The sequence below is a fragment of the Vicugna pacos genome, chromosome 4 (genome assembly GCF_048564905.1).
Source record: "Vicugna pacos chromosome 4, VicPac4, whole genome shotgun sequence".
Taxonomy (NCBI): Eukaryota; Metazoa; Chordata; class Mammalia; order Artiodactyla; family Camelidae; genus Vicugna; species Vicugna pacos.
Genome location: NC_132990.1, coordinates 1,235,620 through 1,296,567, shown reverse-complemented (window position 1 = coordinate 1,296,567; position 60,948 = coordinate 1,235,620). Strand labels below are relative to the sequence as shown.

At 45.6% G+C, this 60,948-nt stretch overlaps 1 protein-coding gene, 1 long non-coding RNA gene, 1 other non-coding gene and 1 pseudogene across 4 annotated transcripts; 1 reads left to right on the top strand and 3 right to left on the bottom strand.

The window, feature by feature from the left end:
• Nucleotides 1-1,969: 1,969 nt before the first annotated feature.
• LOC140695785 (uncharacterized) lies at nt 1,970-8,671 on the bottom strand. Its single transcript, XR_012071604.1, has 3 exons — nt 8,534-8,671; nt 5,316-5,405; nt 1,970-2,359 (listed from the first exon to the last, which is right to left on the bottom strand). It is a non-coding gene; the product is annotated as an uncharacterized lncRNA (long non-coding RNA).
• Nucleotides 8,672-9,546: 875 nt separating this feature from the next.
• Nucleotides 9,547-21,483, top strand: LOC102545363 (MKS transition zone complex subunit 1). 2 transcript variants are annotated; one of them, XM_072959055.1, is made up of 18 exons: nt 9,547-9,646; nt 10,045-10,154; nt 11,418-11,488; nt 11,950-12,105; nt 13,547-13,644; nt 13,829-13,957; nt 14,217-14,321; nt 14,755-14,863; nt 15,403-15,459; nt 16,535-16,577; nt 16,831-16,896; nt 18,387-18,457; nt 18,803-18,872; nt 18,971-19,078; nt 19,770-19,903; nt 20,424-20,506; nt 20,592-20,689; nt 20,785-21,483. In XM_072959055.1, exons 1-18 carry the CDS (start codon nt 9,567-9,569, stop codon nt 20,874-20,876), a joined length of 1,680 nt encoding a protein of 559 aa, XP_072815156.1. In that variant the 5' UTR covers nt 9,547-9,566; the 3' UTR covers nt 20,877-21,483. The 2 variants fall into 2 exon arrangements, 1 of the variants encoding a protein (XP_072815156.1); XR_012071791.1 differs by lacking the exon at nt 20,785-21,483 and having other exon boundaries at nt 20,323-20,506; nt 20,592-20,654.
• A 984-nt stretch (nt 21,484-22,467) lies between these two features.
• Nucleotides 22,468-32,577, bottom strand: LOC140695942 (eosinophil peroxidase-like; annotated as a pseudogene).
• A 3,399-nt stretch (nt 32,578-35,976) lies between these two features.
• Nucleotides 35,977-36,081, bottom strand: LOC140696241 (U6 spliceosomal RNA). The gene has a single exon (XR_012072397.1). It is a non-coding gene; the product is annotated as a U6 spliceosomal RNA (small nuclear RNA).
• Between the last annotated feature and the right edge of the window lie 24,867 nt (nt 36,082-60,948).

Here is a 60,948-nt window from a genome sequence, read left to right as displayed (position 1 = left end):
CCATGGTTCTATCTTGCCTACCCCTCTATCTCTCCCAGTCCATCACACATCACTCCTCTGCCCAAGCTCTTCGTTCCACCCAAACTAACCCATTAACATTTTTCCCCAACATGCCCCGCACATTCCTGCTCTGCCTCTTTTTCTCTGCCATCCTCCATTCCTGGCTTGCTCTCTCCCTTCTTGTCCGAGCCCAATATCTAGCTCAAGCCCTATCTTCTTCATGAAGCCTCCCCTATCTGCCGAGCCCCAGGGAGCATCGTATATTGCTTCTCTTTCTCTCTCCTTTGCTTTTCCTATTTATTATCTCTTTATGCCTCTTTCCTGTTGCCCAGATTAGCTCCTGAACTCCTCAAGAGCTCTAAATTATACTGGGCAATCAGTAATATTTATTTTGATGATAAAGATGATGACATTGGTGCAAACGTGACCTTGGCTTAACTTCATCATTCAAGCCTAAGTTCTTGACCGTCAGCTCTAAAACTTGTTTCTGGAAACCATTTCTGACTTGACTGAAATACTGTGGCTGTTCAAAGTGTAGCTAGAGGGTATAGTTTCTGAATTTTTCTCTTCTCTCTTTCATCTTCCCCAAGGTACAGCCCCACTGTCCATCCTGAGCTGTACAAAAACAGACAGGCCAGGACATGGTGAGGAGCATCTGGATCTTGGTCCTTTCACAGTTGGGTGAAAACAGCAGCTCAAGTCTGTTTTCCAGCCTGAAGGGGGAACTTCAACGCCTGTTTCCCAGATGGCGGAAGAAGCTTTCGGAAGCAACAGAACCCACGCACCCTAGTCTTGTGAGGTTCCATCCTTAGGTCTGTTTGCCAGAAGCAGGCTGGAGTTCTGCATGGACGTCGCTGAGAAGACACCCCGCTCCACTGCTGGCTAGCCCAGCACGAGTAGGTGGTGCCCACTGGGTGCCAGGGAGCACCCTCTGGGACTTACCCTAAATGGCAGATCTCACTGCTTCTTCCCGGGGCTCCACCCAGATGATCTGGGGCGGGGGTGCAGCTCTGGGAGACCGTGATGGAGGCTGGATGGGGTGAGGTGCTGTAACAGAAGCCCTTCTGCTCTCCTGGGAGCCCGGGGAGGGCAAAGCGGTTATTTGCCTCTCACTCTTCTCACAGCGCTAAGAAGGGGGCAGAGGCCAGGGGAGGGGAGAGAAAGAGGCTTTACTGTCCTGCTTTCTTGTTCTTCCCTTTGGAAATACAGGGCTTTCAAGACTCTATAGAATGTCCCTCTACTCTGCAAACAATAGGGCATGGGTAACGCTTTTTAACTATGGCTTCTGATAGGCCTTTAACAAAAGAGGAGTATGACCAGGTACTCCAGGAGGAAACAGACTCTGCAGCTTCTTCGATAGCTCATACCTTTTAAAATAAAATTTTTATTTAAGAACAGTTTTAGATTTACAGTATTATTGCAAAAGGAGTACAGAGAGTTCCCATATACCCAGTCTCAGTTTCCACTGTTGTTAACCTTCTACATCACCGTGGTACATTTGTCACAATTAATGAACCGATATTGTTACGTTATTATCAGCTCAGATTCAACATCTCACATTTTAACTTAGGAAAGTCACACTTCTGTGTGCTCCTCCAGAACTCATCTGTGTCTGTTTTACGATGTAAAATTTAAATTTACTTAACATCAAGCTAAAATGGACACCCCCAGGGACCATGAGCCGTGCTTAGCCTGTGCTCTGGGTTCTCTGAGCTACTCCGGCTATCCCGGGGAGGCGTCCAGCCAGCTTAGGTAGCATGTGCTGTGGAGAGTGAGCCTGGAGTGAGGTCAGAAGATCTATCTCCCTGGGTCCCGACAACTCTGCTCAGTAGATGTGTGACCCCAGGCAGTCACTCCGTCTCTGAACCTCGCCTTCCTCCTCTGGCCACTGGGAACAATAGTGCCAGCCTGTATCACGAGGCGCTGTGACAGCCAACTGCCACCATGGATGCAGACATGGAAAGCATGATTCATGGGTAAGCGATGAATATGGAGATGAGTTCTTAGTCATGAATTTCCCCCCTGAATCCCAGCCCAGTGCCTGGGGCACTGCTACTCCTGATAATTTAATTCAGTCCAGGACAATTTAAATAATAATAATAGTGAGCAGCTACTTCAGCATAAACTTGTTCTTGAGGCATGCTGTCTGTTCGCTGCCTCATCTGAATCCCCAGTTACTGAGGAGGCCAGAAGCTAAACCTAAGACCCACGTCCTCTCTGCTGGGTTGCATTTCACAGGCTCGGGGGTAGGGGGGAGGAATGGAAAGTTTCCTTTCTTTTCTTTTCTTTTTTGGCTTCTGCTGCTGGACTTCCGGTTGGTCCTGGTGACGATGCGGGTCCCTCCCACCATGGGCTGCTTCTGATGAGGAGAAAGAAAGAGTTCATAGGGACTGTAGGCTCTACCCTATCTCCCCAGCAAAGCTAGGCAGCTCTCGTTTTTCCATCTGGGGGTGGTGTGGATGTGCAAAACACTGTCTCCAGCCTAAGGACAGCAGCTGCCCACACAGGATTTCTTCTCTTGAACTCGGCCACTCAGGCTAGATGCTGCCACTTCTCAGAAGTCCCCGTGGGCCTGGCTACTGCCCAGGGGTGATGCCTGTCTCCCGGAACATAGCCTAGCAGGGTTTCCTAGCCTCACATCCTAAAACCAGCCTGCAGTGCTGACAGTTACTCACGTTTTCTCTTTTCCCTTCTGGTTGCAAACTCTAGGAGGCTCACCTTAATCCAAGTACCTGGGCCCCCTGAGTCAATGACCTCACTCTTAGCTTCCCCTGGCCAAAGCCTAGAATTTCCCCCCTGAATCCCAGCCCAGTGCCTGGGGCACTGCTACTCCTGATAATTTAATTCAGTCCAGGACAATTCAAATAATTCTGCATTGAGCAATCGTTTGGGTGCCCCGAAGACACAAAGATAAATCGAGCCTGGTTCTTCCTCTTAATAAGCTCACTGATCAGTGGGGCAGAAAAATATAGAAAAAGGTAATTGTTCACTTATTGAGCAAGTGTCTATCATGTACGTGCCAGGCACTGATGTTCTGAGATCTTGGGACTCAAGATAGATCTGACTTCTGCCTCTGTGGAGCTTAGAGTTGACAATAATTTTTTTAAATAACATTTTTAATTGTATGACTGCAAAGTGTGAGAGTGTAACCTGTCTTTGATTCAGCCTTCCTGGAACTTATAAAATCTACAAAAATAAAATAGAAGCCTACAGTCTCAGATTAGGGATCTGCAAATTTTTGGCTCATCGCTGCATCTGGAGCAAGAGATCATGGCTCCAACAAGTGTAGCTCTGATCATTCCCCTTTGTGGGATAGTTTCAGTGTTCACATAACCCTGGATTTCCTTTGCTATTTTTGTCTTTTAAAATTCTCCAAGAAATCTAATGTAGAAGTTCCTCTTCTTAATACAATTAAGCTGTATCACCATGGGCTGATGGACTAAAAGAAGTTGCTGACAATCCTACACCCTGAAATTTCCCCATCCTCCTAATGCAACAGCAAGCGTTGTACATGAACCCTCTTTCAGGACACATCAGTTTAACTCCTTGCTATACAGAGTGTGGTCCATGGATCAGCAGTGTTCGCATCACCTGGGAGCCTGTCAGAAGTACAGACTCAGTTCCCTCCCTAGACCTACTGATCGGAATCCTCATTTGAACAAGATCCCCAGGCGATTTTTTGCATATTAAACTTCAAGAGGCAGACAAGCCAATTATTTCACAACCACCTAAAGAGGACTGCTAACTTTCTAAGCCAGGATCAAGCCCTATCTCTCCAGGTCGGCCCATTCCATCAAGTTTCAGATCTGTTCATTACAGCATTCCTACTTACTGGCACCAAATTCTGCAACACTTAGCATGCATTTGCTGGGTCCAAGTTACCAAAAACTCAACTCAAATTGGCTTAGCTAATAGGGAAATGTTCAAGGTGGATGCGGGATACAATAATGGGTGGTCATTATCCTATGTTTCCATATTTTTGTTGTCATTTTTGTTATTTTTCTTTTTTAAAAAATTGTGGTAAAATACACAAAACATAAAATTTACCATCTTAACAATTTTAAGTTCAGTATTAAGTATATTCACATTGTTGTGCAGTCAATCTCTGTTCCACATTTTTGATCATCTGAAATATAAAAATGGTAGTATCTACAAATCCCAAATTCCCAATTTATCCCTCCCCACCTCCTTTCCCCCTCTGATAACCATAAGTTTGTCTTTGAATATAGACTTTTAAAAGATCATCGCTACTTTGGGAAAAGTCAATGGATTTTAATGAGATTAAACTTGAAATAATCTTAGAGTTGGCAGAAAGTTCTGCCATTTATTAGAATGTATTGAAGAGATTAATTTCTTTATATTTCCAGGAGAACACCAAGAGGAGAAACATGGAAGGTAAATTTTTAAGTCCCTGTGTTTCCAAAAATTGAAACCTCTTCTTAAAGGGGGAGAGGCCATAGGAACCAACGTTCTCAGAGTTCTGCCATTTAGAACACTCCTGTTGCTCCAAGTCTTGACATGCCACTGAAGACCTGCGCTAACTTGTTGGGACGCACTGTACAGAAAATGGGGCTGCCCACGATAAAGCAATTAATTGTCAAAAGCTGAGCATGTTTCTTAAGAAAAGGCATTTGAGATCTGGCTAGGACTTACAAATGAACTGTTTCAGAGGCTGAGTTTCTGGGTCCTGCTGACCTATTTTATTCTCCTCTGATTCGGGTGATGTCCATGTGGTAATAATACCTGCGCAGTCCCACCTGTTCTGCCTGTTGACACACTGCCTGGAAGGGGCTGGGGAAAGGTGCGGATGCGCACTCTCTTGGTGCCCTGAATAAGCTGGCCCGTAAGTAACACTCCCACACCAGAGTTTTCTGGGATTAACCTCTCCAAAGCATACTTGTAGCAGATATTGTTAGTGCCCTGCCCAGGTTCCCTTGACCAGATGCTGAGCATAACAGCTCATCCCGGACTGCCCTTGGCTGATGGAAGCTATCTAGCCCAACAGTATGAGTTCCCATGAGGTTCCATTCCATTTCTTCCAGGAAATCAATCATTTCTCCAAGGAGCCCTGATTCCTTCTGATGGAGAATGATATTTAGAAACCAAGTCTGGGTACTGGGAATGCTCATTTCTGCTGGAGAGTAACTGCTTCTGGACTCTGTCAGTGGGCAGAGCTAGGTACCGTGTGGATGGGTAGTACTCATACATACTTAAAATTCGTATTTCATGTCTGACTCTGTCTTTATACATATCTTTTAAAATACCCAGGGGTTTTATTGCTAACTCTGATTAGGCACCACAGGGTTCATTCTTACCTTTACCTCCTTTCCTTGCTTGTAATTTCTTTCTCAGACAGTCAGAAACATGGCTCTTGTTATGTCCAGTAGTTTATTATTTGTTCAACCCTAGTATACATAGAAAATGGTTTCAGAATTGAAACTCATACCCCTTTGAGAAAGAAATTTGCCAACTTGAGTAGGGCGTTTGTGGACAGTTTTTTGTCTTTAGCCTTCAGTTTCCATTAAAACACTGCTTTCCAGAGTTATTTCGGTTGGCTCCTTTCTTTCTCACTCCCTTCAGTGTGGTTATGTAAGTATTTTGTAACACAGTTACAGTTGGATTCCGTTTCATAGCCTGCATTCCAATTTGAGTCCTTCTCATAACTTGGTTAATAGTTTAAATGTTACATACAGTGACATCCACTCACTGTGACCCACAATTCTGTAGATTTTTAATAAATGCCTAGTTCCATACAGGATAGCTCCCTTACCTCCTAAATTCTCTTATTCTGCCTCTTTATAGTCAAACCCTATTCCCAGATCCAACCCCAGGTGACCACTGATCTGTGTTCCATCTTTATAGTTTTCCTTTTTTCTAGAACGTCATATAAAAGAAACCACATGGTATGTAGCCTTCTGCGTCCAGCTGCTTTCTTCCGCTTAGCATAATGATTTTTGAGATTCATCCTAGTGGTTTTCTGTAGCAGTATTTACCTCGTTTTTATTGTGGAGTAGTATCCCATTGTATAGATATTATACAATTGTCGATATCATACAATTTGTTTAAATATTTACATGTTGGTGGACGTTTGCACTCCTTCCCATCTTTACTAGTATGAATAAATTGCTATGCATATTTACGTCTGGGTCTTTGTATGGACATGTGTTGTTACTGCTCTTGAGTAAACAATTAAGAGTGGGAGTGCTAGATCTTAAGGTAGGTAAATGTTTCACTTTATAAGAAATGTCCATTTTTCCAAAGCAGCTGTACTATTTTGTACTCTGACCAGCAATTTCACGAGTCTGAGTTGCTTCACATCTTCACCAGCATCTGGTATTGTCTACCTATTAAATTTTAGCATTCTAAGAGGTAGAATAGGTGTGTAGTGGTATCTTATTATGGTTTTAATATGCATTTCATTGATAACTAATGATGTTGAACATCTTTTCACAGACTTATTGCCAATCATGTACCTTTGGTGAAGTGCCTGTTCAAATCTTTTGACCATTTAAAAGTAAGATTGTTTGTTTGATGATTACCAAGTTGTAAAGGTACTTTTTTTTTTTCATGGATATAAGTCCTTTATCAGATATACGTTTTGTAAAGTTTTTTTCCAGTGTGTTTCTTGTCTTTTTCTTAACAAGTGTTCTCTAAGAATAAAAGTTTTTCATTTTGATGAAGAGTAATTTATTAATTTTTTCTTTGATATTTTGTATATTTTGAGTCCTATCTAAAAAAATATTTACCTAACTCAGAGCAAATATTTTCTCTTGTATTTTTGTCTGGTAGTTTTGTAGCTGTATTTCTTACTTTTAGCTCTATGATCCATTTTGCTTTAACTTACTAAATTGTGTAAGGTAAAGAATTAAAATTTTTGTTTTTGTATTTTACAAATGGATATAAAGTTCTACCATATTTGTTGAGAATATTATTCTTTCTCCATTGAATTATTTTTAGAATTCTGTCAAAGATCGATTGTATATATTTTGGACTCTCTGTCTCATTGATCTATATGTCTATTTTTATGCCAATAGAACAATTTAGTGATTATTATATTTTTGTATTGTCTAGAAATTAAATATAAGTCCTCAACTTTGTTTTTCTTTGTCACTTTTTTTTTTGGCTATCTAAGTCTTTTCCATTTCCATGTAAACTTTAGAATCAGCTTGTCAATTCCACAAAAAAACCTGGTGGATCCCTCATACCATACACAAAAATAAACTCAAAATGGCTTAAAGACTTAAACATAAGACAAGACACTATAAACTTCCTAGAAGAAAACACAGGCAAAATATTTTCTGACATAAATCTCAGCAATGTTCTTCTAGGGCAGTCTACCCAGGCAATAGAAATAAAAGCAAAAATAAACAAATGGACTTAATTAAACATAAGCTTTTGCACAGCAAAGGAAATCATAAGCAAAACAAAAAGACAACCTACAGAATGGGAGAAAATATGTGCAAATGATATGACTGACAAGGGCCTAATTTCCAGAATATACAAACAACTCATATAACTCAATAACAGAAAAACAAACAACCCAGTTCAAAAATGGGCAGAAGACCTAAACAAGCAATTCTCAAGTGAAGACATACAAACGGACAACAGACACATGAAAAAATGCTCAATATCACTAATTATCAAAGAAATGCAAATCAAAACTACAATGAGATATCACCTCACACCAGTCAGAATGGCCATCATTCAAAAGTCCACAAACAATAAATGCTGGAGAGGCTGTGGAGAAAAGGGAACCCTTTACACTGTTGGTAGGAATGTAGTTTGGTGCAACTATTATGGAAAACAGTATGGAGATTCCTCCAAAAACTAAAAATAGATTTACCATATGGCCCAGCAATCCCACTCCTGGGCATATATCCAGAAAGAAGTCTAATTTGAAAAGATACGTGCACCCCAGTGTTCATAGTGGCACTGAATACAATAGCCAAGATATGGAAATAAACTAAATGTCCATTAACAGATGACTGGATAAAGAAGTCATGGTATATTTATACGATGGAATTCTACTCAGCCATAAAAAAGAATAAAATAATGTCACTTGCCGCAACATGGATGGACCTGGAGATTGTCATTCTAAGTGAAGTAAGCCAGAAAGAGAAAGAAAAATACCATATGATACCACTCTATGTGGAATCTAAAAAGAAAAGAAAAAAAGAAGACACAAATGAACTTATCTACAAAACAGAAACAGACTCACAGACATAATAAATAAACTTATGGTTAGCAAGGGGGAAAGGGGGTGAGAAGAGATAAATTGGGAGTTTGAGATTTACAAATACTAACTACTATATATAAAATAGATAAACAAGTTTCTTCTGTATAGCATAGGAAACTATATTCAGTATCTTGCAGTAACCTATAATGAAAATGAATACATGTATGTATATGTATGACTGAAATATTATGCTGTACATCAGAAATTGATACATTGTAAACTGACTATAAAAAAAGATAAAATCTTAAAAAAAAACCAAACCCAAACCAAACCAAACCAAAAGAACACAATACTTACTTAAAGGGTTTCTAGGAGGACTGGGGACAATGGAAACAGAGTGCCCAGGCTGTAGAAGATCTTAAATAAATAGGGTTATTGTTATGGTGAGTCCTTGGTGTTAAACAACAGTAGCATTGTTGCTTAGGGCTCCCAACGCCATATAATCAAACTGACATTATATTCTTGAGTTCAGGGGACAATTGTTTACTCTGTTGGAGGAGCAGTAAATGTCAAAGGCTGGTAACTGTTGACATCCCCAAGGTGCCAGAGAGCCAGACTCGAGGTTACAGTGTGTCCTGCCTTTGACAGGCCAATGAAGCACGTCTTCGGAATGGCATTTTGTTGGCTATTCCTGAGGTGGCTTAGGTGGCCATCTAAGGTGGCTTAAAAATCCGGAAATAACACACGCAGGGGAAAAACCAGTGCAATAATAACACATTTTCCTTCCTTACTGTTAGCTTCCTTGTTTTTTCTTTCTCTGATTCAGTGAATGCCAACACAAGGATTATTAAATCTCCTGACATTTTCGTTTTCTTCCAAGAATGTATCTTCATGTCTGAGTAATTGTCATCACCTCCCCTGGTGAGGGGGGAAGAATGGGTACATTCTGTGAGTCACGTCCACTGATTTACAGGCCAAAGTTTCCCAGCATTCAGTGGAAGGCCGAGTCGTGTGGCAGAAAAACTAGTAGCTGAGAACTCAGGACACTTGGGTTTGGCCTCCATCACCATTTCTGTCTGAATCTCTGTAAAAGGGGCCGATGGTTCTGCTTTAGTTTCCTCGTTTGTAAAGTGCATCAAGCCTGGCCTTGGGTATAAGCGCGCTTCGTTCGCACACGTTCTAAGCGGTGACCCCAAAAGGACCCCGGCTTGAGCGCATAACGGGGCTCCGCCCGGGTTGCGCCCGCGCTGGGCAGGCGGCTGCGGCGGCGCGTGGGGAACCGCGAGTTGCGCGCGCAGCGCCTCCGCCGCCTCCCAAACCCAGCGCCCCCGTTGCCAGGGGGACTGGGGCGACGCGCTTTCCGGCCCCGGCGCGGCGCGGCGCAGCTGTCATGGCGGAGGCCGCCTGGAGCACAGACACCGGAGAGGCCGTGTATCGCTCCCGGGACCCCGTGCGCAACCTCCGCCTCCGGTAGTCGCGTTGCCTCAGAGCTCCGTGCTTTTATGCTCTCAGATTGTTGGAACCTGAACTACAGTTCTCGGTTGTTCAGGGCCCCTACTTCCGTTTGCAATCCTGACCTCTGCCCGGTCTCCCCGCGTCTCCCTCACCACCCGGAACCCTCTTCAACTCACAGCTTCCAGACCCACCCTTTCAGGACCTTTCCTTTCCCACATTCCTCGGAGCCCTGTGTCCCCAGTGTACTTTCTCATCCTTACTCTTCTCCTTAGGACCCCGTGCCCCACTCACCTCCCTCTCTGTTGCCTTAGCCCTCCCCTCTACTGTGTTTTGTTTCCCCCGTTTTTGCTCTGTGTTTATCTCCTGGTTGTGTGTCTTGTAACGGGTATTTTGGGCTTCTCTTTCCCTGGCAGAGTCCACCTGCAAAGAATCACATCAAGCAACTACCTCCATTACCAGCCTGCTGCCCAGCCCGGAAAGGACCTCATAGACTTGGCCACTTTTAGGCCTCCCCCAACCGCCAGTGGGTGTATGGTGGTGATGTGGCCCCTTGGGGATCTGGGGAAGGGCCTAGGGTGAGGTTACCTCTTAAGACAAAGTAGACCCAGGTCTGTAGTCTGAGGAAAGGCATAAAGAGGTTGAGTTTCTTGTCCAAGGTCACATGGCTGGTAAGTGTTGAAGCCAGGATTTGATCCCAGGCAGTTTAAACTACATTATGTTGCATAAAAATTGAATAAGTGTAATTCCTGCCATCAAGATACTGATCTGAATTGTGGTCAAATGTAGTGAAATAGCAAATACCATACTTTAGATATGTTATAAATTTGCCTGTCAACCTAAATACCATTTGTGGCATTTTTTTTTCTAAGAAAGAATGCTCCAGGCTTGAAATATACTTACAAACCCTTTTCAAAACAATTTACAAATGGGGGTCTGCTTGGGAAATGTATATATGAACATCATTTTTACTCTTGCAGTTTTCCTTATCTGGGAAGCCAGAAAAGTGAGCAAGAGAGGACATTGTGTTTGTGTTAGGTCACTGCTCTCTCTGCTTTTGTTGTCTGTTCAAAAATATTTCTGAGCTAGAGTGTGAGCTGGTGGGTTGTGAAGCATGTATCTTTGAAAAAGGCATACCCAGCCAGGAGTATATGTATTAGATTTGGTTCTTTAAAAAAAATCTGTTCTTTGCAGGGAGGGTAGAGCCCATGCTTAGCATGTATGAGATCCTGGGTTTGACTCCCAGTACCTCCATTAAAAAAAAAAAAAGAAAGAAAATGGGCGAAGGATATGAATGTACAATCTGAAAAGAATAAATACTAACTGCAGACAAGATTTAAAATAAAAGTTATTCGACTTTCCTTTTCTTTACTAATGCTTAGTCTCTTAAGGTTACAGTGTTTGATTCTAGATATATGGTTTCAGGAATAGTAAAGATAAAAACACCACAGTTTTTTTTCTAGCAAATATTGACAGTTGGGATTGAGGAAGAGCCATTCAGCCTATTTCTAAATTTCAGTGCCTCACACTGAGTTAGAATAAATAATTCCTGGAAGGCATGACTTCCATTTATCCAGATTAGTGATTAAGACTTCTTAGGTCCTAATCTTGGCTTCTACACATATCCACAGCATCTCTAGAGTGAGTCTAGGGTGAGTGCTTAATAAACCAGTGAGTTCCAACAGGTTTTGTGGCAAATGTAAGAGCAGGGACTTTGGTTATAACCAACTACAGAGCAAGAAGTGGTGCTGGTTTGGCTCAAACAATTGACTCTCTGTTGTCTTTGGAGGTGGACACCGCCCAGATGAAGATGAAGAGGAGGAGGCTGTGATTGGGTGGCAAGAGAAGCTCTTTAGCCAGGTGAGCCAGTGCCACTTGTCTGCTCAGTCTACCTCCACCTGGTCCACCTCCCACCTGGCTGGTAGCTGGGAAAGATTCTTGATCCATATCGCCAAACTGATTTCCAGAAGGTTGTAGCAGTTTTATACTTCCCACTGCTGTATTCACGGGGTCAGTGTAACATCATGCCTGCCACTACCCAGTTTTGTGATCCTGGCTAAGGCACTTTCCACCTCTGGGCCACAGAAAGAATTACTGTTTTGCTATGTCAATTCTGTAACAGTAGAGTTGAATTAGACTATCACTCTGGTTCCTTTTAGCTCTAATCTCCTTTGGATCCCCTGTCCTCCATTAGTTTAGACAAATGAGAGTTGGTTGTGAAAACGTGTTGGATTGCATCATCTCTATAGAGCTGATTTGACCAGTTACAGGAAAAAAATTTGACCTATTCTTAGTAGATCTCTGTTTCCTTGTGACCTCAGTTTGAAGTAGATCTGTATCAAAATGAAGCAGCCTGCCAGAGTCCTTTGGATCATCAGTACCGTCAAGAGATTCTGAAGCTGGAGGATTCGGATGGCAGGAAGAACCGACGAATCTTTACTTACACTGACTCTGACAGATTCACCAACTTGGAGGAGGTATTGTTCTTTTCCCAAGTCCCATAGCTCCCTTCACCTTTGCCTTCCCTAGCTTTCTGGCCCCACTGTCTGTTAAGACAGAAGCCTGTTCAGGGGAGATGGAGAGCCTGTCTAGGAGCCACGGTGTGCCGCTGGCAGCCAGGCCAGAGTAGGTGGGCACAGTCCGCAGGTGCTGTGGCTGCAGCTCCCTGCTCCACCTGCTGGAGGGACTGGGGGAGCCAGCAGTGTCTCTATTTTTATTTTATTTTATTTTTAATTTTTCACCACAATTCAGCAGCTGCTTCTCAAAACCCACAAGACCGAAACAGACAAAGATTGTGTTTGTACAAAGCACAGTTGGGCCAAGAAACTCATCTCAGAAAGGGGCTTTTCCCCTCTGTTTAAGGCAAGTTTGAGACTCTGAGTCACGAGAGACCATTTGGCAGGGAGATGGTGGCAGGTCTCCTGCCAAACTCAGCCTTTTGTGTATGGCTGCCTGCCGGAGGTACATGGCATCGTGGTGAGATGCGCTTGCAGTGGGGACTTCCCTGTCAAGCCACTTGCCCAAAAGGGTCCTGGAGATCATTTAAAGTGTCCATAGAAATGTGGCAGTATCTCTAATGCTAGACTTGCAGACTGTAAATTGGGAGAAACAGCCACTGGGCTTTTCCTCCATGCATCGTGAGATCAGACAGGTGGGTGGAGTCTAGAACCATATAGATCAAATTCAACATGGATTCAGCCAAAACTGAGTATATATGAGTTTTAAGAGGAATTCAGTACAACACAGGGAATGGCTTATGTCCTCATTTTGCCTGTGACAACATGCCCTCGGGGACTTCAGTTTTACCTTTTCTTCAGTCACTGCATGATGTATTCTTTTTAGTGAGATTTCAAACTCCTTGAGGGAGAGTAGAGCGTGTATTTTCTGATTTTTGTCTGTGACCTTGTAGATTTCTGCAAGGAGCAGGTGTTAGGTGAACGTTTTTGAAAGGTTGATGCTTTTATTAGGAAAGCTGTGGGTTGGTAGATACAAAGTTTGGGTTGTCTGTTTTGGTAAAGAAAATTACAGTGAAGTGTTCATTACCCATGTGCGGATTCTCTACAGAACACTTGTATTACATGTGGCATCTTCCAGCTACCTAGTGAATGTCAACGTCTAGCAGGCAGACTCACCCAACTTTTTGGTGGTATGTGCTTAGAGACTGCAGGCTCATTTTAATATTAGCACAAATAAATTCATTTCTGAAGGGTAGGATGCTGCTGAAATCTTAGGGCAAACCAAGGCTTGGTTGGACTCTCCTTTGGGTTGTCCCCTCCATTAACATGTGTAACTGTGAGGTGGCTGTGCCTCTTAGGGTCAGGTCTCGGGTGAGGTTTCAGAAGGAGGACTTCCCTCCAGGTGCTTGGTCCCATGTGGCCCTGACCAGATGGCTTACACAGGGCTGCCCTGTTTTCCCAGCACTGTCAGAAAATGACCACCGCAGCCAGTGAGATGCCATCCTTCCTGGTCGAGCGAATGGCAAATGTCAGGCGGCGCCGGCAAGACAGGCGAGGGATGTGAGTACCAGTGTGGATGGCGGCTGGGGGGCCTTTGTGGTCCTTCCAGGCCAGTGTTCTGTCTGCCTGCTGACTCAAGTGTCCCATTCTGTGGAGGCCCCCACCCTGGTGTGCTCCCCTATGTTCCTCCTTCAGGCTCTTCTTGGGGGGCCAGGGGAGTGACCCTTCCTGTGGTGTCTCCCAGGGAGGGTGGCATCCTTAAGTCACGAATCGTCATCTGGGAGCCCTCAGAAGAGTTTGTGAGGAACAATCATGTCATCAACACCCCTCTTCAGACGATGTACATCATGGCAGACCTGGGGCCCTATGGAAAGTGAGTGCAGCCCCTCGTGGCCCGGCTCAGACCCTCATCCTTCCTCCTTTCCCTACCCGCCACCCCCTGTTGTAGTCATCCCAGGTATGTGGGAGGGAGGGACTGTTTTCTTCTTTTTTCTCTTTGGAAGAAAGTATTTTGCCATGACAGTTCTCACTACAGCCTCTGTCCTCTCTGACGTGGGCTGCATACCTCTTCCTCTTTCCCTGGAGGTGGGACCAGTGACCTTGAACCCTGGTGTGGATTCCCTGGTTTCTAGGCTTGGCTATAAGAAGTATGAACACGTCCTCTGTACTCTGAAGGTGGACAGCAATGGTGTGATCACAGTAAAACCTGACTTCACTGGCCTCAAAGGACCCTACAGGTGAGGAGAGGAGGAAGGGGACAGTGGACACCGGCACTCCTTTCCTTGTCTTCCCTTCTTGCCCCTGGTTGAGGAGAGTCTCAGAAAGCCCTTCGTCTGTTCTAACTCTTAAATTCCCGGCCGGGGGTTCATATTCTCTTCCAGGCCATAGACCCTTAGGACACTGGGCATCCTGTTCTCAGAAAATGTGCAGCTACACTGATTTGAAAGTGATGACTTCAGCAGTGTAGTTCAGTGAAAATAATTCTCTGCGCTGCTGCACGCAGGGACTGACCCAGACGGGGCGCAATGGGCTTGGCCAGGGCTTTTCCTCCGGGCTGACCTCTTCTGTCTTAGAGTAACAGAACCGCAACTCGGCTCATCCCCGGGCTGGGTCTGCAGGGCCCCATCTCCTGTCATCAGAGTTAGCCCTTTTGTGGCTTCGACTTTACAGAATTGAGACAGAGGGGGAGAAGCCGGAGCTGTGGAAGTATACGATTGACAACGTGTCGTCCCTCGCACAGCCTGAGGAGGAGGAGCGGGAGCAGCGTGTGTTCAAGGACGTAAGAGCTGGTTCGTCCCAAGTACCAGAGAGCGGGGAGTGAGGCCACGTCCAAGGCTGAGGTCTGCAGCTGCGAGGTCTCGCTCTTAACGGCCCCTCCTGACTTAGGAATCGCCGCTGACATCTCACATACACGCTTTTGATCCTGTTGTAAGATCATCATAATAATGACCATTTACTTGAGCATTTACCATGCTCCACGCAAGGCCCTTCACATGCTTTAGTTTATTTAGACTGTACCACAGCCCTCTGCGGTGAATACTTTTATTGTTACCATTTTATAAACGAGGAAATGGAGACTGAGAAGCAGCTAAGCGTTCTGCCCAAGGTCACGTAAGCGTGAGAGCCAGGCTGGTCCCAGACCCGCGGACTCCGCACCCTCCGGGCCTCACTGAGACGAAGCTGGCAGCGGCTGGGATGCTCAGCCTCCGGCTCTTGGTGGCAGTTCCCACTCCTGCTGCTTGTCTCCCTCCCATTTGGAACTGAACCCCGGTCTGGCTGGGGTCACCTCTCAAGTTCTGGTTTGGTTTGTCTCCTCAGCTGTATGGCCGCCACAAGGAGTACCTCAGCAGCCTCGTGGGCACCGACTTTGAGACGGTGAGGAGCCCGGCGTCCTGTAGCCCCAGCCCCGCCGGCGGGTGTGTTCAGCTGGAGTGTTCTGACCATCCCTGAGTGTCGTCTTCTCCTCAAGGCCCCCAAGACATACTCCTCAGTGTAAAAAGGAAGTGAAAATTAGCATGTGGAGTATAATCCTTGTTATGTTTTAAAAACATTGCATGTTGATCTAGAACTGTTAACCTGTAGAAGAAGGTCCCAAAGGGGACACACACTATGGGCGACTTTCTCTGGGGAGTGGGCGGGTTGGAAGATGGCAGATGGCTGTTGTGTGGTGAGAGGGTTAAATTAGGAATGTTTACTTTTTATTCTCTAAACTTAGATACTTTTGAGTTCTTATCAGTGGCAGTGTATTTATTTATTACTTTATAATTAATTTTATAAATATAGGAAGGAAAAATGTCTTCCTTACTCTTCATGTCGCCATTCTTCCTAAGTGCCCCGGAGAGATGGGCTGTCATTTTTGTTTGTCAAATAGTTTGGCTCTTAAAAAACAAAACAGAATAGTGTGAGTTAGTTATTCTGTGGTCCTACTCTGTGTCTTACTGCAAGAGTTCCATTTCTAGATCTGGAAACAAGGATGAAATTACCCAGTGGTCTCCCTCTCTCTCTCTAACAGATGAACTTTCATTATTTTTTACATTGCATTAACATCAGATGTGCGGTGTTAAAAAGCTGGATAAGGTAGATACACAAGTGATGAGAAAAGGAAACTGCCTAGTTCCTGGACCGCAGCCCTTTACAGGGAGCAGGGCTCTCTAGTTCTCACTATACGGCACAAGGCAGCTGTGGATGCTTCTCTTGGCTCTTCTCGAAAATATTCATACTTTGTTGCCCTCCCCACCATTTAAATTAGGTCCTTTCCCCACTGTGTTACATGTTTTAGAAATGGAGGGAACAGATCTGTGGAGAAGTGGCTGGTAGGGCGGAAGTGTGACAGTCAAACACGTGGGTCTGACGTCCAGCGTCAGGTCTCCCGGGGGTTTGCCCGCGGGCTGGAGGAGGGGTGCCGGTGCCCTCAGACCTCCTGACCTGTTCCCACTTCTCTCTGCCTCAGACTGTCCCCGGTGCTCTGCGGCTTTTTGTAAATGGAGAGGTAGGTAAGTGTCTTACCAGATGGAGATCCCTTGATGCTCGGCCGGGGCGGGATGGAGCTGTGGAGTGAGCCGCCCCACCCCAGTGGACGCCTTGGGTTGTCCGCAGCACTTGGGAGGCTCAGGTGTGAGTCCTTCCTGGAGACAGAGTTCCTGGCTCTCGAGGAACTTATTTTTCCAAGTGTGTGGGCCCTTCAGGACTGGGTCGGGTGCTAAGGGTGATAGGAAAATAAGCTGAAACCGTTTCCTGTTTTCTTAGTTTCAGCCCAAGGCTATGAGTATGACAATCTCTACGTGCACTTCTTTGTGGAACTGCCAACTACTAGTAAGTAATGTTCCTAAGTCTCTCTTTTTGTACGCATTCTGACAGTTTTCCAGAGGCATTCAGTCAGGCTCCCTTCCCCACTCCTCCACTAAAATTGTCGCTGTTCTTTTCAGGGTCATAGATCACTTCCAAGATATGAATCCTGTGGTGACGTCTGCTTTCACCCTGCTTGTCTCTCAGAAGCATTTGCCACAGCCCACTTTCCTCGCTGGAACCCTCCTCTTGGCTTCTGGCTCCATGCTCCTCCTTTCATTGGTGGCTCAGAGGCCTCCTTGGCTGTTTCCTCATCTTCTGTTGATCTAGAATTATTAGCGTATCCAAGGCCGGGCCTGGCCTTCTATTACTCTCTCTCTCTACAGTCTTTCTAGGTCTTTCTAGATGGCTTCATCCATCCCATGGCTTCAATACTGCTTGTATGTCTCAGACACCCGGATTCTCTGTAGCCTTAGCCTCTCCCCTGAACTCTAGACTCCTGTACAATTACTTCTTTGTCATTTCTGCTTAACATGACCAAGAGAACTCTTAATTCCTCCTCTTGCCTCAAACCCGCCCTCATTGTCTTCCCCCACTTAGCAGAATGGCGTTGTCATCTGCATAGTAGCTGATGCCAGAAACCTAGGAAGCATCCTTGATTCCTCACTTTCTCTGGCTGCCTGCATCCGGTCACTCTACCTCCAGTTCCTGTCAGTTCTGTCTCCAGAAGATGTCCTGAATCATCTGTCTTCTCGAGCATCCTGGACCAAGCCACCAAGCATCTCTTGCTTAGGCCAAAGCATTTAGTTTCTAACTTACCCTCTTGCTTCCTGTCTTGCTCCCGAGAGGAACAGTTCATTTGCCGCATATATCATTGCCACATTGAGCCTTTAAAAATGCAAACCAGTTGTCTCTCTTGAACTTAAAACCCCAACAGCTTCCCTTCTTACTTAAAGCAAAATCCAAACTCCATTCCCTGAAGGAGCTGGCCCCTGCCTCTCTCTCCCTTACAACATTCTGGTCATGCTTTCTTTCTATTCTTGAATGCCCATCTGTGGCCTTTTCAGAACCATTTCCTTTGTCTGAAACCTTTTGTGTCATATCTTTGCATGAGTGGTTCTGCTTGAGTTTAGGCCTCAGCCTAAGTGTCCTCTCTGAGTGGTGTTCCCTCCCTATGTGGTCTAAATGAGCATCCAAGTCACTCAGTCACTCCTTCACCCTGTTTTATTTTTAGTTTAGCATTTATTACCACCTAATAGTCTCTTATTGGTTGGTTTGTTGTCTGCACCACCTCTCCTCCACCCCCAACTAGAACGTTAGCATCATGAGAGATAGGAAGCTTTTCTTTCTGGTCACCAAGATGTCCCCGGTGACTGGTCATAGCACATAGCAGACACGCAGTACGTGCTAAATGGAGGATTTGTTGCGTGAATGAATGGATAACGGAACTTTGTCTTTTTCTCAACTCCTTGCTCTCCTCCCAGGTAAACTTACTACGTGTGGTCTTTTGCTTTCAGATTGGTCGAGCCCAGCGTTCCAGCAGCTCTCAGGAATCACACAGACCTGTGCCACCAAGTCCCTGGGAATGGTATGGCAACGGGAGGGGGTGCCTGGGAGGAGCAGGACTCCTGGGATGGCATCTGACGAGCATCAGGCTGACAGCCTGGGGAAGGTTCCACTGTTGGGTCTGGCCCTTCGCTGTGGGCTCTGCAGGGCTGCCTCGTCCAGGGTCCTCTCTACCTTTTTGAAAATGGTCACAGCTTGGATTTGGGTGTCCTTTCACTTCTCAGCCTCTTACTTCCTACCTGGGGTGATAGTTTATCTTTTCCCCTTGTGGGGGTGACCTTGTCATTGGCCACAGGGGAAACAAGTTCCCAGTGAGGGCCTGTCCACCCCATGACACTGAGAATAAAATAATACTCCTGTCTTTTAGGATAAGGTGGCTTACTTCTCCTACCCATTCACATTTGAGGCCTCCTTCCTCCACGAGGATGAATCTGCTGGTGAGTGGCCTGGCAGGTCCCTGGCCGTGGGTCTCCGCAGGCCAGGCCGTCTCCCAGGGAGGCCTCCTGTGACCTGGCTGCTGCTCCTACTCATGCAGGTGCCCTCCCGGAGTGGCCTGTGCTCTACTGTGAGGTCCGCTCACTCGACTTCTGGCAGAGGTATCGCGTGGAAGGCTACGGGGCTGTGGTGCTGCCTGCCACCCCAGGTGACCTCTTGTCCCTGCCCTCCATGTGGCCTATGTGCTCTCGCTCCCAGAAACAAGACTAGCACTTCAGAAGATTTGGCCGCTTCTCGTGAGAAGTAGGGATGATTGGGAATTGGAAGCACTTAACTTGCACAATTCCTTGCTCCTTTGGGGGAGATTCCCCTTCTCCATTAGAGACAGCCAGGTGAAGGGACAGCTGCCTGAGAAGTTGAGCAGCTCTGGTCTCCGCTCCCAGCAACTCTTGATTTGACTCCTGGCCTTGAGGGGGGCACTGCATGGGAAGTGGGCTACTGGTGGGTGTGTATTGAGTAGATCGGAAGCCTTTCTGAAGTAACAGCCCTGCCTTCTGTTGTGCGCCAGGCATTGTGCTAAGTGCTTCTCGTTTCATTCTCCCCACCACTTGGTGAGGCGTCGGTGTTGCTATTATTTCCATTTTGCTAGATGAGGAGACGGGTTCAGAGAGGTCGAGAAACTTGTCCTGGTGCACAGGTAATAGCTGGCAGAGCAGAAACTGGAATTCTGATTGATTTCTAAATGGAGACCCTAAACCACCATGATGACCTTCACCAGAGGCCAGGTCGTCACCAGGCCAGATGTTTTACTGGTGGCGAGGCCCGTGTCGTTGCTGGGGAGTCAGCAAGGGGCCACGTGCCCGTCCCCGCCGCGGCCCCATTCTCCTCTTCCTGCACAGGCGCACACACCCTGAGAGTCTCCACGTGGAGGCCCCTGGAGCTCGGCACCGTGGCTGAGCTGAGGAGGTTTTTCATTGGCGGCTCTCTGGAGCTGGAGGACCTTTCCTACGTGCGGATACCAGGAACCTTCAAGGTGACTTTTGTCTCTGGGGAGACTTCATGCTGGGAACTTATGTCCCTGTTTCTTCTGGAAAAGGTGGAACCGGGGTTAAGGCCTCTTGCCCATTGCTTCATTATTGCTTAGTCCCTTCCTTCCTGTGTCTCCAGCTGGAAGTCTTGACCGTATCTTAAACTAGGTACAGACATCCACACGCTGTCCTAGGAGAGCTGTGGAAAACAGTGCACTTAGAGATCTCCCCTGGTCCCTGTCAGAATAGCCAGCGCCTCCTTCCAGCCCATCCTTGAGGCTTCCAGAATCAGAGGGTTGGCAGGCAGCTTACAAGACTGCTGGTACTCAACGGAGGTTGGAATGTGCCCTGATTTACAGTTGGGAGCCCAATGTTAGCCTTGAGGTGATGGAGTCTGGGTGTTGGAATGAAGTTTCCCCAACAGAACTGTTCTCCCCAAGAATGGGAATAAGAATGGGAGTGAGGCCAGCATGGTGCCTGGGGTCTAGAAGCCAACAGAAACCTGACGCTAACTGGATGCCGCAGGGGGAGCGTCTGAGCCGCTTTGGACTCCGCACGGAGACCACGGGCAGTGTCACCTTCTGCCTACACTGTCTGCAGCAGTCCAGGTGAGTGGCCCTGGCCCTCTGCCTTGGGGCTCTTCATCCCAAGGGCTGGAGAGCAGCCGTGGCCATGTGGCGGGCTCCCCTGCAGGGCCTTCATGGAGTCAAGTTCCCTGCGGAAGAGGATGCGGAGTGTGTTGGACCGTCTGGAGGGTTTCAGCCAGCAGAGTTCCATTCACAATGTGCTGGGTAGGCTCCCCCTCCCCCAGCCAGCCACCCAGCATCCACATGGGCCCATTTCCCGCCACCATGGCAGCTGACTCCTGTGTCTGCTTCCCTCACAGAGGCCTTCCGTCGAGCCCGGCACCCCATGCAGGAGGCCCGAGAGAGCCTTCCCCAGGACCTAGTGAGCCCCTCGGGAGCCATGGTCCGCTAGCTCGCTGCAGCCCTGGCCTTCCACATAGAACAACAAGACGACTGGTAGCCAAGGCCATGCCCTCCTGCCTCTTCATCTTTCTGATTAGAGATCACAATGCCCTGCTGAAAGCTGGCATCACTGAGAGAATCCCAGGCCGGCCCCCCCTGCCTCGTCTCCAGCTGCCTCATCTTCAAAGCTGAAGACCCTGTGGCCCTCATGTGGTCCCCTTCTCCATATGTCAGACACTGCAAGTGGGCGTCACAAGGCAGGCTTTTTGGTTTGAGGGCAGTTTGGGGGTGGGCCCAGTGTTAATTCTGTCCTCGCCTCAGCCTCCTCCCGGCCTGTCTCACAGCCTCAGTGGCAGAGCTGCAGTGCCTTCCGCTCCACACCTGCTTTATGAACGGAGGCTCGAGAAGGAAGGCAGGTGAGAGAGATCTCACAGTCCCGGCCCGAGTCCAGCTCCTCTTCCCAGGGTAGCCTCCCCTACTACCGGGAGCTAGCTACATTTGCGATAGAACTTATTTCTGGAGTAAATGAAGGCTGAAGGCAGTGCCCAGTCCTTTCTGCTAGCTGGCTGGTATCTTTTATTGTGTTTTTTTACATAAAGACTTTTTATACTGACTGATATTCTGTCCCCTGATTTTCTGTTCAGGTCGCTGGCGTGGCTGAGGTATTCTCCTCCTTAATGCCGAGGCCCCCATGCCGCTGCCTTTCCCAGTCCCTGCCTTTTTGTATTCCAGAGTGTTTCTTTTGATTCTCTAAACTCAGCCCCCGGGAGAGGCTCAGAGGCTAGTGCCAACTGTGTCTTGGCAGCACTCCTTTTAAACATCTGGAGCAAAGCATGGGACTGAGGTCATGCCCTCCCCAGCCCAACGCAGAAACCAGCTTCTGCCCTCAGCGATGCTTTATTGGTAGAAGCAGAGTGTGCTGCCCACCTGCAGGCTCCAGGGAAAGACCGTGGGTGGAGTGGCTAGAGGCTGGGACTCTGTGGCCCCCGTCATAGGCAGGGGTCAGGGACAGGCTGGGAAATAGAAGAAAGTGGCTGGAAACCTTCCAGATGACTCTTCTTGCCAGGTCCTAAAGGCCCCTTGTTTGGTTCGCAAGGCCTTGCACCTGGAGCCGATGTGCAACCTAATAGGTAAGAGGCTCCATTAAGAGGAGGGTTCAGTGCTGCTGGGAGCCCGGCTGTCACTCCCAAAGAACCAGCTCTGAGCGATAGCCAGCAAAAGCATCAGCAGGAAACGGTGGCCCCGGGGGAGAAGGTAGCCTTGTGGTCTTCCCCAGGTTCCCCCGTCTCCAAGGCCAGAGGCTCCGATGGACTCCTGCGGAAGTGGCACAGGTGGGCAGGTAAGGAACTTGCTGGATATCCAGACATGGAGCTGCTTTTAGGGTGTTGGATCCTTCCTGATTGCTCCCCAAAGTCCCAGGGCCCTGGAATTAACTTGTCAGCCCAGAAGCTAGTGTCCACCGGGAAAAAATCTCTAGAGACAAGATCTGTTGTTCTGCTTAGAGGCCTGAGAGGACTCAGCCATCCTGTCCAAGGAAGGATGTGCGGGCCTGACCTAGCACAGGGCTGTTGGAGGGGGGCCTCCCTTTACCTGCACAAGCCTCATGTGCCTCTCCAGGCTGACAGGTTCAGTCTGGGGATGGAGTTACAGTTCACAAAGCCCAGGGGGTAGGTGTTGGCCTTGAAGATGTCCCTTGGAACAGTGGTGATACCAGTATTGTCACACACAATTCGAGACAAGGAAATCTGGCGAAGGGCCTGGCGCTGGCGCTTGGTGAAAACACCCCGTTTCTGCCACCAGAACCTACAAGACGGGGGAGAGAGGTGGATGAAGTTCTGGGGGAATGAATAGGAAGGCGCACCCGCTGTGTGCTGGGTACTTTACATACATGATTTCATTCGCCTGTCCAAAATCCCTGCAGGAGAGGTGTGATTCTCATAGAGGAAGACTCAGGTTCAGTGGTCAAGTAAATTGCCCAGGATTAAATGCACAGTAATATACGTGGCCAGGGCTGGATTTGAACCCAGGTAAATGCCAAATCCAAATAAGGAGTCAGGTCTTAAACCTCAAGCTTATTGGAGGAAAACCAGATTTAGCCCTTTCTGCGTGTTTTTGGGATCAACCAGCCTGGAACAGTGAAGCTGAGAAGTCTGTCTCCTGGGTTAAAGGTGCCTGTACCTCAGGCAAGTAGTCTCTCTCCCTCTGACCAAGCTCTCCAGGGAGGAGCCTCCTGGTCTCAGATCTTGGAAGAGATGAACCTAGAAAGAGTACTTTCACTGTTTTTCAAAAAGTTGAAGCATAGTTGATCTACAGTGTTCTGTTCGTTTCTGGTATACAGCTTAGTGATTCAGAGATATATATAAACTTTGTTTCATTGTTGAGTCTTGGAATTCTAGTGCTTTCTGCCCTGCATCTGGGGCTGGTCCCTTTAGGGTAGGGTCACTTACCTGTCTCCATTTCAGGCTCTTGTAAACTGGTTCTCAAAAAGACAGGCCAGAAGAGGCCCCACTCGGGCCCCTGGCAGAAGAGGCTCGGCGATGGCCCCAATCCAGATGTCAATGTTGTCAGGTGTCCCATACAGACTCAGGAACTTCCGTGCCAGATCCCGGTTATTCAGCACCTGGCTAAGCTGCGCCAGATTCCGGGGCTGGGAGAGTCTGCAGAAGCGCCTCCACGCGTTGTACCCTGTAGGGAGAGGGGACAGAAGCCGTTTAGTCTTCCCTCTGCTGGTTCCCATTAGCTTCTCTCCACGATTCCTCCCAAGAGAGCTCTGTGGTCAGGCAGTATTGAGCAGAACAAAATCCCTGCTGGCAGAAGAGGCCTTGAGCTTTTCAAAGACCAAATCACTCCCCTCTAATTTTCAATGTGAGCAGACAACCACGCTTTCTGTCTATCAAATGGAGGTATATACTAACGTAAAACACTGTTGTAACCAGCATTCACAACCACAATGATATTATTATTGGGCTCATGGCATTAATTAGACACAAAGAAGACAGTATCCAGAACATGAAAGACTCTCAGATTTGTAGAATGAATGAATAAATGAATACATAAGTGAACAAACAAAGAAATGAACAGCATAGATACAATGTATCTGCTCAGAAGAGGACCACATGGTCTTCTTTTTATATAAATGAATCCATTTATATAAAAGGTCCAGAATAGGCAAATACGTAGAGAAAGAAGATTAGTAATTTTCAGGGGCTGGAGTAAGGATGGGAAGTGCCTGTTTTTTTTTTTTTTTTTTTAACATTTTATTGTAGTATGATTCCTGTATAGTAAATTACACATATTTCAGATGTACAGTTTGATGACTTTTGATAGATGTACACACCAATGAAACCACCACCACAATCAAGGTAGCTAACATTTCCATCAGGGGAGTGCCTGTTATGACCAGGTTTCTTTTGTGAGTGATGGAAATGTTCTGATATTAAATATGAGGCACAACTCTAAATACACAAAAACCACTGAATTATATACCTTATATGGGTGAATTTTATGATTTGTTAATTCTCTCTCAATAAGCTGTTAAAAATTTTTTCCCACCTACTCAGAAACTTACAAAGACCAGCCATACTGATTTGTCAGCTATCAGGATCCCACACCAAGACCAAGTCATAATATGGTGGGGACCGTCAAGATAGGCGATAGCTTCTTCATAGCCTAAAGAAACAGGAGTCCAAAGTCGTCCACCGAACTACAGCTCACAAATACCATCCCCCGGCTGAACAAAGGAAAACCGTATGATGTTCCACCATTACTAAGCCCTGCTGTGTGAATCTCTCTCAGGACCCTCCCGCTTCTGTGAGGTACTTTGTAATCTCCGTGTTACCAGTGGATATTTGCTGAGCTTGAGCAGCTGTGACTTTTCCAAGGTCACCCCCTCTTTGCAGTGGAGTTCAGATCACAGTTTCCAATTCCAAATTTGGTGTTGGAATTGGGACGGGATTGGAGGAGACTGCAAGAGCTAGGATCAAGAAAATATTTCTGGGACAGCTTGGCGGGATCAAAAACAGTGTGCCAATTTGGCTGGCTAGCAATCTCACATCTCCAGCAGGGGGCGCCCACAGGGCTTTAGCCGTCCCGGGCACCCAGGCGTAGGGAAGGAAGGAAACTCAAAGTTCTTGAGTGCCGGCTATGTGCCCGCCAGCTGCTGTGTTAGGTGCAGGAGGAATTGCCCGCACTTCATTATCATCGGCCACAGAGAAGCCGAGGCAGATGGGGCCTCAGGTTGTACCGAGACAGAGAAGTAGGCGATGGGAAGGGGGAGAGACCAGCAAAGCAGGGGCCAGTCTTTCCGTAACATCGTGGATTGAACAGGGGAAAGAAAGGAGGAATTTTTAACTTGACTGGAATTTCACTACTTCTTAGTTCTGTGGCCTTGGGCCAAATTACTAGATTTATTTCCTCAGCTATAAAAATGGCTATAACAGCTACTTCTCAAGGTCATCGGGAGGACTAAAAGAAATCCATCAAAGTTCCTAGCAAAATGCCTAATTTTTCTTCTTTCCTGGGGTAGAACAGCCAAGACAGTTTTAATTTTACTCCACCTGTTCCCTGCCTCTCAGTCTCTTTGCCTTTCTCCACTTAGAGCCAGGAGCCAGCTTCTATATCCTTGCAACTTCCTCCTTGGAACTTGCCAGGGTACTGGGGAATGGGGTAGCTCTCCCCTGCCTTTGAAACCTACTGTTTTTTTCTACTTGGAAAGTCCTAATCTCCTTCATTCAGCTCCTCTGTCCAAGTCCTGGTCCTGTGGCGACCCTAAAGCTAGAAACCCCATGGTGGATGAAGAAGATACTGAAAAGGAGGTCCTCAGCCTCAGGCTTGTGTGCCTCTGAACCACAGCACATCCCGGTGACAGTCCCAGTCAGAAAGGAACCCTGGTCAGGCAAAGCCTGAGAGGAGGGGAGGCAGCCCCCTCACCTGGGAGGCCGTGGTCGCGGCTGCGTTGCATGTTGAGGGCCGCCAGGTCCAGCCCAATCCTTCTGACTTGCCGAAAAAGCCGGTCCCAGAGCTCATCCACTAACATGGAATCTTGACGGTTCAGCTTGGCAGGGGTGGCCATGAGGCCTTGGAGGATGGGGTCAATGCCACCTGGTGGTGGGAATATGAGCAGCACAGATTGGACCAGCCTCTTGGAAGCCCCTGAATCACATGATGCTAAACTAGCTCAGAGCTGGACAAGCCAGTCACTTAAATTCTATGATGTTTGTATCAGGAAGCAGTGACCCAGGTGGACAGGAAGGGAGCTGGAGCTGGCAGGGAAAAGCACCCTCACTTCTTCTAGAAGGAGTGGAAGGAAGCTCCTTTCTTTCAGGACCACAGCCACCAGTCTGACATCAGTCTCCTCCTCTTTTAGAAATCCTCTAATCCTGGAGGGGATGGGGGCACGTGACGAAGGGTCTTGGTGACACCCGCCCTGTTTTCACTGCCCGTGACCTGAGCAGCAGCCTGGCCTCCTTGCACTAAGCTGGGCCCCACCCTGACTCCTGGCTGCCTCTGGAAAACCCAGGCACCTTCGTGCACGATTCGCCAGCTGGCGAAGAAGGCAGAGCTGAGTGGGACCCGTGAGTTGGGCGCCGAGGCCCGGTACTGGCTGTCCAGGTGGAACATGAACGGCTGGAGCATGGTGTGGCTGAAGCGGAAGGCCAGGGTGAAGACGTTGGCCACCCGGGGGTCTACATTGGAGCAGTACCCCCGGTAGGGGCCCAAGGTTCTGCTGGCCCTGGCCCGGCCCAGAACCAGAGGCAGAAAGTCCCGGTAGGTGATGATCTGGAAGAAAAGATGTCAGAAGATCATTACCTTAGTGGCCCCCACCCCACGTGCTTGCCTTAGGGCAAACCTTTTGCTTTTCGAAGCCTGCTCAGACATACTAATTCTTTATTGGCATGGTGTCAAATGTGGCCATGTTGATTTCCCATTGTCTGATGGAGATACTGAAGCCCAGAGAGGGTGCGTGACATGGTCAGGGTTACAGGTCGGATCTCAGGAACATCCCCAATCAGACCTGGCTGACTTGGGGCACATCCCTGAGGATGTGTTGAGGAAGGTGGGAGTCACTCCCTCAGATGGCTTCTCTGGCCAGATTGCCTTCTAGGGGATGCTGGGACCCAGGCTCCCTACCTGGACCATGGCCCCCAAGATCTTGCGGGCCTCCTGGTACAGCTTGTCTCCAGTCCACCGGGGGTTCAGGCGTCTCAGCTCAGTAGCCAGACGGTTGTGCTCTCGCACAAAGAGGGTGTGCATGGCTGCCAGTTTGGGGGTTTCCGTTGACTGGGTATCACCTAGAAAATCCCAAGATCAGAGTGAATAGAGCTCTTCCCACAGAAATGTCTTTCTGCTAAGGCAGACAGAGCTCTGGGGACTAGAAAGAGGTGGTGGGACTTTGTGACCTGGGCCAAATTTTTGGCCTCACTGGACCTCCATCTCCTCAGCTGTGTGGTGGGGCTCCACCAATGACCACCCTCCTTCCCAACACAGCGGGCCAGGACGGGGAGGACTGTGGAGTCCTGGGTCCCGAAGTCCCTGGAACGGGTTTGGGGCAGGGGGGAAGCACAGGGCAGCCGCTGGGCTTGGGCAGGAAAATCTTTGCCTAATGATTCTGCTCTGCAAGATGACCAGATCCGCAGCCAGTGAAGGGACACAGTGACTAAGGGGCCTTGCCTTTGGGACTGTGGGTCCCCCTGCCCCACGGGTTGCATCCCTCTGCACGGTCTGTCCCAGGGGCTAGACCTTTCCCCAGCTTTGGGCTCGGTGTCATGCTGCTCTCCCCAAGGAGCCCCAGGGAGGGAGAAAGGAGGAGGGCTGGGCAGAGCCTGTTCCTGTCAGCAGACTTCCTTCCATTGGCCGGGAAGGAAAGTACGTTCCCAAAGGTGGCCTTACACACAGTCACTTGCTGGCTTTGAACTAAGCTCTTTTGCACGTGGTCCTATTCAAACTACTCAGTTTCAGTAGACATCTCACAAAGGTGCACGCTGCTCTTGCCAGCAACAAAGAAACATATGATCCTTAAAAAAGGGGCTCGAGATGACTCCCTGCGAGGGAAGTGGTGGAGCAGAGTGGAAAGAGCCCAGACCTGGCCACTGCACTGACTTGATTCCCACCGTGGGCTCTGCCACCTGACCCTCTGCTCTGGAGCACATCAGTTACCGTCCCTGAGTTTCTCATCTGCAAAACGAGGGTGATAATAGTGCCCTCCTTTCAGGATTGCTGTCAGGATTAGAGATGGCACATTTAAATATCTGAAACAACCAGAAGCGATGACCATCATTATTATGACCAGGACCGTGTGGGGGAAAACCCTCAGAAGAGTTCAAATTATGCATCCAGAAGAAGGCGGCAGGTGACAGTGACTAGCAGCAGTGGAAGGGAAACTAAAGAGCGTAAGGGAAGTTAGCCCCAAGAAGGAAAAAAAACCAGGTGAAAGTAAAAACTACTTTCAGGGAATTAAAGAGGCTATTGCTGTGTGAAAGAGAGAGAGCGTTTTCTCTGAGGTCCCAGAAGCATGATGAAGAGCAGCAGATAGACAGTAGATCAAAATGAGGGGGACCTTTCCGACAGCACTGCTCCAGATAGACTTCTAGTGGGTGAGCCCGTTATCACTGGAGAGAGTCAAGCCGTGATCTCTGGCCACACTTGGGTCACTTGCAAAGGGACTCCTTCCAGCGTACTGATTCTGTGATTACTGTGCACAGATCTGCGCTGTGGTGTGCCGAACACTGAGTTATGGAGCCATATATCCTATCCTATCCCACTGTGGCTTCCCAACCTGGAACCCAGGGACTGGCTGCTTCCTGGGGTGACCCCCCGCCCACTGTGTCAGACCTGCCAGGAAGCAGGGGATGCGCGCAGAGCGGTTGGTGAGGAGGCACGGGTCATCGTGCAGGTTGTTGAAGGGCAGCAGGGCCCGCCCGTTGTCCTGGAAGCGCTGGTTGACGGCCAGCAGCCCCAGATGGTTGGTCCAGTTGCGCAGCCGCAGGGCAAGGGAGACCTCGCTGCCGTACACCATGCTGGCGTCCACGAAGGAGGTCAGTGCGTTGATCTGGTTTCGGACTTTGTTCCTGTTTCGGGGGCAGGCAGGTGCCGAGCGGAAGAAGGGAATGCAGTCACACTAGTTGCTGATGCGGGGGTCGTTGGGCGGGATCTGAGGTGGAAGAGGAATCTGTGACACTGGGGCTTCTCACGAGCAAGCTCCCTCCTCCTGGTCATCCCCCACCTGCTTCAAAACCTTCCTCAAAACTCCCTTCTTTCAGGAAGCCCTCCTTGACTCACCCAGACTCACGGTGCTCACCAGGCCATCTGAGCATCCTTAGCACTTTGTGTCATAGAGTCATGAAAGGTTAGAAATGCACGAGGCCTTAGAGCCTCATCTTAAGGATGGGGAAACTGAGGCTCAGAGAGGGGAAGTCACAACTTGTCAGCAGGAGAGGAGGGGTGAGAACTAGTTCTCCCAGCACATGAGCCTGTGCTCCGTTCATTCCATTTAGTTCGACAGGTGTTTCCTAAGCACCGTTCTGTGCTGGGTGCTTCGGAGACTGGGAAAGCCACCAAAACTCAGGACAGGTTGCGGGAAGCTGGTAATTCAGTCAAAACAGACACCCATGTAGAGTAATGTAACTGTGAATTGAGGCAGCATTTGCTGTGCTTGGTCTAAGTCAAAAGCTAAAGGTGTAATAGGATGCTGGGGAAGGCTCCCCTGAGGACCTAGAGGAAGGAGCCAGCCAGGGCCCCCACACATCGCATCCCACACTAATAAGGGCGAGTGAGTGTGTGAGTGTGTGCACGGACCTCCCCTCCATCCCCGACAGAGGCTCTGCTCCCAGGAGTCCATCTTTCTTCCCCAGTGTTCCACACTATCATTGCCTCTCAGCATGCAGTGTGCTCACAACCAGATCCCAGGAACTGGCAAGAACTGCAGGACCTCGGACCGCCCCAGGAGGGAGAGAAGGGCAAGAGCTAAGAGACTCTAAAGGCTTCAAAAAAAGGCAGCAGCCCAGAGGCTTCCCCTGCTGAAAGCAGACCCATGGGTCAAGGCCAGTCTCAACTGCTTCCCTTCTGTGAAGCCTGCACTGAACCTCCTGGCAGGTTGCGCCACCCCCACCCCTCAAACACACACAGAACCAGGAGTCTTCTTGTCTCTGTGTGATATCCCAGCATCACAGGGAGTTCCTTAATGCTCCAGATCCCCAGTCCCAGCTCTTAAACTTAAACTTAAACCTTAAGCCTATGACACCATCACCTGGGGGTGGAGGCCACACCAGGGGCCCGGGAGATTAGGGGAGGGTACCTTGATGGGGAAGCAGGGAGGCAGCTGGGCACAGGTCCTCTCACAGTCAACGCCTCCAGTGAAGGCCACCCTGGCTGGGGACTCGGGGGCGAAGTCCAAGTCGTGGTCGATGAACTGGCCCCACTGCATGAACATGAGGGACCGGCCCCGGTCGGAGGTCAGCCTCTCGCTGGGGAAGCGCACGATCTGGTTGGAGACGGCCCGGATCTGGTTGGAGACGGCCCGGACCTGGTGGGGAGGTAAGTCAGTGTGGGGCGTAGGCTCCTGACCCCTTGGGGTGTCAGAGCCAACCCAGGACTCGGGATGGCAGGTCACCCCTGCTGGAGTTAGCGTATTTTTGCGTCCTCTCCAGCCCTCTTCTCTCCTATCCTGCTCAGCCCTACCTCCTGTGTTGCTGTCATTCCTACAAGAATGATCTCTGGCCTGGCTCCTGATGATTCCAGGAGTAAAAGGAGGGGGAGGGGCCAGGTTGGCTGGCTCAGACCCCACCTGCTCCTCCAGAGTGGCAGATAGATCAAATTGATAGAACAAGTTATAGACTCGTGGATAATTAGATGGTAGAATTGATCGACAGATGCAAGGACTGGTTGCTAGGTGATGGATAATAAATATGGAGAGAATTGGATAGATGGAAAGATCAATGGAAGAAAAAATAGTAGATAGATGTTGATAGATGGGTTGATGATAGATCGTTCTGTTACCATATGAATAGAAAATGGATAAATTGTTAAATGTGAAACAGTTTAGGTCAATAGCTAGAGCTACATTAAGGTGCATTGCTCTTTAGTTTAGCAAGGTACTTTGATACTAATTTTTCCGGAAAAAAACGATACTGTAATGGCTGGCGTTACTTTATCACATCTTATATGGATGTTTATACCAAGGACTTTATTAAATAGTCACAACAGCAATAGGAAGTAGGTTTTACTGCCATTTTACAGCTGAGGAAACTGAGACTCAGCTGGAGTCACCCAGCCTGCCAGCCATACAGCCCAGATGGGGGCCCTGGCAGGCTGACTGTGGGCTGTGCTTTGAGTCCCTGCGTTTAGAAGAGATGGGGCATCCTCTAGACCCTCAGCCCTGACTCACAAGAGGGAGGAGGAAGCCGTTGTGCCTCCTGCCGGGGGTCCAGCTGAAGGGGAGCGACACCCCGTCCTCATACTGGGCTGGCAGCCAGCGAGCCAGGGCCTGGTTGGCGGCCCCCAGCAAGGGTCTCCTCCTGCGGTGGTGGGTGGGCTGGGGTCAGCAGGGCTGGGAAGGAGGGGAGGGAACGGGGCAACCCCAGGCCAGGTGCCGCCCCAGGCACCCACCTGTTGTTGCATCTCCCAGTGATGGTGCGGTACTTGTCACTGCACTGCTCAGCCTCATCCTGGACAGCGCAGCCACTGGCCTGGGACAGCAGCCGCAGCTGGGGTTTCGTTAGCACGTCTGGAGGGGGAGGGGCAGCGGGCAGGGTTCTAGCTCCTTCTTGACATAGTCTGTTCTGTACCTCCCACCCCTTTCTCCTCTCTCCTCCCAATGCCCCAAGGCCACATGCCCTGCACTCCCGCCTCTCTCCCTTCCACTCCCAGGCTGGGGCAGGCCTGGTGCGGGGAGCTCAGTGGGGTGCACAGTACCAGTGACATTGAAGGATCTGGACTCCTGGAATTGCAGCTTCTCCTCCAGCAGCCCCAAGGCCACGTGCATATAATCAGCAGCCCTCACAGCTATCCTGGTGGCCGCTACTGGCTGTTTGAAGTAGGACAGGAGGTCCATGGGGCTGGCCAAGCCAATGCGAAGGTGCTGCTTGATGCTCCCCAGAAGAGGAGGAGTGAGGGCCAGGAGAAGAAGCAGACCCACCCAGCAGGGCCCCCACCGTGGGCAGTGGGCAGTCAGCACGGGGGAAATAGACAGAAGGCTGGACGGAAGGGAGGCTCTGCACTGACATGGCACTGCCCCAAGGTGCCCAGGGGCAGCTGATGGGTGAGAGGCCCTTGGCTAGAGTCCACCCCCCATCAGTGACCCTCCCAGGCCCACGCAGGCCCCAGACCCACGCAGGCCCCAGACCCAGGCCCACCTCCTCTCAGTCTGATTGTAGGCAGAATCCACCAGCAGCTTGGCCTTTGTTATGCAGCTCTGAAGGACTGAGGTGTCCACCGCCCCAGGGAAGGCTGTTCAGGGGGAAGGGGACTCAGGCTCCAGGGCAGCCACAGGCCCCTCAGACCCAAGTCCTCCCCGCTTCATTGCCCCTCTCCTTGGCCGTCCGAGGGGCTACTACCTGGGGCTGTGCCCTCACAGGGCTGGGCCAGGATGAGTGTGGCTAGGACCCCCGCCAGGGCCGGGAGCAGCTTCATCTCTGCAGTGAGACCCCAGCCGCAGTGGGGTAAGCGATCACCCGGTGGGGGTCCCCTGCTCCCTTCCCGTGGCCTCTGAGCTGACCTCTCACTTCCTCCTGCTCTTCTCTGGAAGGAGCTGGGAGGGGAATTTTATAGCCTGTTCTGAGGGAGGGAGAGGAGCCCTGGGCATCAGAAGCCCAGCCTCTTGAGGTGGGGCTCTGGGACTTCCCTCTCATTCTGGGGGGAGTCATGGGACTGAAACACATACCCCCTCCACCAGCGTGGGGATGTTCTTTCCCCTCACCTGCTCACTCCTCTTTGCTGTCAGGTTCACTGATGTATTTGTCCCAGGGCGCAGAGCAGCACCTGGAACACAGAGGGTCATTCAATGAATCTTAGCTGGATGATTGAGGAGTCATGTGAGCCTCTGAAGACTGTGCCTGGTCCTGCCACTAACTAGTTGTATATGGTCTTGGGCAAGTCACTTCCCCTCTCCAGGCCTCAGCTTTCACATCCCTAAAATGGGGCTTGGGCTAGATGATTGGCAAGGCTCCTCTCCTCCCCAACAGGAAGCTGGGGCTGCCTTCTTGTTGTACCTCCCATACCCCCAGAATAAGGCATGGGACTCAGCAGGTGCTCAATAAATTGGTTAAGGGAATGAATGATGTAGGATCAATGATTGATTGGGTCTCTCTTCCTTTCTCTCTGTCCTCTTGGCTCTCTCCAAGATGCAGGCAAAGGAGAGGTGATGGCAGAGGGAGGGCCTGGCAGTGAAAATCAAGGGGGTATCTCATAGGCCATTTGGGGGGTACAGTGAGATGTCAAGGGGGAGCACCCAGCAGAGGGGTGGCAGCAGGCCTCCATCCAAGCCGAGGGCCTGTCTCGGGCTTAGTGCTTCTCCATGTGATTCTTCAGTGCGTGTCAGTAGCACAACATGAGTGGTGGGCGTAAATTCTGACATGCTCTGGGCTTGGTCACCAGTAGCTCCCTTGGTCAGCAGGGGAGGCTGCAGCAGTGGGCTCAGCCCACCTGGGCTTGGACTTGGCTCTGCCCCCGCCTGCACTGCCTTGGCTCATCTCTGTTTCCACATCTGAAGGGTAGCACGCCCCCAGCTGGTCCTCCCCCCGGGGCCCAGGCCTTCACACCCCTGGCCTTTCCTCCTGGTCTCCTCCCCTGGGTGAGCCCTGCTCGTCCTTTGCCCCAACCCCATCCTGCTCTGCTTGGAGGGCACTCACTCATGTCTCTGCACTCGGCCCCAGAGTCGCCCCGCTGCGCCCTGTGGTCCTCACCCCTTCTTCAGGTGGATGTGTCCATCCCTTCCCCAGTGCAGACCCCGTACTTGCTGAGTGTCTTTGTCTCCCACCCTCTGTCCCCCGTGCCTGACCAAACCCAGTCCCAACGCCCTCCACAGCCTCCTCCCACACCTCCACCACCGCCCGGCGGTTGCTCTTGTAACAGCCCCTTCAGCAATCCCTTTCACAAGCTCCAGCTGAGGGCCTGCCGATCTTATCTCCCTATCTCCAGCAGGGGCCCCTCTCCTGTGCCCGGATGGGGATGGACAGTCACCACGCAGTCGCTGAAAGCCCACTGAATTCCTTGCTGCTGACCCCCTGCATGGCCTGGGGAGATCACACCACTCCCTGAATCTGTTTCCAGACCAGTGAGATGGGGACAGTGGCCTCATGAGGAGAGAGGTTGTAACAGTTGTAGGGCGCTCCTCAAATGTGCTGGCCTCCCCTGCCCTCGGGAAGCCAGATGCCCCCAAACGTTGGACGGTGGGGTAAGCCAGGGTGGGGTGTATGTAACCCAGGTCACTCTCCTTCCAGGGTCCCCCCAGAGAGGACTTAGACTGAGCCCGGCTCTCCCCCCAGTTCTTTGGCAGTAGTGAGGTGTGCCAGGGTTTTGCCACAGCTGTGGGACAATCTTGAGATAGAACCTGGGCTCTAGACCCAGCCCTGCCAAGTTGACTGATCTCTTAAGGAAGCAGAGGTTGGTTCATTGACTGCTCAAGGTGGTGATGAGAGGAAAGCAGAAAGGAACTGGCCGCTATGGGGCCCTTCACAACCAGTCTATGGAGGGCAGGTTCCCAGGGCCGCAGGGCTGGGCGGACAGGCAAGGATCAGGCAAGGATCAGGCAAGGGAGAAGCTGGGTCTGCCGCCTGGCTCTCCTGCCTGCCCGTGGGACCCTGCCCCTACGCCCCAACCACCTCGACCCTCCACGGACAACGTGTCCTCCCCCTTGTCTGCTCCAAGGCCTCTGCTGATGATGCAGGAAGGCTCCCTCGGGAGCCACAGCACTCAGCACCCAGGAGCTTGTTGAGAGCAGTTTACAAGGGTGACTGAGAGCTGGCCTGCATCCCAGGCCCAGCGCCGTCATCCGTCTGGGCAAGCTTCTCAGCCTCGGAGCCTGCCTCCTCACGATTGAATGGAGGTCCTTGCTCTGTTTACTTCACAGAGCGTTTATGGGAATAAATGTGAAACGCTACCAGGGCCTGGCACACACAGCAGGCACTGGACGGTGTTTGTGTGACAAGCTTTGATTGTTGCTCCTTTACTGAGCTGACTCCAGCAATCACCATCAGGTTGATGGTCAGCTTTGCAGACCATCCAGCCTCAGGTGCCTGGGAGGAAGGAGGGCAGGAAGATAGGAAGGGAGGCCTCCAGGGTCAGGATCGTTTAGACCCTGGTCTCCGAGCGCTGTCAAGGCGGAGTGGGCATGCCTTTGCCTGTGCCGAGGCTGTCGGAAACTGAGTGGGGCGACAGTGATGGAAAGATAAGCCCTCTTGGGACCCTCCAGTTTGGGCACCTGCCCCATCTCCGGCTGTGACCATCACTGGGGGACAGGACTGGATACATGTGGCCCTCACTGGGTGAGGTGAGCAGTTGACAGCTGCTTTTTCTCTGTTCTCAGGGTCAACCACACCCAGAGACCAGAAGAGGGGTGCGGGCAAGGGCTTTTCCATCACACCCACTGAGACCTCGCTTTAGAGACTGTCCTAAGCGTTGCCCAGCAGTGACCTGGAGTGTTTGATATAGGAGCAGATTCGTTTCTGATACCTGATCCTCTACAGAACAAAATTATTTCCAGGAATACTCATTAAATGATACAAGTAATAATAATGGCTAGGAAGGAAATGAGCGGAAGTTCTCTTTTATTAAATTTGGACTCAATCATGCCAGTAAAGAAATAACAATAAAATACCACAACATAAAAAGGAAAAGAGTAGGGGAGTGGTGGATTAATCCTTCTTAACTACATGAATGTGTTTTAAATAAAAGGAAAAAACTACATATTGGTGAGTTTTAATATAATATCAGTACAGTTTCTGTTTTCTTGATACTTTCTCTTTGTTTGATTTTGTTATTACTTTTTTTTTGGTCGGGGGAGATCATTAGATTTACTTATTTATTCTTAGAGGAAGTACTGGGAATTGAACCCAGGACCTCATGAGTGCTAAGCATGTGCTCTACCACTTGAGCTATACCCTCCCCTGTTTGCTTGTTTTTAATGGGAACACTTCATGAATTTGCGTGTCTTCCTTGACCATGGGCCATGCTAATCTTCTCTGTATTGCTCCCAATTTAATAAGCAAGCATTTGATTCATTTTTTTTAGTGTTAAAGTAAACAAACATTTGGAAGACTAAATCTCAGTGTTAAAGATACTCGAATTCACTAAAATATTTATATAGTAATTAAATTTTGCCCTTTAAAAATAGTGCATTTCACCATTTGCACCGTTTCACTGTTTTAAACCTTGAACAGAAAGTATAATTCCAGGGGGGCTGGGGTGTAGCTCAGTGGTGGAACGCCTCTGGGTCCTTGTACATGTTCCCTTTGCCTGACTAACTTTACTCATCTTCACAACCCAGCTGAGACCTCACTTCCTCCAGGAAGCCTTCCTTCATTCCTTTCCTGTTCACCTCTCAACCTGATTTGTGTTCTGTCCACAGAGCACCCTGTGCTGACACTTCTCTCCGCACACACTGGTCTGTGCTGAAGGCACGCTGCCACTCAGTCCACCTCCTGGACTGGCCACAGAGCCCTTTGGGGGCCCCAGGCCCGATCTTGTTTGCAGCTGTGGACCCAGCACTGTGGGCCTGGCCGGTGCTCGGGAACGTTTGTGGAACATGAATGAACTGCACCGTGTTCTGGCTTAACTCCATGAATCCACACACCCTCTTTCATCCTGGACAGGAGAACGTGTCCTTTCCCCCACCACATGAGATTTCCTCTTCTTTCTCCAGGTGACAATTTGGAGCTCCCAGGGTCTTGACCCAGAAAGTCCACACAGGTGAAGTGGGGCACAGATTGGGAGCCCCCATGATGGTGACCTGGAGCCTTCGTGTGGGCACTAGATGGGACCCGTGACTCTCCTGGTGCCAGGCCAAGGGCCGGAGCCGGAGCTGCGAGTGATACAGGCAAAAGAATGTGGGGCGAGAGGATGGCCATGTCCCAGGTCTCAGTTGAGTCCCTGGGACGTACCCCACCAAGTGTGGGTCCTTAGCTTCATGCAGGAAAGATTTCAAGAGCGAGCCACAGTTGAGTGCAAGTGGATTTATTCTGGGAAGAGGGTAGAGCTCAGTGGCAGAGCACATGCCTAGCATGCACTGGGTCCTGGGTTCAATTCCCAGTCCCTCTATTAAGAAAATAAGTAAATAAGTCTAATTACCTCCCCCTCCAAGATTAAAAATAAATAAAAAAATTTAAAAAGAAAGTAGATTTATTCTGAGAGATGCATAATCCACAGACAGAGTGCGGGCCATGTCAGAAGGCGAGGGAGCCAGAGGCAGCGATGTACGCTGTTGCTAGATTTTATAGGCTCAGTGACTTCATTTGCTAACAAGTGGATTATTCCAACTACTTTGGGGAAGGGGGTGGGATTCCCAGGAATTGGGTCACTGCCCACCCTTTGACCTTTTATGGTCAGCCTTAAAACTGTCCTGGCACCTGTGACAGTACCATTTGGCACGCAATTGTGTTTCAATGAGCGTATATTGAAGCTCAAGTTTTATTGGGAGTTGAATCGTTCACCATCTTGGCGCTAACTGCTGTGTCTTTATTTTAGTGGCTGTACCCTGCCCCCTTCCCTTCCCTCCTGTCTCAGTTAAAGTGGGTGCTGGTCGAGGGATGTGAGAATCGACAGCCCTCTGAGTGTGGCAGCCAGGGGCTGGGACGTCAGAGTGGGATGGCCCAGGTTCCTGGGAAGCTCGGCTCCCTGCGAGGCCTGTGTGAGCTGTTCCCTGTGGATGTGGAGTCCAGAACCCGCTGCTGCAGATTAAGGTGGTGTCTGTTAGCTTTCTCTACTGTAAGTTTGTAATTAATAAGTAATTTGTAGGAAGGTCCTTTCAAGGCTGGATGTATCCATTCTGTTTCTCATAACTTTCACCCATTGGTTTTAGCACGCATTGATGATTTTCTAACTGTGTTATTATTTATGTATTTATTAGTTGTTATTCTACTGTAAGAAAGAACTTCCCTTACTCTGCCAATTATTTATTTATAACTATATGGGCTCATGGGTTTTTATGTTATTCAGTGGGATATAATACATCACTATTGTGATTTATTTGAATGTTCATATTGTTCCTTTGAACTGTCTCCTGTGTCTTTTTCACATGTCCCCATTATTCTTTAAGTACTTCCATATTTTCTGGTTTCTAAAGATGTTCTAGACACATCTTGTACTTTCTCTATCCCATGCCTGGAATCAACCTTTTCTCCAAGGAGCCCAGGTTCTTTTTATTAGAATATAATATTTAGAAAACAAGATCTGGGCTTGAGATGTGCCAATTGTTATTGGTGTGTCATTTCTTTTAGGTTATTTTAGCAGATTGAGCTGGGAAATGTATGGGTGTATATTTTGCTTTCTCTCTCATATGTATATGTAAATGTGTATCTATATCTATCTATCTATCAATCTATCTATACACTGATACTTTCAATTCCAATTCAGCAAAACAGGGTACATTTTAGTATCCCCCCTTTTCATACCTGTACTCATCCAACAGTGAGAAACTTAGCTGTCATAGTCCTCAATATATTTAATCATTTGCTCAAGCCTGGTATACACAAGAAGGTAGTTTCAAAGTTTCTAACTCATGTCTCAGTAAAAACCTTACCTGGTTTCTTTCTTTAAAAAAAAAAACAGATCAGTTTATTTTCTGAGCACAGTTTTAATGATAATATGACATCACCAACAGCCAATCAGAAAAGTCTCTGGTGTTGGATGTTCGAACACCATTACATATTTATGGGTAAGCACCAGAAATGTTTCAACCCTGTGTTACATTTCCGTGCTTACTCACTTCTTTTTTTAATTTTAATTTTTAAATTTAATTTTTTCATTGAAGTATAGTTGATTTACAATGTTGTGTTAGTCTCTGGTGTACAGCAAAGTGATTCAGTTTTATATATATTAGATTCTTTCCTATTATAGGTTATTACAAGATATAGTATGTAGTTGCCTGTGCTGTATGGTAGGACCTTGTTGTTTATCTATTTTGTATACAGTAGTGTTTATATGTTAATCCCAGATTCCTAATATATTACCCCCCCAACCCTTTCCCCTTTGGTAACTATAGTTTGTTTCTATGTCTGGGAGTCTGTTTTGCCTGGGGTTTAAATGTAAGTTCCAAGCCTCCAAAAGTGGGATCCTGGTGAACAACATTTCAGTTTGCTCTCCCAGAGTCCTGGAACTTAGAACCTTTTTCTTAAGTGCAGTTGCCAAGTCTTAACCCTCATCATTTGGTTATAGACTTGTCTGAAGTTGAAGGTTTGCTTCCTTGAATCTCTCTCTCTCTCTCTCTCTCTCTCTCTCTCTGTGCGTGTGTGTGTGTGTTTATTTACTTATTTATTAAAGTATAGTCAGCTTCCTTGAATCTCTCACTACTGCCTATTTTCAGTAGTCCTCCCAATCCCCTAGTGCTGCATTGCAAGTTATTTTTGCCAGAGTTTCTCCATATCTCCTTCAGGTCTGTGTGATCTTTGACACCATTCACTTCCAACTAAGCCCTGACAGACCAGTACAAGAAAGAATTGGTAGTCTCTTATTATTATTGTTCTTAAAAGATAAATTGAACTCTGTGTGTGCATTCAAGCACATGTGTCTCTCTGTTTGTGTGTGTGTGTGTCTGTGTAGAGGAGGGTGTGGATGTGTGTGTAAATGGTTGACAGGCACCTAGAAAAGTCAGAGTTAGCAACTATTGCCAAAACCGTTCAGTTGTATCAGCATTGCAAATTTATAGTATACTCAGGTAATTTTCAGAAGGCTTTTTTTCCAGGAAAAAATTACATTATTTTGCAGCATCATAAATTGCTGTCTTTTTTTTTGAATACTAACTATATGTAGCTTTCTAATGCTCCATCTCACTTTGAAATGTCAAAGTCATCCTTCTGAAAAGTCACACAATTAGGTCAAATATATTGCCTAATAAAAATCTTTCACCTTCTCAATGAGCACTGGGACAAAAATAAGAGGCCTCTAAGAACCATTCACACAGGATATGGGTTAGATCTTCTAATTTGAATATCCAGTATTTTAATGATTCAAAATCTATTTTAAAAATCAATCACTGCTCTTGAGGAAGACACAAAAGAGACAATATTCCATTTAAGACCGTGAACTCGGGAGTCAGATAAAACTAAGTTACCTAACTTTTCTACAGTTCAGTTTCTTTATCTGTAAAATGGGTATAATAACAGTACTTCACTTGCAGGGTTGCTGCATTAAATAATATATTGCAATAAAACATTTAATGGTGTACGTACGCCTAGGACATACTCAATAAATGTTATCTCTTCTTGTAAATATTATTCAAATCTACCATTCTTTTCTTTGCTTCTAGTTCTTGGTTATTTTTCCTTTCCCCTTGTAACTGTTTTGCAGTTCTGCTCCTTGCCCTTCATTGAAGGGAGATTGTTTGATGATTTCCACGCTGCTGTCTCTTCTGCTGTGTTGCTTGTGCATGTGGTATTGGTCAAGGTTTATTGCTGATTCTCATATGGCTCAGCTTTTGCCCATAGAGCTGTCAGGTCTTCAGAAGCACTGTATTGAGGTCCTAGTATGTATTTGCCTGCTTCTCACATCTAAGGTGATATTAATGAGGTACAAGAGACTCTCAGTCATTGACCTACCCCTAACTACACCGCCAATCAGGTTTGTCTTTTGTCTCTTCATTGTTAGCTATGTTCTTTTTGATATATGCTGCTTTTTGCTACTCCCACCTCCCAACTTCTTCAAGTCACTGCCACTATACTTATCTTTTCTCCCTTTAATTGCTTCTCTAATATTTTCCTTACCTTTTTTGCATGAAATGTCTTAGGCTTATATTTTATATAAATCACCAGTCAGTGGAATACGCTTTTCACACTGCATGTGAATTGACCAATCATAATATACTTGTTGAAATATTTAGGTCTCTTGGACGTTGTTCATTGATTCATTTGTTGGTGGCTATTTAGAGGCTACTCCTTTTATCTTAAATAAGGTTTTATTTTGTTTGGATAACTATTAAGATATGTACTATTACAGTAGACTGAGGCTCTCAAACAGCTAGTCTTTTGGAAGCTGAGGTCTTACCACATTTTGAACCCAGAAAAAAATCTTTCCTGTAACATATTTTTTTTAGAAAAACCAGGAGCTGCTTTGTCTGGGAAGATACCAGGAATAGGCAATATAGAATTTAAGAGTGTAGCCTCTGGAGTCAGACAGAGTTGTCCTTGGAAAGGCACAGATAACATCCTTTTTTATCTGTCTCCTTTTCTTAATTTTTATCTCTAAAGAAATTACTCACATGGAGGCAAGGGCCTCCAAAGTCATGTAGGGCCATAAGAGCTTTACTTTCCTGTTCCTAAAAGAGCACAGAAACCTTTCTGAAGTAAAGGGCATCGTATTGGCTACAGGCACTGGTTTCTTTTTTCTTTTTCCTTTATAGTTTATTGCAAGATATTGAATATAGTTCCCTGTGCTATACCATAAGACATTATTGTTTATCTATTTTATATATAGTGGTTTGTAAACCCAAACTCCTAATTTATTCCTCCCCTGCCCCTTTCCCCCTTGGCAACCATAAGTATGTTTTCTGTATCTGTGAATCTGTTTCTTTTTGTACTTAAGTTCGTTTGTCTCATTTTTTAAGATTCTACATATAAGTGATATCATGTGATATTTGTCTTTCTCTGTCTGACTTAACTTCACTTAGTATGACAATCTCTAGGCCCATCCATGTTGCTGCAAATGGCATCATTTCATTCTCTTTATGATTGAGTAATATTCCATTGTATATATACCACATCTGCTTTACCCAGTCATCTGTGGATGGACATTTAGGTTGTTTCCATGTCTTTGATATTGTAAATAGTGTTGCTATGAACATTGAGGTACATGTATCTTTTCAAACTAGGGTTTTCTCTGGATATATGCCCAAGAGTGGAGTTGCTGGATCATATGGTGACTCTAGTTTTTAGTTTTCTTAAGGAACCTCCATGCCATTATCCATAGTGGCTGCACCAATTTATGTTCTTACCAACAGTGTAGGAGAGTTCCCTTTTATCCACACCTTCTCCAGCATTTATTATTTGTAGACTTTTTAATGACGGCCATTCTGATTGGTGTATGGTGATACCTCATTGTAGTTTTGATTTGCATTTCTCTGATAATTAGTGATATTGAGCATTTTTTCATGTGCCTGTTGTCCTTCTGGATGTCTTCTTTGGAGAAATATCTATTTAGGTATTCTGTCCATTTTTTGATTGGGTTTTTTTTGTTTGTTTGTTTGTTACTGATTTATATGAAGTGTTTGTATATTCTGGAAATTAAGCCCTTGCCAGTCACATCATTTGCAAATATTTTCTCCCAGTCCATAGGTTGTCTTTTTGTTTTGTTTATGGTTTCCTTTGCTGTACAAAAGCTTATAAGCTTAATTAAGTCTCATTTGTTTATTTTTGCTTTTATTTCTATTGCCTTAGGAGACTGACCTAAGATAACATTGCTACAATTTATGTCAGAGAATGTTTTGCCTATGTTCTCTGCCAGGAGTTGTATGGTATTGTGTCTTATGTACAAGTCTTTGAGCCATTTTGAGTTTATTTTTGTGTATGGTATGAGGGCATGTTCTAACTTCATTGATTTACATGCTGCTGTCCAGCTTTCCCAATACCACTTGCCAAAGACACTCGTTTTTCCATTGTATTTTGTTGCCTCCTTTGTTTAAGATTAATTGACCATAGGTGTGTGGGTTTATTTCTGGGCTCTCTATTCTGTTCCATTGAGCCATGTCTGTTTTTGTATAGGCACTGGTTTCTGCTCCTCTTCAGAGCTGAGCTCTCTAGTTGGGTTTGCCCAGAGAGCATCAGGCCTGTGCCTTACTCATGGAGGGAATCAGAGGGCTTCCTCTAAAAGAATGATTTTGACAGTGATAAAAAAAAATAATGCTCCTAGAAAACCAGTATTCATTGAGAGTTTTACATGTACCAAGCATTCATAAACACATTTAGTTTTGCAAAAATTTTGAGTTATTACTATTATTCTCATTTTTATAGATGAGCAAACTGAAGCCCAGAGAGGTTAATTATCTTGTCCTGAGTCACAAGGGTAGAAAGTTGCAGAGAATTCATAGTCAGTGTTGTCTTACTCTAAAGCCATGCTTTTTATCACAGCAGGCTGCTTATAGACCTACATGACTCTTGCAAACTCTGTGCTACCCTAGATTCACACACAGAGAAGGAATCAGATTGGTTCTCATTTGCATAAATAAGGTTCCAGCTGTCTAGATGAAAAAAAGACATTTATTATCCAGCCACATTCAGAACCAACTGAACAGTAAATATAGTGGCCAGAAGATAAAGATCAAAACTATCATGTTTATTACTAAGTTATATTTGAGGCAGTGGCTTGCCATCCCTCCCCTTATCTTGGAATTGCCCACTTGAAGGTAAATGTGGTTCTGCAGAACATAGCATTTACCTAGAGTTGCTGCCATACACTGGTCTGGTGTGAAGAGGGAAGGAGAATTCTTATAGATTTAGATTATTGGCCTACTAATATAATTTTGGACCAATGGCTATAACCCATCTACCAGGAAACTCACTAGATCTCAGTGGAGAGGAGTATGGGGCAGGGCTAGAGGCCTAAAGTTTTAATCCCTCCTCAGGGAAACCAAAGTATTGAGGAATAAACACTCCCTGTAATATCTCTGAAGTTTAGAGATTTTACCCAGTGACAGATACATTAAAAATGATAAATCAAGTCTACAGTGAGACTTTGGCTTTGTTTGAAAAGAAAAATAAAGGCTAGGTGAAAAGAAGCCAAAGAATTTCTTCTTGTTAGAAATATAACACTTTCTGTGGCCCAGGCAGACATGGCTTTGAGGTCAATTTCCTTTTCAAATCAGTGAAACTTATTCACTAAGTTTTAAAGTAGTATATCTGGAGGAAAGGTATAGCTTAAGAGGTAGTGCGCATGTTCAACACCCAAGAGGTCCTGAGTTCAATCCCTGGTACCCCATCCAAGACAAAATCAATGAAGAAACTTAGTTATGCCCCACTCAGGAAACAAACAATACCAGCAAAGCATGTGTTTTCATTACAGTGGTATGTCTGTTTTAAAAAAAAAAAAATTTTTTTCTGGAAGTCAGAAAAATGAGCATGGATTGAAGGTTTACTAATCTCCTCTGAGCAGCCACTGGGCTAAATAAATTGGTGAGCAAGGGAAAGATTGCAAAGGAAATAACTAATAAAAAATAGGAATTGCATAGGAGGGGTTAAAAAAAAGTCAATGAACCAACAGATGCAAAGTCACATCCTAGTGATGACTTAAGAATGTGTAGAAGTCTGTAAGAAGCTATCAAAGTGTGGTGGAGCTAACTGGGGAATAGAGTGCATGAGAGATGGAAGTTTGGAGATGGGTTTTGAAAGACACGATGGGCATGACTTGGCACACAGCCTTTCATACGGGACAACAGCTTGAACAAGGAGATGTGGTCAGTATGGGGAAAATTGGTATGTGGCCACCTAGATTTAGAAACATCAGTATGAATGGCATTTAATCAAGAAAAAAAAATTAGTCAGATAAAAATCAGGTTGAATTGATAGAATAAAATACCTTGACTGACAGTGGCCTCTTCCACAGAAATTTGCAGGAATATTATATGTGGGAATATTAACTGAAAATGGCTTGTGGAAACAATATGATCACAAATTTAAATCAACCTCATTGTTGGTGACTTTCCCCCAGAAGTGAAAGCAATTCTCAAGAGATTTTTTAAAAAGAGAGACAGAAAAGAAAAGTAAAGAAACAGCCTGAGATTATTTATGTGAATACCTGCCACATTTTTTTGTTGTTTGCTTTTTTAGTGAGGTGACCATTTGAATGGTTTTGAGGAGAAATCCCAAGTATATTTTCAGAAAAGAGGTGCTAGATTTGACCTAGAGATGAGTTTGGGAGTGCAAGAAAATGGAAAGTTTTTGCATTAGCAGGATGTGACATTTTTGTTGAGCTCAGACATTCACTAGTTCTTCTTTCTGCAAAACTGCAGACAAGTATTTGCATAGCCTATGCCTAGAAGAAAGGATTTGTGACCGTGCAGATGCCAGCTACAGTGGAATCTCTTGGGAGAACACCTGTCCTGCTTGCTGAGGGACACAGAATTCCTGGACTGGATGCTGACCATATGAAGAAGCACCTGGAAGCTAGACCTTCATCTGCTATCCTCCAATCAGAAAATGCAGCTCTGCTCCAGACTGTGACTCCAGATGCCCAGGAAGATTGCCTGCACTTCTGATTGCAAGTCTTGTTCTGTGACTGGCTTTCAGTCTGTCTCTTTCCAAGTATGACAAAGTCAAGCAGTTATTAAAATATAAATGCTGCCAGCCTTTTCCGTTTCCTGAAGAGAAGGATGCTATCTTAGTCTTAGGTCTTAGTCTTTTGTCCACATTTCCTGATGATCTGGTCTGAATGTTTATGAACCCCAAACTTCATGTGTTGAAATCATGATGCTCAATGTGACAGTATTAGGAGGGGGCCCTTTGGGAGATGATTAGGTAGACCACCACCCTCATGAATGAGATTAAAACCCTCATAAAAGAGGCATGAGAGAGCTCCCTGGTCCCTTTTACCATGTGAGGACACAAGAAGTCAGCAGTCTGCAACCCAGTAGAGGGCTTTGACCAGAACCTGACCATGCTGGCACCCTGATCTTGGACTTCCAGCCTCCAGAACTGTGAAAAATAAATTTCGATGGTTGATAAGCCACCAAAACTTGGGGTTTTTTTTAATAGAAGCCCAAGTAGACTAAGACATCTGGTCTTTGAGTGCATCTCTCTTTCATGCACAGTTCCTAAACTTTCATGATGAAAACAACGGGAAAAAAAAAGAGATTTAGAGAGAAAGAAGACATGTTGGCAGATATGCTATATTGGTCTACATGATGAAGATGAGCAAGAGAAAAATATTCCATAATCTGGGGGATATTGGTAAAGGTATTTTGTGAGATGGGGAGGGATTTAGGTAAGTAAGAAAATTCTTAGAATTGTGGGATGTGAGAAGAGTAGGAAAGGGATTGTGAGAAATTTTGCCAAGAGTATGACCCAGATACTCTAATATTTTCCAAGTTTAGAACTACACCCCCCATCCCTTATTTTAAATTATTCTTGGCTCTTTGGTTGTATTTACTTGAAACAACTTCTTTTAGAGACTGAACCACATGGAAGAGAGATGTGCAATAGTTACGCAGATTCAACGTCCTGCAACTTTTACATCTAGTAGCTCACTTTATCCTTAAAACCCTCTGGTGAGGTAGATAAAATCATATCTATTTTGTAGATAAAGAAGTGAAATCTTAAAGAGGTTTTATGAGTTACTGAAATTTGTAAGTATAAATGACAAAGTCAAGATATGAGCCTAGGTTTTCTGACCCCAAGCCCCAGTGCTTTCTGCCCTTCCATCCTCATCACAGTATATGAGTATGTGCCATGCCTCATCACAGCCAGCCATGTTCTATTCCCAGTGGACAAGCAATAAATGACATTATTCTGGCTGTTGTGGTTGTCTCCCCTTGCCCCCCTCAAAAAGGAACTTTATATGAATGTGGAACATTCTGACTGCCTCATGATGTTTTTAAAGGTAAGGACTGCTGCAGCTCTTTCTTCCAGCGAAGGCTTGAGAGGTGATGAGAATCAGGATGGGAATGCCAGTGAATGCAAAGAGGATCCCAAGAGACCAACGTGGGAACAGAATGAAAGTTGATGGCAGTGTTTCCCATAATGTGATTCAGAGGCCACAAGGTCACACTGGGGGCCGTCATATTGATCTGTATGAAAGCTCATGTCTATGCTTCGCTTCCGTCAGAAAGAATAAAGAATTATATTTTACAAAATGCAGATACGTCCTTAACTGGGGTCATTTAGCCATTTATCTTGATGATTCTTGTTTACTTAGATATGGGTTTCCTAAACCCATGGAGATAGTCAATCCATAAAATCTTTTATTCTGCCGAAGTCCACCATGAACTGAAAATATTTGAGGGGTTCTTGGTGTTTGTATGGGCTCAGCTATTCTATTTGTTCATGATAAATAAGAGGTGCTGACAAGTTGAAGCACAGCTTCTCTTGAAGAGAGAAAAGCAGAGTGTGTTGGTGTGAATGGCCACGAGCACTTGTTAACTTGCACACACTGAAAGATGCTGCTCAGAAGCTTCAGCTGCTACTGTAGAGTGTCCAGAGCTGTCATCCTTCATTTATTTGTAAACCAAATGCAACTAGACCTCCTTGGACAAGCCCCTTGTTTGTCCATTTCTGCTGTGTAAATTTCTTATACTTAGAAGAAACACAAGATCCCAAATGATCCTCTAAAAAGAATAGAAAAGTATTATCACTTGTTACTAAAGTTCTTGTGCAAAATGGAAAAGGGAATTGACATTGTGTATATTGACTGAAAAAAGGCTGCACAACCCAAAAGTTGAAAATTACGTTTTATTCAGAGACATTACCGAGGACAATAGCCTGGAAACAGCCTCTCAGATAGCTCTGAGGAACTGATCCAAAGAGGTAAGGGAAGAGCCAAGAAATATGGGAGTTTTTGCTGGGAAAAAAACAAAACAAAACAAAACAAAACAAAAAGAATAACCGTGTAGTCAAACATCCAAAGATTACTGCTAATCACAAAAGACAGGTATCTCAAGTTAATTATTTTAGTGCCTTTCTCTGTATGGGAAGATGCAAGAGTTTGGGGTCATTGAAATTATTCCTTTGATGTGCATCTTACCTATCTAGGGCCAGTAGCTTGTTTTTCTCCATCCTGAATTCCCCTCAGGGCACATGATCAGAGGCGGCTGCAGAGGCTGCCGGCTTGATGCAGGCATAATTCATTGTTTACCGGAACAGCAGGTATTACTTGAAATGGCAGGCAACACCTTTTTTTATCCACATGTATCACTCTTAAACATCTCTTTCTTCAAAATTCTACATCTTATGGGAGCTGCCATTTCTCTTTCTGCCAAACAACCCCATTTTCCCATCTAACGTTTTTTTCTCCATGCCAGTGGGGAAAACACTCCACTTTCAGAAGGTCTGGCTGTACGTTTTCTCAAGCAAAGAAATTGTTTTTTGTTTTTGTTCTTGTTTTTGTTTTTGCTCCTATAATTTGCATTTCCAAGAATCACTCTGCTGTGCAAAACCAAAGTTCTTAGTGGAGATCTAACTTCCTTGAAAGATGCAGGAAAGGAAGGATTTTAAAATAACTAATAATTTATTATTTTTCTCTATCATATGATTATTTAACAAACATTTATTGCAAATTTAATGAGCACCTAGCTGCCAGATACAAAGTAGAGCAAAATGCCCTATCCGCAGGGAAAATCCAGATGGTGGGAGAGAAAGACAATTGACCATAAACGACTGTTCAGTGTGTTGAAGGCTCTGATGCAGCATTGCTTATGGTAATTCAATGACACATAATAAGAATCGCTAATGATACTGAAGCAGGGCAGGAAGGAAGGCTTTTAAGAGGAGATGACTAGGGACTTAGTACCCAGTGATTAGATGACAGAGTAAGCTAAACAAGGAAGGTAAAGAAGTTGACATTCAATGGAGAGCTGTTAGCAGATAAGGTAGTGGGTCCCTGGAGAAAGGGAATCAGGCATGGCTTTCTTGACCAAAGAGAAGCCATGGTTGGCTTAACTCATCCAGGGATCTAAGCCTGGCCATCATGCTTGTCCTTAAACAGGTCTCAGTAATAATGCTCTTAAGGGAACAAAAGAACAAATGACTGTTATCAGGCAAGAGAAGTAACAATAGCAAAGATAAAAAATCAGTTGTAAAGACTCCCAGTTCTGTTTCAGTGGGAAAGATTAGCCTGAAGCACCATCTTGAGCTGTTGTGGAGAATTTAAACCACCCCCTCCCCCGCAAGCACTCAACCAACATGTGGAGCCAGCTAGTGCTCTCTGGGAATCATAAAACCCCACCCCTGCACTTTCTGTGCCTGGAGCCTATTGACACTTTAACTCCCACAGCCCACTGCAGTACTCTTCCTGTCCCTGCATTTCTGCAAGATAAAAACATCTTCTCTTGATGTGTGTTTATCCTAACAAAGCTAAACCGCCCCAAGACATAGCCCATCTCACAATCCCCTAGGCAGATAGGACTCACCACCTGCCCTTATCAAAGTCATAAATCCTATTGTAATTGACTGTTCTTCAATTGAAAAAAAAAAAAAAAGGAGTTCCTGACAGATTTTACAACCACTCTGGTACCTGTGCGTGAATTGATGATGCCGCCCCTGCTCCTTGTGGTCACAGCCTCGTCCCCCCAAATAAAAGACCCTGCGCTGCCACCCTCGGAGCTCACGCAGGCACATCTCATCCATGTGACCCCTTGTTGCCTGTAACAGTGCACCTATTAAACTTTCCTAAACGTTCCTCATGGTCTTTGGTAAATTCTTTCACTGCCCGCGTTGTGTCCGCACACAACAGATCTCAACCGGAACCTCAGAGCTGATGATGTAGAACTTTTCTGACCCTAATGAGCTCAATCAACTGAAGCTTGGACTCTGTCAACCTTCGCCACAATTCTACGCTGAATTCTTCTCTGCTTAAGCCCCTTCATGAATATGCACATATGCTTAGCTTACCACTTCCCTAATTTTGCTGTTCAGGGAGACATTGATTTGGGGAAGATCCTTGGTGTTCTCCTTACTTGCTGCAAGTAATAAATACTTCCTTCATCTGCTCTTTGGCTTGTCTTTTGGCTCTACACCCACCAAGAGGTGAATCCAGTTTTCAGGTAACAAATTTTGGCAACCTAGATAAGACATCTTGGCTAACCTCTTGGTTTCTTCCAGCTCCCAATAGGCTACGCAGTGGGCTGTGGCAGCTCACTTGGGGGAATTTGTCTTTGTTGCTGGGAGGATGGGTACAGGAGATCCGTCTTAGCACCTGCTTTGTTGAGTGCCTACACCCCAACTCACAGAACAGACTCAGCAGCCACTCTACACATCGAAGTAGTCCTTTTGGAGAGGTGAGTGCCATTTACCCCACAAAACAGCTTCTGGGCTCTGTCCCCATCTCAAGGGGGAACGAAGGGACAATTCAGGGACTGCACAGTTAATCTGATCTGGTCTGGTCAGCTTGGAGGGTCTGAGAGATTGTAAGACAACCCTGTCCTCCAAGTCTTGGAGGCTGATCAGGGAGGCCTGATTGTGAAAGGCCTCAGTGAGACCATCTATGTCTCTCCTGGCTTTGGCCCTCATTAGGGGGTCCTGGTAACTAAAATTACTTGTAGAGGGGTGCTAGTTTGGTATACCTGAACAACCTGAGTGTACACTTTTAAATTATTAATTGGAAAAACTTACTTACCAACTCTCTAGAGAAGGAAATTTTCAGTGGGCTAAGAACAGCTGAATTTGTGTCTCCACCAACACTTATTATAGATCTCTTGGTTAGGGACAAATCTTCAACCAAGATCTGAGGATATGGGGGACAAGATATTTGTCCTCTCTGACAGCCCGTTAGGGTGCATTCTGAATTATTGGAAACTATGGCTATACCTCAATGACAAAAAAATAAAAACAACCTTTTTTTTTTTTTTTTTTGCAAATACTGTCTGGCCACAATACCAGCTAGGTGACCAGGAGAAATAGAGAATGGCTCACTAAATTATAACACCATTTTCTAACTTTTCAGTTTTGTAAAATCAAAGAATAAAAATTCCTCTGCCTTTTTGGGTAAGATTAGAGACTGGCTTAGGAGATACACTACCCTGGGCCCTAAGGATCCAAGAAGTGCAGTGGTAATAAACACCTAGTTCGTATCTCAGAGTACTCCAGATATTTGCTGCAAACTTCGAAAGATTATGGTGGGACCTAGCATCCTCACCTCCCAACTAGTTGAAGTGGCCCTTAGGGTTTTCAATAACCAGGACATGGCAGAAGAAAAAAAAAAGAGGACTAAAAGCAGAACACCCCAGGTGTGGATGGGTGCCCCCTGCCCCCAACGTGGGGTATGCAGACTTCCAATGAAACTGGGACCTAGTCAGCACACTTACTGCAGGAAAGAGGGACATTGGACGAGGGAAGGCCCTCACTGTCCCCAGAGAGAGAAAGGCTGAACTAAGCATCCTTCCTTTCAGCTCCCAGGAGCTGAAGAAGAGGACTGATGGGGCCTGGGGCTCCCCAGTGCATGCCGCAAGGTGCCATCCCAATCTCCCCTGAGGAGCCTCACTTAGAAGTCACATAAAGCCGTTTGAATTTTTATTAGATACCGGAGCCACATTCTCAGTGTTGGCACCCTGAAAGGGTCCCCCCCCTCCCAAGAGGGGACACACCAAAGGAGGATCAGAAAGCAGAGATACTAGGAAATCTCACCCTTGGACATGGCCAAGATGAGGCTCCTTTGACATTCTAAAACTCGTTTTGCTTTGCAGAGGAACTTGCATATCTCTCCCTGTGCTTTTGAGATGTAAATATTCTACCCAGGCTCTCAGGAACCTTCCTCTAGACCATTCTTAATTTCTGAGACTGAAAAAAAAAAAAGGCCTCTGTAAACTCAAGCAGAACTATGAGATCTCTGTGTGTATGTGGATGTAAGTATGTCTATGTTCATTATAGATATGAAATGTCTTTACATCCAGATAGTATTATCAAAATTAATTTGGGAATGAGCTCTATTTAATAGTCTTAAGGGAAATTGAGTGCTTATATAAATTCCCAGAAATATAAAAGAAACTGCCTAGAATGAATTTAGGGTTTATGTGATCTAGAAAATATTTAATATTAAATCAATATCTAGTTTTGAAGCTAGCTTAAGCTTATTGGTTTAGGGGGTGGAGGGTGGGAAGGGATAGACGGGATTTTAAAATTGTAGAATAGATAAACAAGATTATACTGTAAAGCACAGGGAAATATACACAAGATCTTATGGTAGCTCACAGAGAAAAAAATGTGATAATGAATATATATATATGTTCATGTATAACTGAAAAGTTGTGCTCTACACTGGAATTTGACACAACATTGTAAAATGATTATAAATCAATAAAAAATGTTTAAAAAAAAGATTGCCATATCTGCTTTCCCTGCCTATAGGTACATGTGTGTGAATGTGTGTGCTTTGTTTTGCTAAACCTTTTGAAAATAAGCTCAATGTCAGTCATGACATTTCAGGCTTACATATCTCAGCACGCATGCCCTGAAAAGAAGGATGGTTTCCTTCATATTATATCCTCATCATAATGAGGATACAAATAATAATTCCCTAATAACTGACTTCCAGTCCACAACTGGATGTTCTTTTTTTTTTTTTAATTGAAATGTAGTTGATTTACATTGTTAGTTTCAGGTGTACCACAAAGTGATTCAGTTACACATACACATACACATACACATACACATAAATATTTTATTTTCATATTCTTTCCTATTAGTTGCATAACTGGATGTTCTTAATTGCCAGGATCTACTGAGGGCTCACATAATACATTTTGGCTTTATATTTCTTAAATTTCCCCTAATCTAGAACAGAAGCCCCCTCCTGCTTTCCTATGGAATCAATGTTTTGCAGTAAGAAGGCCAACTGTCTTGAGGTGTGTCTTGCATTCTGTCTTTATCTAACTGTGGTGTAGTTTAACTTATTTCTGTCTTGCATTTTCCCTATAAGTTGGAAACTAGGCCTGAAGGCCTCCTTATCTTCAGGATAAATATTTGGGGCAAAAACACAGTGCTTCCCAGGTTGTGTTGGCACTTCGTGTTATGTCACTTTTGTAGGCACATAGTGTCAATCGTGTCCTTAGCTATTATTCTTACTGAGAAGGGATACAGTACTGAAACCTTCTTCAGTGGTCCTTGATTAACATGACCAGGATGGGGGTGGGTAATAGCTCAATGGTAGCTCAATGGTTCAGCCCCCAGTACCCTCATTAAAAAAAAAAAAAACAACCCAGGACATGGTACCAAAAAAGCAGGGTTAAACTCTATGTGTCATGGTGGTAGCAGGTGAGGGAGGGACCACCACCACCACCACCAACAACAACAACAACTGAATCCCCGATTGCCATTAGAGACTTTGGATCATTCTGTATGTGGGCTGGTCGTATAGAGTGTTTCCTGTGAGGTTTGGGATTAACTTTTCAAAATTTAATTCAATTAATTAAATATTTCCAAATATTGCTGTTGGCCAGATATTGTGCCAGACACCTGGGATGGGAGACAAAGCTGAACCTGAGCGTCACAGTCTAGGTGACTTCTCGAAGTTCTCTGAACAGCGGCTAAAGGGAATCACCATTTGTACTCCCGTTGAGGTGAGGACATCATTTTAGGCTTTAGGAGCCTAAATAAATAAATAAATTTATTTATTTTCAGTTACTGAATTACTCTCAGACTTCAGATAAAACTGAACCAGAGGAAGGATCACACAGCAGACGAGGACCTCCACACAAGAGGCTTAGGAGGAAGTGGTTAGATAATATTCAGTGAGTGATGAGTTAACGTTCTTTCCACTCACCCAGTCGTCATTTGAAAAGCAACCTCAGGTCAGGAAGTTAGTTTGGGGTAGACATGAAACAATTGCCGTTTCTGCTTTGTCTGGAGATCTGTATTATTACTACCCACTAGGTCTTCTTCACATAATAATAATCATGTGTCAGATAAATGGGTTCAAACCCCCTTTAATGGTTGCATGTTTTTGGACAATTAAACTTGTGGTTTCCAAACATTTTTTTTTAAGTTGTAGCAAAATCTACGTAACAGAAATTTTGAAAGTGTTAACCATTTTTAAGTGTACAGTCTGGCAGCATGAATTGCATTCACAATCTTGTGCAACCGTCACCACTAACCATTTCCAGAGGTTTTTCATCATCTTGTACTGAAGGTCTGTACCCATCAAACAATAACCCCCCTTCTTTCCTCCCTTCACCCACTGGTAACCTCTATTCCACTTTCTGTCTCTGTGGATATGTCTATTCTAGGTCCCGCCTATAAGTGGAATCACACAATGTGCCCTTTTGTGTCTGACTCTTTTCACTTAGCATAATGTCTTAAGCATATTGTCCTTTAAAAAAAAGGTTTTATTGAAGTATAGTTTATGTACAATATTATATGTTACAAGTGTACAACATAAGTGATTCATAATTTTTAAAGGTTGTACTTCATTTATAGTTATTATGAAATATTGGCTATATTCCCTGTGTTGCAAAATACATTTTTTTAAAGTTAATTAAAAATTAATTACAGTGGTACTGAAGATTGAACCCAGGAACTTGTGCATGCTAAGCATGCACTCTACCACTAAGCTATACCCTCCCCCTGCAAAATATATTCTTACAGCTTATTTTATACATAATAGTTTGTACCTCTTGTAACCCCCCTCCCTCTAGGTTGCCCCTCCTTCCTTCCCTCTCCCCACTGGTAAACACTAGTTTGTTCTCTATACCTGTGAGTCTTAAGCATAATGTCTTAATGTCTCATCCGTGTTGTAACATATACCAGAATTTCCTTCCTTTTCAAGGCTGGATAGTATTCCAGTGTCTATCCATGCCACATTTTGTTTATCCTGCTGTCTGGTCATGGATGTTTGGGTTGTTTCCGTATCTTTTAAAGGGAACAATGATATCTGTTTCACAGATAAGGGTAAGATAACCAGGAAAAGGCCTGGAACACAGTAGGTGCTCAGTTAACATTATTTTCTTCCTTTCTCCTTGGTACAAAAGTTCATATATTTCCTCAGCACTTAAGTAAGAGAGTGTGATGAAGAGGACAGGATAATTATTTTCCATTTCCTGTGCCTTTCTCACCCTCTGTTACGGTTTCCCTAATTAATAGCTTGGCTCTTTAAATTATTTATGGGAGGAAGTTTTTCTGAGGATATGCTGGGATGGGGTGGTGGGGGTGGGGGCTGGAGGGGGCGGGATGAGGGTGAAAGACAGAAGCAGGCATCCAGTTGGCTCTGGGTTGCTGGTCTGAAGGGCACTTGTTACCTGAATGATTTGCTGACTTTTTCCAAAACAGCAATAGAGCTCAGAGTCGAGATAGAGATCTTTGAAACTTGACTCTCCTTATTGCAAAAGCCTCAAGTGTTCAGATCTGGGCCAGCAGGACTGGAAAATGAAGATTTTTATCTCATTTCAATCCTTTTCTTCTCTCCAGGGCAGATGCTTCCCCCCCAAACTGCAGTAGGAGAGGGCAAAAGGCTGTTTTCCTTCTGTAACTTAGAGGAAAGATGTGTTTCAGAGGATGCTGAGGAAGAACATATTTAATCTTGAATGTGAAGGGGTTCAGAGTATACCACCCCTTAAAATATGCCACTCTGACATAAGGGTTATTTTGAGCTGACGGCAGTTGAGAAAAAGCAGACATAAGAAAACATCTCTGCCCTAGCCCTCTCTATATTCAGAAGGGCAGGGTGATTCTTAATCACTGGAGAAAACTCTAGACTTTTATCAGCCCCGAGATGGCACATGGGGAATCTAGGTAACAAATTTTACTAACTAGCCTTGATTGTCCAATGGCTTCCCCCAAATTTACCTTCTCATAATTTGCTACCCTTAAAAACTCAAAATCCTCTCCCTTTTGCTTGTCACTTCTCTACAAATGTATTGTTCATTTGTTAAGATGCTATATAAATCCAAATTCTAAACCATTCCTTTGGGCTGCTTATCACTGAATTCTCCTGTGCGTACTTATGGTACATGTGTCAATAAACTTCTGTTTTTCTCCTGTTAGTCTGTATTTTTGCCAGTCTAGTTTGTAGGTCCAATGAACCTGAGATGGGTAAAGGGAAATCGTCTTTTTCCTCCTCTGCAAATTCTTCTTGCAGAATATAAATGGTATAAGAGCTTCTAGAAGCCAATTGCAGTCAGCTTCTCTCTTTAGAAAGCCACGCCCCAGACAGCCAGAGAGACTTGCCTGCCAGGGTCACAAGACAGATTGGTGCAGTGTAGGGACTTAGACTCGAATCTCTCATGCTTGGCTGAGCAGTACTCATTGAATAAAACTACCTACCGTATGCAAAGTCTTTTACTGGGCACTATGGAGGAAAAATGAAAAGAAATAAAAGTCATGGTGGAAGGGGGACCCTGGAGAGGAAGAGGGTAATTTGGAGTGAGGTGGTAACTGACATCTGTGGTGGGCTTTGTCGGTGGCGCAATATCATGTACACACAAACACCATGTGGAGAAAAGTGAAGCAATTCTCTGTTTATTGATTCTTAGGAAAGTGTTTATATAGGACATGCACGATGCCTCATATATCATCTAAGTTAATAATCTTAAACTATTTAGGTCCCCAAGCTCCTGCAGTAAGCATAGGATGTTACATGATTAAGGACAGAAAGTTTGAAAGTTCATCATGAAACTTCATTAAGTAGGCCATTTCTTATCCAGCCTGGATACATGACATTCCTCACAGCTTGTTTATCAGCTCAGCCCATGGCTTAGTCTCTAGAGCCTTCAGACGGCGCCCTACAGGCTTAATGGTGTCCGCCCAAAAGATATGTCCACTTTCTGATCCCCAGAAACTCTGCATATTAACTTCACGTGGTAAAAGATTAAATCTCACTTGATACAGCTAAAAAGATATGATTAAGTTTAGGATCTTGAGATTAGGAGCCTATCCTAGATTATCTAGATGGGTCCTAAATGCAATCAAGGATCTTTACAAGAAAGAAGCAGAGGAAAGTTGAGATGCAAGAGTAAGAGGCAACAGAGACAGAGATTGGAGTGATGTGGTCACAAGTCAAGGGTCCCTAGAGCCACCAGAACCTGGAAGAGAGGCAAGGAATGGCTTCCCCTCCAGAGCCTTTGGAGGGAATGTGTCCCTACCAACCTCTTCATTTTTGGACTTTTGGCCTCTAGAATGGAAGAGAAGAAATTCCTATTGTTCTAAGACAATTTGTGGCCATTTGTTACAGCAGCCACAGGAAGCTAATGCAATATCTAATCTTTGACCTTGTTTTTCAATTGCACATATTTAATGTACACTTTTGAGGGTTTGAACATATTTTGGACAAGTACTCAGAAGTGGGATTGTTGGATCACATGGTAGTTCTATTTTCAATTTTTTCAGGACACGCCATGCTGTTTTCCATAGCAGCTGTACCACTTTGCAATCCCACCAATGTGTACAAGGTTTCCAATTTCTCCACATCATTGCCAACATTTGCTGTATGTTTTAAAATGATTACTATTGAGCAAAAGTCATTCTAACAGGTGTGAGAGGATACCCCATGGTAGTTTTGATTTACAAATCCCTGATGACTAGTGACCTTGAACATCTTTTCATATATCTGTTAGCCATTTATATATCTTCTTTGGAGAAACGTCTGTTCAAGTTCTTTGCTCATTTTTAAATTGGGTGCCTTTTTTTGTTGGTTTTTGCTGTTGAGTTGTAGGAGTTCCTAGTACATTTTGGATATTAATTCTTTATCAGGTACATGATTTGCAAACCTATTTTCCCATTCTCTACATTGCCTCTTCAGTCTGCTGATTGTTTCCTTTAATGTGCAGAAGCTTTTTAGTTTGATGCAATTCCTATTCGCCTAATTTTGCTTCTGTTGCTTGTGCTTTGGGTGTCATATCCAAGAAATCATTACCAAGCCCAACGTTATGGGGCTAATCTTTTAACATGTTATTTTTCTTCCTTGTTATCTCTCATCAAGGGATGTGAAGCAAATCCCTAGTTCCCTTTTCTCTATTTGTCTAGTTATGCCTCTCCCTGCCTTGAACAGCAAAGAATGTAGATCTCGAAATGGTAGAATTAGATCACTTAGTCCTTTGGCCCCCCTTTACAGATGAAGTGACTGAGGCCCAGAGGTGAAGTGGCTTGTCTACACTCTAACAGCTGCTTAGTGTGAGCCCAGGCTTAAAACCCAGGTCTTTTGATGCCTGGATTTTACTCTTGGCCTTCTGCTTAGAACCTAGAGAGAGAGAACTTGCAACTGAGTTAGGAAACAGAGGTTCATAACCACAAAAAGACACTATGAGTATAGCACAGATAATGTGCTGAAGTATGTGTAGAGTCCAGACAGTAACTGGAGAGTCCCACAGGCCCTCCTAGCAGGACACATTTCTAAGCCACCCACTTCTCTCCATCTCCCCTGGCAGCACCTCACTACTCAAAGCCCCTTAATAGCTTCTTCTTGCTCTTGGACCAGTTTCCAAGTTCCTGATGGTTGCCGACCAGGCCTTACATGAACCAATACCCACCTTCTCCTCAACTTCATTTTCCACCACTGTCTTTTTCCTTCACTAGCCTCCAGCAACACCAGCCTGGCCAGACTTTGACTTTGGAGCAGCCCATGATCCTTCCTGTCTCTGGGCCTTTGCATGCACTCTCTTGTTTGTATAGAATGTTCTCCTCATGGCTCTTCCTGTGGCTGACTCATGTTTACCTTCAAGTTTCAGCTTAGACAGCTCTCCAAAGAGGCCTTAAAAAGTGGGCCCTGGCAATTTCCTCCATACATTTCTTATCAGATGCTGAAGCTATCTTGTTTACTGATTTATTGCCTTTTCGTGCCACTAGAATAAAAAGGCTTTGAAAAGGACCTTGAGAAAGATATATTCTCCAGGCACTTGGAACTGTGCCTGACACCTAGTAGCTATTTAATAAATGTAGGTTGAATGAATGAATTTCTCAGTTTTCCTAAACTGGATTGCCTGAGGAATTGCTATTTATTCCTACAAAAAAAGATTTAAGAGTTTTCGTGTATTCTAGAACATCCACAATGCATATCAAAGGCTCTGAGAAGTTCTAAAGTTAACACTTAAAGAACTCCAGCATTCGGGATGTAGTTTGTAGTTCGGTGCAGTCATTATGGAAAACAGTACAGAGAGTCCTCAAAAAACTAAAAATAGACTTACCATATGATCCAGCAATCCCACTCCTAGGCATATATCTGAAAAGAACTCTAATTCGAAAAGAAACATGAGCTTCAACATTCACAGCAGCATTATTTACAATAGCCAAGACACGGAAACAACTTAAATGTCCATCAACAAATGACTGGATAAAGAAGTTGTGGTATATTTATGTGATGGAATACTACTCAGCCATAAAAAGAATAAAATAATGCCATTTGCAGCAACATGGAAGGACCTAGAGATTGTCATTCTAAGTGAAGTAAGCCAGAAAGAAAAATACTGTATGACATTATTCATATGTGGAATCTGAAAAAAAAGGATGCTATGAACTCATCTACAAAACAGAAACAGACTCGTAGACATAGTAAATAATCTTATGATTACTGGGGAAAGGGGGTGGGAAGGAAGAAATTTGGGAATTTGAGATTTGCAAATATTAGCCACTATATATAAAAATAGACTAAAATGTTTTTCTTCTGTAATAACTTTTAATGAAAAAGAATATGAAAATGAATATATGTAAGTATATGCATGACTGGGACACTGTGCTGTACACCAGAAACTGACACATTGTAACTGACTGTACTTCAATTAAAAAAATAAAAAAATAGAAAACAAACTTATGGATACCAGAGGGGTAAGGGGGTGGGAAGAGATAAATTGGGAGTTTGAGACTGGCAAATACTAACTACTATATATAAAACAGATGAACAACAAGTTTCTCCTGTATAGCACAGGGAACTATATTCAATATCTTGGAGTAACCTATAGTAAAAAAGAATATGAAACAAATATATATGTATATGAAACATTATGCTGTACACCAGAAGTTGACACAACATTGTAAGCTGACTATACCTCAATTACAAAAAACCCAGAACCCCCCCCAAAACAACTCCAGCATTCCCCAAGCATATCTGACCCCACATCCTTTTGTCAAGGAATTCGTATAAATATCCCTGAATATAAGTGTTCCACAGAACATAGTTTGGGAACTTCTGGTGTAAAAAGTCTGCTGCATTCAGGTAAACTACCAGTTTCTTTGAAAATAACTGGTTGACTCCAGACTGTACGTGTGTGTGTAAGCACAGGTTTGTGTAGAGAAACAGCAGAGCAAAGCTGGTAAGAGAGCTGAGTTAGTGATGATGATGCAAGAAGGAAAACTTGCAGGATGGAGAAGTCAGGGAGTCTAACGCTGGCCCACAGACCACTGATAATGAAAAAGGGGAAATGGATGGGACGAGATCTCGGCTTCTCAATGGGACTTTGACCTCCATGACTGGACAAACCAAGAAGATGCTGTGAACAGCCCATAGAAAACTCCAGCTCTGCCACTCCAAGTGCTCCACTCCCACAGTGGCCATCCTGTTGCGGAAAATGGGCTTTGTCATCACTCAGCTTACATCCTGTTTCCGGGTGATCTGAGTCACCTATAAATGTTTCACTTTGCTTTCTAATAAGAAAAATGATTTTATCAGTCATTGCTGCATTTTTTTTTTTTTTTAGTACTCTAATGACAAATTTTGTCTTTTCTTGACACATCCATGAGAACAAAGCCATCAGGTCATGGTTAGTAAGATCGAATATTCTCCTTTGATAGCTGGTCCAGCTGAAGTTCGGAGAAGAAAAGTGGAAAACTCAGTGATCCAAGCGTCTGTGGTGAAGGCTGGGATAGGAGGCTGTGTTCCCATGCACTCACCTACCCTTTTCTCTGAAGCAGATCACCTGGGCGGTTTCTCCGAATACGAGGCCACACCACTTGGGCTCCAAGCATACAGGCCTCTCTTGTTTTCCACTCTCCTTTTCCTTCCTTTCACTCTCCAGAGGCCTTCAAACCAGATCCATTGCCCTATAAGTCTCTTGGCAAATTCAGCACTGGTCCAATTGAGAATCCTTGCTCTGGAAATGATAATAGTGGTGCCCGGGTAGTTTGTTTTTTTTTTTAACTTTTTATTGAAGTATATCATATAAGGGTCACCTATGTACACTGAATGGATCTTTAGAAGCTGAATATACCCTTATAACCAGTGCTAAAATCAAAAACAGAACAATTAACAGATCACTCCCTCCTCCCCCTGCAGGCATGAACACAGATACCTGCTGTTAACGGCAGGTCCGTAGGTTTTAACAGTAA

Excerpts from the sequence above, each read along its gene's own strand:
- LOC102545363 (XM_072959055.1), top strand. The coding sequence starts at position 9,567 with ATGGCGGAGGCCGCCTGGAGCACAGACACCGGAGAGGCCGTGTATCGC. Across the intron at positions 12,106-13,546 it reads GATTCACCAACTTGGAGGAG|CACTGTCAGAAAATGACCAC; the intron begins GTATTGTTCTTT and ends CTGTTTTCCCAG. Across the intron at positions 20,690-20,784 it reads TTCCATTCACAATGTGCTGG|AGGCCTTCCGTCGAGCCCGG; the intron begins GTAGGCTCCCCC and ends CTTCCCTCACAG.